Genomic DNA, 72,089 nt, shown 5'->3' on the forward strand with positions numbered 1-72,089 from the left:
GTATTACTCATATAACAGGAATCCCATACAATCCACAGGGACAAGGCATAGTTGAAAGAGCTCATCAAACTATTAAAACATACTTATTAAAACAAAAAGAGGGAATTGGAAGGGGGTATATATCCCCCAAAGATAAACTTAAAATAACGCTTTTTACTCTAAACTTTTAAAATTTGGATTCATCAGGACTTAGTGCTGCGGAAAGGCATATGTATCCAAAAAATGTACATAAGCCTAAAGTACTTTGGAAAGATATTCTAACAGGACAATGGAAAGGTCCTGACCCAGTGATTGTCTGGAGTCGGGGCTCTGTTTGTGTTTTTCCACAGGGAGAACAGCAGACGATTTGGATTCCAGAGAGATTAACTAAAACAATTTCTACAGATCGAAAAGAAGATGATTTGACTCAAATCCATAACAGCTGATATCCTGAACTCCAGCTTGGCCATTCTTACATCTGCGACAGTGATTAACCAGGATGCTTTTTTCAATAGCTATTTTATTATTGCATTTCTCCACATCATAAGGTTCTATTTTTATTTTTTGAGCTCATACAAACCTAGGTTAATGTTTTTCTGATCAGTTTTATTTTTTGACTGTGGAGTTTTTAAACATTGCAATGGAGATTTCACCCAGGTAAAGCTACAAGGCCTTTACTATTTTCTTATGTGTTGTATGTTTGTGTACACTCTTGTGTTTTGTGTTGTATGTCTGTATGTGCGTATGTCCATATTTCTTATATGAGGAGCGCTCATGAAAAAATGGATCCGAATTATTATTTTTTTTTATTCACGTGATTTAAATGGTTTAATTTAAATTAGGTAAACAGCTGTTAAGGATTGTCTTTAAAGTAGGTTAACAGATCTGTTTGTTTACTTTCACCTTTCCTTTTCATTATATTTAATAATTCTTTTCAGGATAATGTCTTTTTAGCATCATTGCCAGAATTCCTATCTTCATCCCAGTGCCGGTGAAGACAAAGATAAAACCAAACTACAGCTTCTATGATAGCTATCACAGTAAACTGTATAAACTGATGCATCAATGAATATAACTCAACAAGTAATGCTCAATCAAGGAGTCAACTTACTTTGGGAGGAAACGAATTTTGGGAGGAAATGGACATATTGATAGATTCCTCCGCTTTGAACTGCTTGCAGAACTTGCCTGGACTATGTAACTATCGTTTGGTGCAGCGAATTGTGGTAATGCTGGCATATCTTTGCTGATGGTGTCACCAGTGATGCAATTTTTATTTCCTTGCCAGCGCACCCCATGTTAATTGTGGTAGTGCTGACATATCTTTGCTGATGGTGTCACCAGTGATGCAATTTTTTCCCAAGGAGCCGTCAATTGGCTTGGTGTCGTGGCATTTCTGTATCCTCCTCCCTTCTGCTAGTGATGGTCTAAAATTTGGGGGCCAATGGCTATATGCTGGACCGGTAGTCAGTGACGGGTATGATTCAGTTGCAGTGGTATCAACCTAAGACAGGAGGCTGACGCCTAAATGTCAGTTTTCCGATGACGGGTAAGAACCATATGTTGAATTGGACAACCTACCAGGCACGGTGCTTAAGCCACATTGCTTGTTGTTTAATTAATCAGAAGGGGGGAGATGCTGGGAGCCATTAGCCAAGTAGGTATGACAATTTCCTTGCCAGCGTACCCCATGTTGCAGTGACATTGAATGTAGGTGACCTTGCTCAAGGACCAGGGCGGATTAGGGTGTTCCCGGTTTAGGATAATCGGGTTTAGGGCGTTCCCAGTTTAGGTTCCAGGTTTAAGGTTTAAGATTATTCCTGCTGGGAATAGGGCGTATCCTGCTGCCTGAGTTCCCCTTGAGTTCTCACGGGATTCAGACAATATATTTTGGGAGATAGAAGCCCAGTGGAGTGGATTTGGGCAGAGAACGTGGATTTCCCCAGAACATGATTGTAGACGGCTGGTGTGAGTTCGGGAATAAAGAGTTGCTGTTTGAATCTACAAGCTGTGTGGTGGCTTGTGATCGTGTGCCCAGCCAGACTGCGGCATTTGTGCCCAGCCAGACTGCGGCTATTGGGATGCTGAATGACAGAGCATAAAACCCATCAGGCTTTTTGGTCAGACCACTGGCTATTTCCATGACTCCATCATCCTCTTGCCTGTGATGTAAGGGACATTACTTCTCCAGCTCGTTCCTGGGACATATATTGGATATAATAAGACTAACCACACAGGAATATGGGTAATTTTGAAGATAATGTAAGTGAAGCAACTGACATAGTAGGTGATTTTTAAAAAGAGACATATTATTACCAGCATATTTCTCTAATTTATTTATCTTTTTTTATTCCTCAAATCACTGCATGTGTAAGGCACGTCTATAGCACTTAACTGCAAGTGTGTGCTAATTAAAAAAAATGATTATGAACTATTTCAAACATACAGGAAATCATGGCAAATAATGTTTATCATCACCAATGTATATATTCATTTAAAATAGTATCATATTTTAAAACTTTGAAAATGGTATCAGGTTGTCTATATCATTTTATAATATACTCCCCCCTACACTAGTTATGTTTTCAAGATTTACCCAGGTTCATACATGTAGTTTTGCTGATTATTTAGAATATTCTATAGTGTTCCATTATATGAACCTACCATCATGTATTTCTGCATTCTCCTACTGAAGGTCACCTAGATTGTTTCCAGTTTTTCACTATTACAAAGAATATTACCATAAGCATTCTCCTTATATGTGCTTCTTTGGGTTTCTGTGAGAGTTTCTCTAAGGTAGAATTCTAGGTTCTTAGGATATGCCTCTCTTTAACATTGTTAGCCATTGCCAAATTGTGTTTCCAAATCACTCTAGTGTTTGTTGTTGTTGTTGCTTCTGTATATATATTTTTAGTTTCATTGCTGAGATACAGTTTACATACCATAAAATTTGCCCTGTAAATGGACAACTCAGTGGTTTCAGTGTATTTGCAGAGTTGTACAACCCTCCCACAATCTAATTTTAGAACATTTTTATGTGCTAGTGTTATTTATAAGTATAAATAAACATACAGAAATCTGTAAATCTGGTCATGTGTCCTGTACAATATACCCAATAAAAATCCCCCAGGAACAGCTAGTTTACTGAGATTTATTTGTTTTAAACCCGTAGTTTTGAACAAAATAGCTGGAAGGAACATTCCTAATTAGATTATGAAACTGCTTAAGTGCAGGTTCCTGTTATTTGCTAATTTTAAAAGCATTCCTATTTATTCACCTCAGCGTAAAATGACTCACAACCCATTTTGTTTGAAGAGAACGAGGAGAGTGCTATACTTAATAAAGAATAAATTTCCCCAGAACCATTCTTGCTCATGCCAGAAGGGAAGGGAGCTGTGAAAGAGGACAGATGTGGGAGTAAACAGTTGTGAGAGCCAACACACTGGCAAAGGAGGGAGACCCACAGTCTTTATTTTTATTTTTCACAAGTTAACCTGTTGGAAGTTTTAATCAAGTACTTTTCATGCTCTGAGTTATTACTAATGGTATTTTCAAATACTATTTACCCCCACTAAAACTTAATGTGTTAATTGTCAATGAGATTTGCCAAATATGATTTGGAATAACACACACACACACACAAATGTTGAAAAAAATATATATGTTATATAGATATGTAATACACATATGAATGTTGTTCTTACCCAGACTCTAAATGTTCAAAATTTTGAATATATATTTTTCCATTTGGATCTTATAAGGAACATCAGGTTTGTGGACGATGACATTGGTCCTCTTCTCTTCATTTTAATCATTAGCTGAAGGGCACCCATTTCCAGATGCTCTCATTAGTGCTTGGCAGATTTCTGAAATTTCCTTTTTGCTCTTCAGACCAGTAGGGAGGGTAAAGTCACATTCTGTGACAGTGCGGCCAGTCACCTGAATGAAGAGGAGGAAAGCTACAGAGGCAGCACTGATTACTACAGTGAACTGCCTCCCACCTCACAGCAGTGCGGTCCTGTGGTTAGCTTCTCATAGGACCAGCCCCACCCCATAACAGACCAACAGTCTTCACCCAAAGTTGGAGACAGCCTAATTCAACAGTGTGTCATGTGGTTTCTTTGTCTGCACTGAGATTTTTTCTATCTGCAAATTGCACAGGCAAAGAACCTGAACGGTGCACCCTCTGTCCTCCAGCACTTGGGCTTCAGATTTCCCCCACAAGGAGTATGGGAAAGCACCTTGATTTCTTTTTGCAGGATCTTCTGCTGGGCAGAGATGGCTTGGCAAAATCTCACCTGTGTGTAATTTTGTAATTGCTACCTGCAGATGAAAAGATTGGCTTTTTCTGACTTTGGAACAAAGCCCACACTGAGCAACTGGGCTTGGGGTTTAGGATTGAGCTGCAGAGGATGAGATAGTACAAAAAAGTTGCTTCCATAACCAGTGGTGTTGCACCCTGTGCAGTAAGAAGATTTCAGGTCCATTCCAGGACCAACTAATAGCCTTGCAATTGCAAAGGCGAAGGGCAAAGGACCTAGATAGAAAACAGCCCTGAATTGCCTTGGAAAGGATTGACCCAGGCAAGCAACCTGCTGAATCCTGGGTAGAAATGAAGTTAGATGGGAAAACAAGGAGCAAAGCAGATCTGTGCTTCTCTCACTCCTCCCAACTGTCCAACCCAAGGGAAAGATTGTAAACTTCAGCCCATTTCCAAATGAGGCAAAATTATCTTGGAGTTGTTGAGCCCACAAAGGGGCTACATTAAATGGTATACTCCTTCTGCCCAAACTCCAGTGTATACAGAACATTCACAATGTTGTGCAAATACCATATTTCGGCAAACTTTTTATCATTCCAAACTGAAACTATGTACCCACTAAAAAACAACTCCCTATTTCTACCCCTCCAGCCCCTGGTAACTTAATATATATCTGTCTTATGAATTTTCCTCATGTAAGTGGAATCATACAATATTATCCTCTTGTGTTTGGCTTATTTGACTTAGCATGATGTTTTCAAGGTTCATCCATGTTGTAGCATGCATAATAATTTTATTCCTTTTTAAGTCTGTGTATATTCCATTGCATGTTAAGAACTTGGATTTGAATGTCATTTTTAAGCTGCCATACCTGGAAAAAATCTTGTTAAGTTTGGTAACTGTATCTATGGTTTAGGCCATGTGGCATTGGGTTTTCCAAACTAATACATAAACACAACTTACAATTACCATTAGATGCCCCATGATGGGCAATAGGTGTGTGAGCTTTAATGTGGGTGTGGTGTGGAGGAATCTGGTGGCACGGAGGAGAAGGGAGCATGGCCCCATACCTCTAACAACTTAGGAAAGTTGGGCCATAAACTAGAGAAGCAGGAAAACAGAGCCTATCAGTGTCAGCTTTGAAGCCAGTCCAGGGGAAGGATGGTCAGATGCAGATGCCTTCAGCTGTGTTTCATGGATTAATTTACCATTTTAATCATTTTTTAAGTGTACAATTAAGCAGCATTAAGAATATTCTGGTGAAGTTCCAGGATGGGCCACAGTCACAGAGTGCTCAAAATGAAAGCTCCCTAGAATTTCTGCATGTGTGTTTATTTATATCTATGCATGTGCACATGGATACACAAACATGAAGAAGCACACACCTTTACCTCTTTTCAACCTTGGTTTAGCTATTTTGATATTCTCTTTTTATTTTTTAATTTTTCTATGTCAAAAGATGGCAAATTCAGCTATGAATTAAGGATATGATCCATCTAGAGGGAATTAAACATGCATGTAGGCAAAGGAAGGCAAAAGAAATCAAGTATCCTCTGTTTCCCAAAGACCTTAGGCATGCCAGGTCTTCTTCCAAGTTGCTACTTGATATTCTCTTTTTATAATTGTTATTTTTTCTCTCTTTTTCCCCTTCTTTCATAGGGTATTGAATCTAGCAGTGTTCTTCCACTTATATCCCCAGCCTTTTTTATTTTGAGAAAGTCTAGATAAATTGCTAAAGCTGGCCTCAAACTCATGATATTCTTGCTTCAGTCTTCTGAGTAGCTACATTTTTTTTTTTTCTTAAGTGCTGGGGATTGAACCTAGAGGTGCTCTACCACTGAGCTGCATCCTCAACCCTTTTTATTTATTTTGAGACAGGAACTCACTAAGTTGCTGAAGCTGGCCTCAAACTTGTGTTCCTCCTGCCTCCTGAGCACTGAGATTACAGGTGCATATCACTATGTCCAGCTCAATTTAATTTCAGCAATACAGTTATTTAGCATTAACATTTTGCTTCACTCTAACAAAATACCGAACTCCAAATTGGCTGAGACATTGTGCCTGGTGCTCTCTGGAGGAGTACAGATTGATGCTTCTCTTCAAAACACTTTTCCACAGTCTTTATTGGAGCTAGAAATAATCAAGTTCAGTCAAGGATAAAGGATAAAAAACATTTATTTAAAAAATACTATCCAGAATCAATTCCAGTTCAGCAGGCATAAAGGGTGGGTGGTTAATGTTTTATTATGATGTGAAATTTGAGATACAGGAAGCATTATTGCAAAAAAAAAGTTAATACTTATTAAAAAACTGAAAAAGAAAAGCGAGTAGTAAGCTACTGTAACAAAAAGAGACATTAAGGCTGAGAACATGTCACGACGCAATGAAAATAATCTCGTCCTTTAATATGCACTAATAGAACAGGAGGTCTGATTTACTCACATTTGGACTGTGGCTGGGAAGAGGTGAACTGCAAGAAGATGTGAGTAAGCCCAGTACCAGCAGGGGATACAGAAAACTGGGGATAAGGTGAAAGAAAAATTAGACAAAGAATGCCTTTGCTCAAGGGGCCCTATAAAAATGTATTTCCAGGGCTGGGGTTGTGTCTCAGAGATAGAGTGCTCACCCAGTATGCATAAGGCACTGGGTTCAATCCTCAGCACCACACAAAAATAAAACATATTGTGTCCACCTCTAATTAAAATATAAATATTCTAAAAGAAGTATTTAAAAAAATACTTGAGAAATATATGACTATGAAAGTTTAATGGACAGCACTAAAATGCTAAAAATATAAAAATACCCTTTATTGTAGGCATACACAATGCCTTCTGCAACTATGATAAAATACCTTGTGAAATTCTCTGTGCTTTGTTTCCTTTTTTTTCTTTTAAATATCTTTGCTTTATTTATTTATTTATTTATGTGGTGCTGAGGATCGAACCCAGTGCCTCACACATGTGAGGCAAGCACTCAACTACTGAGCTACAACACCAGCCCTGCTTATTCCCTTTTTTGCGGCCTAGTTTTTCACAACGAGGAGGGGACAAAAGCCTTTAGAGGCCATCAATCCAACTTTGATTTCACGGCTAAAGGAGAGTAAGTAACTTGTTCCCTGTCACATCCATCCTTAGTGGCAGAGATTGGGCCAGAATCATGTCTCCTGCCCGCCATGAATGCTTTTCTCATTTCATCCCCCATCTGCACTTGGTGGCACTCCCACAATCTCGGATGGGCAGAAGGGCTGTGAGGGAAAGGGATAGGTCTGTTTGGGGTCTCTTTGGCTTGTATGAGCATGAGGCATTACAAGCAGAAGTGATAAAACACATTTCTACTTCTCCCTTAAGCCTTTAAAAATAATCAGAAACACACACACACACACACACACACAGAGTCAGGTCACAGAGTAGAACACTGTAGGTGAAGAAAACTTCTAAAAGACTATTATAAGAGCGGTTATTGATTTTAAATGAGAATATCTCGCTAATCACACACAATCATGCTTTTCAGAAGCTCTTAAAATAAAACCCTGGTTACAGATGGTGACTAACATGGAGAGTCTGGGGCCAGGCACATCTCCAGAGTCCCTAACTGCCACACTATGGAGTCCTACCACCATTCCATGGAGTCTCTAAAGACTACACTGTCAAAAGGACTGTTAATCAGTGGTGGGAACTGCCTCCAAATATGCAAATTCCAGCAGAAAGAAAAAACACATTTGACTGTATTCTTTTTAAAAACCCTCCCATTCTCACATCTATTTCTGATTTCACATTCATCAGCACTCAACATTCTAAATGTTCTATTCTGGCAACCAGTATTTCTGGGTCTCAGTTCCTGGAATGCTTTCTTGAAACATTCACAAGTGCCTCAAAAGGAGGGTGGTCAGACTTCTTGGGGTCATTTTCTTTTATGTGTCTTTTGAGAACAAAATTCAGAGACTGAAGTGGTGTCACATTTTGAAAATATCTGTCATATGTGCTTTTGTTCAAGGCTCGATTCAAGGAATATGAAATGAGAATATCTTTTGTCATATCTGTGAACAAGGAAAACCATGAGAGGAAGGTTCTTGAGTTCACTGAAACATCAAAGAGTACCACAATTCTACAGATGATCCAGCAGAAATGTATGTTTCTTGTGCTCCACAGGTTTCTGTAAGGGCAGGCTTTTTTATTAAAACATTTCTCAGAAATTGCTTTCTCAAGAGAAGATTAATCATTTGGCTTACAACTAAACAGGAGCCCGCCATGTGTTCTGTGTTTCACCTCAGGCAATAAATTGTCTTTGTGCCAAATTCCTTGTCTCTCTCCATATAGTTTGTTGTGTCTTATATACAGACTCCTGAAAAATTCTTTCTACTTGTGTAGAAAAGCCACGACTTTCTTCCTCTAAGGCGTTGATGGTTTGCAGAGCAAAGGGAGTCCTTTCCCTGGGAAGGGGACTGTTCAGGGGCCGCATAGGTATGACAGAGTTGTATTTGTGCTGCCTGTTCACCGAATTCATTAGGGATGTATAGAACTGAAAATTACACCAGGTATCTCTTAAAAAGTTCTCAGTCAATAATAGGATTGTCCACGCAGACCCATTGACAGCATCATCTAAATTCTGTAAATGTGGTCGGCCACATGGCATCTCAGCAAAGATGATTCCAGGCTTGATACCAAAGTCATTTTGTAGCAGATTCTGGACCCGGAGGGCTTCATCTGTGTCATCTTCTGCATGCAGTATCACAAATTTAAGGAACACCTCTTCTTCTGCTTCCACTTCAGGAATTTCTTCCCTCGCCTCAGCTCCTTCCTGCCCACCTATTTGCTCCTCTGTGGTATTGTTCTGCTCCACAACATCACCCAAGGAGATGTCTTCCAATTTCTTGGGCTCTGACTCACGATGGTCTTGACTTGTATAAACACTGTGGCTTTTACCCCAAGAGAGAGAAAAAGGGCAGATCCCTACTTTAGATTTCCCTATACCCATGATAAATGTCCAAGGTGGAAGAGGAAAGTTTTATTTACTTCTCAGCATTTCTTTGCAATCTAAAAGAAGAAACAACAAAGCAGAAGATTATTGTGAATTTAATTACAACATTAAAAATGAAAACTTTAGTTCAACCCCAAAATCTCAAAAAGGCTACAATAGTCAGAAAGAAATGGCAAACAGGTAATTGGGAAATTAAACTACTAGTCTTCTGAGAACTTTACAAGGCCTCCCAGAGGGAGTCCTTGGTGAGCTAAACAGAGGGTTCAGTTTAATATAGCAAGAGATATTTGGGAAATTTAAATGACATTATATTAGCATTATATTAACTTCCAGGTTAAAATAAAATTCTTTGGCATTTTAATGAAAAGCTAACATACTAGTCTACCAATATGGGGTCTAAATTCAATTTCTCCAACAAATTATTATATAGACTAGAAGCAGGAAAATATTTTAAAAACCAGAATATTCAAATATTAAATAAGAATTTATTTTTGTATAAAAATAAGCACAAATACCAAATAAGATGCAAATATCTTAAAGATGGATATCAGCAACTTTAATGATTCAGCCCAAAGAGAAAATATGAAACAGTGTCCACTTTTCACTTTTTTTTAATTTAATGTCTGGAGTCAGGCCTTATTGTTGTAGCAAAGCTGGTAGAGAAATTATAATTAGGAGGTGTGAGAAGTAAGGAACATATTTTTCCATCTAATCTTAGAAATACTGAAGAAAATTTATTTATTCACCTACAGTTAACATCTCAATAGGGAAACAAAATCTAGAAACCAAGACTTGTAATTTTCTTTAGTGAAATCAACAAAGACCAATGTAGTCTAAATTCATTACTTTATAATCAAAAATTCTAAATTTTGAGTGAAAAAATTAGATTAGTTGTGAAAGAAAAATACCCCAATGTGAAGTGTTGTTTAAATAACTCTACAGAAAATTGGCAAGGTTACTAGTGATTCCTGCCCCCCATAAGCAGTTCTTCTATCAAAAGATAGAAAGTTTAGAATGAATACAGGTTTCATTATTTTATAATATGAGCCACAGGCTATATTCCAAAACATTTTTATTAGTTATCTATGGGCAAAGTCCAGAGTTCAAAAAGGAAGTATAATTATATTCAGAATGACTTAAGTAACACAACTACATATACCTAAAATCATTCAGATTGAGAAGAAACTATTCAACAGAAGTAGTGAAACTGTTATGTTAAGAAAACATTAAAGAAAAAAAAACACAGCATTTCATTTTAATGTATATAAAGAGTAAAAGTGTTTGCTGCTGCCTCTGTCTAATAAAGGGATGAAAATTGCTGGCCACTGCCTGTCAACACTACATCTGTACTTCAGGATGTGGTTCTTTGGTATACAGTTCTAGTTACAAAGAGGTATTCTAAGACATAATAACTCTAAAATATGACAGCCATACATCTCAAATAATAAAACCAAATTAATTTGGGCTCTCTCCATTGGTTAGGATTTACTGGTGACTTCTGTTACTGCATTATGAAAAAGGTTCTACCATGCAAAACTGCAAAAGAAGCTTCCTCCGCATAAGAACACAATTGTTAAACCAATTGAGGCATCTATTTACCAGTGTAGTGCCAATTAAAATGATCTTTGCCTATCACTAGCCAGTGCAAAGTGATGCTCTTCATCAAGAAATATGTAACACTTCTAATATAAACTTGTATGCAAGCCAGATCACAAAATGATTTGAAATAAATTAAACAACAAGAATCATGAATTTGTCTTATTTTTCTTAAATTCTAGTCAGCATAAAAAGAAAAAAAAAGGACTTCAGAAATGTATAATGTGTTGTGCCAACTTGAAAGCACTCTCAGCTGCCTAGTCAGACCAGAGAAGAAAGTGACAACTTCTGAAAAATGCTGTAACCTTCTAATTTGGAGAGAGGGAATAAGGAGCCAGCCAACAGGAAGAGAAGTGTAAAGCTCTTTGCTAGAGATCCATGTTTGCCACCAGCACCATGACTCCTGTGACTGATGTGGGGAGATGGTAGGACTCATCACTGTGGTTCCTAGGGCTGGGAGAAAGGAGAGGACCGGACTGTCCCAGCTCTGAGCCAGCAACTTCATTAATAAAAAGGGCAGCAGAATAGAATAGACATTATGATTGCTGTATGTATATAGGTGACTCTATGACCAGTGTGATTCTGCAATCTGTACAATTAGAAAAATGAGAAATTATACCCCAATGAATTAAATGTATGAATTACCAAGATCATTGTAATGTCATGTGTAGCGAATAAAAAAAAATAATAAAATAAAACAAATAAAAAAAAAAAAGAGGGCTTGCCCGGCGCAGTGGTGTGTGCCTGTAATTCCAGTGACCTGGGAAACTGAGGCAGGAGGATTGCAAGTTCAAGGCCAGCCTCAGCCACTTAGTGAGACCCTGAGCAACTTAGCCAGACCCTGTCTCAAAATAAAAGATAAAAGAGGCTGGGGATATGCTCAGTGATTAAGCACCCCTGGGTTCAATCCCTGGTACCAAAACAAAAACAAAATAGGGATAACAGGAGTGAAAGAACAAGACAGCAAATGTGCTATGGCAAGCATGCAAAAAGATTGCAGGCAATTAAATAACAGGTAAAGGCATATCATAACATATAGAAGACAAATTCAAAACTCCTTTTCTATTAAAGCAATGCAGCCCAGAATCTGACAGCCTGCATGTAAATCCCAGCCCTGCTATGAAACAACTATGTATCTTATTGTACAAGCTACTCTATATCTTTGTGCTTTGATCTCATCATCTGTAAAATTATGATAATTACACTACCTATATGTAGGGTTTTTATGAAGAGCAAAACGGCTTAAAATGGCACATGGAACATAGTAAATGATCTCTAAATGTTAGCAGCTTTGTTATGAAATACATAACAAAGAAGCTGAAGAAAAAGTAACCAAATAAATATTTTTGTTCTATGACAGTGTTACTCAAAATGTTGTCCATGGACAAGCTACCAGACTTTGGACTGTTATCAGTCTATAACAAGATAAGGAGACTATGCCTAGATTTAAATCAACTATATCAGTAAGCAAGCCACTTAGTTCAGCCTGTGCTTTTTTCATAGCAAGATACTCTCAGTGAAGGAAGAAACATGGTTTTCATTCTAGTGCATACTTCTTATGTTGTCAAGGACAAATATTTTGAGTGACATTGCTCTAGGAGACACTAAAGAGAACATGTAATCAATGAAACAAAGGTATCAGAGATGAGGTGAAAGAATGAGATGAAAAGAAAGACTAGACACATCAAGGACCCCAATACTATTAGGAAAAAATAGAAATAGAAAAGAATGAAATAAACACAACTCAAAGCCAAATCAGTTAAACATGGCAAAAAGGACTGAGAAAAACAACAAAGTATGAAAAGGAAAAAGACCATGAAAATAAAGAAGTCTGAACACAGATATAGCTATGGTGATAAAAATAACCAATATAAAGAAAACCAGTGCACCTGAAACAAAGAATTTAATGAATGTAACAAAAAGATCAAAAGACACAAGGATCCCCACCCTCACTTAAATGATCAGTCTTAGTGTTGCTGATACACTATGTGCCTCCTGATGAAATCTGATATGCCAAAAAAGTTGAACCTGACTCTAATCATTTCTTTAGCTACAATTGCTAGTTTACAGAAAGTAAAGAAGACAAGAAAAATGTTCTTAAAGAAGTGAATGAAGAAAAAAATGTGGTATATCCTTATCATGGAATACTACTTAGCAATAAAAAGGAATGAACTATTGAAATATACAATGACATAGATGAATTTCAGATCCGTATTTTATAACTCCATTTGAATCAAAATCCAGAGAATGCAAACTGATCTGTAAGACAGCATTTCTTTAGATCTGTTTAGGAGGCAGATTTATCACTCCACTTACTTCCCTCTTCTTTTTTTTTGGTGCTGGGGATTGAATTAGAAGCCTCACATGCTAAGTTCTACCTCCAGTCCCAGGTATCTAATCTTTGTATGATCTTCTTGAGAAACATTTTGTCCTTTATTTTTAAGAGTCTACTTTAATTATAGAGTTATGTTCTACTGTGGTTCTCCTGAATTCAAAAATTCTGACCGGCTCTCTCACGGAGCCTTAGTTCCATTGTATCAGCTCTGTTGAATGGAGTTTTATAATTTGAAATATGCTGAGGTTGGAAAATGCAAGCAAAGTTCTAAAGAGGTATACCATTTTTCTTAGGACTGAGAGAACAGCATGTAGCTTGATAGGTAACACTGAGAAGACACTGTCTGAACACTCAACAAATATTCACTCATCATCTACAAAGTTCTAGAAATTGAAGTTCAGGGAACATAAAAAACATCTTGCTCTTATAGTGTCAAAGTTTGGTGGGAAAGACAAATACTAAACTAAGAAATATGTTTGTTATACAACATATAAGTACATAAAGTATACATATACATGTGCATTTATTTATATACTACATGAAAAGGTGTGGAAAAATAAAGAAGAAAAGGTAGAACTGTTAGATGGATTTTGTTGTTGTTTAAAATAAACCTGTTGGGCAAGAAGGATGACATTTGAATAAAGACACCAATGAGGTAAAGAATTAATCTGTGCAGATATGTGGAGCAAGAACAGTCTAGGCAGAGAATCACATGCACAGAAGCCCTTAGGCTGGGAGTGTCTGGTGCTGAGGAGCAGTGGGGATCAAGTGAGCCAAGGACCCAGCAAAAGGAGATAAGTGAGAGGAGAAGCCAGGGGAGCATTTGAGCAGAGGGTGACATGATCTGACTAGTTTCCCTAGAGTCCCTCTGGTGGTTCACTGAGAATATAACAAAGAGAAGCAAGGACAGAAGCAGGGACACTAGTTGGGAGTCTGTTGCAGATACCCAATAGACAGTAGTGGTGGCTTAGGACAGGGTGGTACCAGAGGAACTGTGACAGGGGCTAAATTTGGAGTCTTTTTTACAAGTAGAATTGACATAATTTGCTGATGATGTTGGGCAGGCATTGAATATAGAGTCTGGAGTTTTGGAGAGAGGCGTAGCCAGGAGAAATATATCTGGCATTTATCTTTATATAGATTATATTTGAAACCTGAAGACTATGTTAGACCATTAAGGGAAGGAAGATGGATAGTAAAAGGAAGTGGTCCAAGGGCTGAGCCCTAGGGCACTCCAATATGATGGAAATCAAGAATGGAAAGAACCAGCAAGGAGGCAAAAGAGCATTAGTCAGGAAGGTCAGAGGAAAACCAAGAAAATGTAGAGCCCCAGATGCTGCAGGAAGAAAACAGTTCAAGAAAAGAGTACTTAATTGTCTGCAAATGCTAGTAAATGTTCAGGTAGGATAAGCACTAAAAAATTGCCAATGAATGTTGTCATGTGGCGACTACTATTGACTAAGGTTAAATAGACCTGGCAAAGTGGTAGGCAAGGGAAGGTGAAAGACTGCTTAAACAGGTTTAAAGGAAGAAGAGAAATTGGAAAAGGAATATACGACAGCTGGACATGGAGGAATACACCTATTATCCCAGCTACTTAGTAGGCTGAGGTAGAAGTATAGTAAGTTTGAGGCCAGCCTTGGCAACTTAGTGTGAGTCTATCTCAAAAATAAGAAATAAAAAAGAACTTGGGATATAGCTTAGTAGTAGAGTACCCCTGTGTTTAATCCCTGGTACTGTGGGGGAAAAAAAGTTAAAAAAAAAAAGATAAATGAAAGAGAGAGAGAGAGAGAGAGAGAGAGAGAGAGAGAGAGAGAGAGAGAAGGAATATAGAAAATCCTTTTGAGAAGTTTCAACAAAAAAGAGGAGAAAAATGCGGTAAAATGCTGGGAGGTGATTTGGTATAAAGACGTTAATGATAAGAGAACTTAAGTGATATCCTGTGATTGTCTAGTGTACAATGAGAGTCACCTGCCTTTGCAAGGAAAATGGACAGAGAGTTCCATGGCGACAATCAGAGAAGGCAGAGTTAACCTGTATGGAGACAGGTGAACTGGGGCTGTGGCAGTGGATGTCTGAGGAAGTTCTCTTCTAACTGCTTCTCTTTTGTCCATAAAAGAAGAGTCAAGACCCTTCTAAGAACTGTCTCAAGTCTCAATCTCATTCTGAAACAAATAATACAGGGGAAAGCCTGTTGGGGTGAAATGATCATGTCTGCTGGTTATTACTCCTTCTCATTCCCAACAGTGTTCGGTTCCCAAGTGCACACTTGCCCTGGGAGAAGACCTTTGTTCTGGGAGGCAGGTAAGGGCAGCACAGATTCTTCTTCCTGTAGAAATTTCCCAGGGGACTCCTCTGGGGCAGTTCCACCTGCCAACTCTCTTATCCTACCCACAACTAAAAATGGATACACCAATTGAATTTCTCTTTCATACCAAGTTCAGTTTCTCTTGCCATTTGTGATGGTTAAATTTATGTGTCAGCTTAGCTAGGCCATCATGCCCAGTTGTTTGGCCAAATACCAGCCTAGATGTTGCTAAGAAGGAATTTTTTAGATGCGGTTGATATTTACATCAGCAGACTTTGAATAAAGCAGATTAGCTTCCATAATGTGGGTGAGCCACATCAAATCTCCTGAAGGTCTTATGAGGAATATTGAGGTTCTCCAAAGAAGGATTCTGCCTGCAGAAGCAAACATGGATAGAAATTCTGCCCATTTTTAGCTTTTTTTTTTTTTTTTACTGGGGATTTAACTCAGGAGCACTCAACCACTGAGCCACATCCCCCAGCCCTATTTTGTATTTTATTTAGAGACAGGGTCTAACTGAGTTGTTTCTTGCTTTGAACTTTGATCCTCCTGTCTCAGCCTCCCAAGCTGCTGGGATTACAGGCGTGCACTTCCATGCCCAGCCCATTTCTAGCCTTTAAGATTCAAGAATACATCAACTCTTGCCTTAATTTCTAGCCTGTCCTTTATATTTCAGATTTGCCAGCTGATTATTGTGAAGTTTGTTGCTCTAAAATTAAGAGTTAATGTTTGGGCACAGTGGCTCAAGCCTGTTATTCCAGCTACTCAGGAAACTGAGACAGGAGGATCCCACGTTTGAGGCCAGCTTAAACAGGTAAGCAACACACGTTTTAAAAATAAAAACTAGATGGGGCTGGGGATGTATCTAAGTGGTAGAACTTCCCTGGGTTCAATTCCCAGCATTGCAAAAAAAGAAAGTGAATAGTTAATGTTTACATTTTTAAAATATTTTGACCACTTAGGAAGAGGCTCTGAAATGATAGTAGTAAAATAATTATCAGTAATATTTGATAAATAAATAAGTATATAAATATATATATATATATATACACACACACACACACTCATATAGCTTTCAGTGTACTCACGTGTTTATCACAGGAAAAACTTAGGCAGTTAAATCACTGCCTTTGAAATTTAATACATTTGAAATTACAGCATTTAGTACTTGACTCCTTTACTCAAAAGCCTTTTTTCTTTCGTATCTGAACAGCACCATCTAGTGGCGAATATATGTAAAAGCAGTGATTTCTTCACTTGTTCAATTAATATTTTGTTATCCATGTTTCACTGTTTTTAATAAATAAACTCTGTTGGAAACACTCAGTGCTGAGACCTGCTGAATTTTAGGAATGTAAAGCCAAGGTGACTGGACAGACAACTTGAACTCACAGCATAGATACTTTATTTGGAATATCAGGTGCCACCTACAATACTGGACATTTCACAATCACAAGACAAAGAGAGGTAGACATTTTTTAGGTAGCAGGAACAGAATTTTAAAAATGCCCGGGTGCCATAGGGCAAATTATGATAGGATAATTTTGCACTAGACATTTATATGGTTCAAGTGCACACGTGGGGATAGAGAGGGAGGGGGGCAGTAGTAAGAGACAAGGAGAAGGAGAATTAAGAGAGCAGAAGGGACTTAAAATACACTCAGGACTTCAGATTTAGTCACACTGGCAGATAAAGAGCCCTGGTGGCTGTTAAGAAAGGGAGTGACATGCTCTTGTTGTAGATTAAAAGAATTGTGGTAAAAAAGACCAGACTGTAACACCTAGAGTAGGAGAAGAGCCAGTTGAGGCTATTCTAATAATCTAGGTAAGAAAGTAGGGCCTAGAAGTAATGAAGTGAGAGTGGAGTAAAGAATATCTAGGAGGCGAAAGAGGGAAGGTCAGGGATGGCTCCCAAGTCTGTGCCTTGTGTAACTTGGTGGGTGGTGGTTCAGTATAAGCAAGGTGAGGTGTGGATGGAAGTGAACAGTTAATCCAGTGGGATCCATGGAGTCTGAAGTATCTGTGAGCTAGAAGAGGGGTGGACCTGTAGATCCAGGGCTTGGAAGAGCACTTTGGATCAGGATAGAAAGTTGGTATTTGATCAAATTGTGTAACTGAGAGCAGGGAAAGAGCAAAGACAGGGGGAGCTGAAGACAGTGACATGGGTGACATGAGGACATGGGGGCATAATGGAGAAGAGGATACGCTAGGAAGAGCAGGACAATCAGGCACAGGGTGGGATATGGAAGCCAAGGGAGGACAGAGTGTTCAAGTGGTAGTCAGCATCTGGGGCTGCCAAAAAGTCAGTGCCCACTGCATTTAACACCTTGGAATTCATTGAAGCAGTTACAGAGGAATGATGGGTCATCAAAACCAGACTGCAGTGTCTGAAGTCTACAGGAAGAGAGGACATGGAGAGAGAAAAGTTTGGCTAAGAAAGAAAGGAGAGGGTAGAGATCACAAAGGAATGGAGGGGAAGAAGAAGATTTCATTAAGATAAGACATGCTTAGAATGCCTAGAAATGGAAGCAAATTTGATAGTAGAGGAAAAGACAGTGAAAAATGTGAGTGGGAATTTCTTAGTTAAGCTCTTACTCTCTTGTTCACTGGGAAAACTCTGTCTCCCAATGGAGACAGGAGAGGAAGGAGCCACTGAATTCCTTAGCGTGCTAGGTTGCAGGGTAATGCTGTGATGAACATTACAGATGATATGGTGACTATGGAACTCTGGGGTTATTTTTGGAAAGAAGCTAACCACACTTTTGTTTGTACATAGATAGCTGCATTATATTGGGAGAGAGCATACCATCAATAACTATTGTAGTTATCTGGGAGTTTAGCTATGCAAAGAAGAGCATATGTGGATGATAAGTAGCCAAAGGTGTGTTTTATAGCAAATACTGCAGATATACTTATTCCAGACTTATTCCAATCTCCTTTTAATACCTTCCTGTACCATAAATACTGAAAACTCTATTTCCAAGACTCCTTTGGAGTTAAGGTCCCAGAAGTAATTTATGTTCCACTAATCAGAGGAACTGACATGTTTGAGTTAAACATGAGGTACCTATTTTCCTGATTAAGATTCTGGTAGAGTTGATATGATTCAGGAACTGGTGGCTTCCCCATCTTCCAGGAGGCTTCCTGGTTGTGCCAAAAGCCCAGGTCCAGCAGACCAATTCTACACAGCTTTGAGAAGTCCTGAAACCTTATAATACCTTGTAATATCTTTCTGCTTCGAGTTGTCCATAACTAAACAGTAATGCACATAACATCCAAATACAAGGCAAGGAACTACAGCATGGATTAGCCACAAAACAGCTTACCACCTGTTTTTGTAAATAACATTTTTATTGGAAGACAGTCATGCTTGTTCATTTATGTATTGTTTGTAGATAATTCTATGCTACAGAGGCAGGATTGAGCAGGTGGAACAGAAAGTATGGCCCATAAAGCCTAATATTTATTATCTAACTCTTTACCAAAAAAAAAAAAAGGGTGCCAAACCTTCAACTATAGCATGACAGTGACAAGCTCTGCTAAGCCACCAGGACAAATCTGGGTAGTGAGATGAGGAACACTGGACTATTCTTGAACTCCTGTACACTAGAAGTATTTTTAAATCCCAATTAGCCTGATAAATACAGGATGGGTAGGATTTGGATCCATTTAAGAGTATGATAATAACCTTGAGTATCACCTGCTATTTATCTTTTCCTTTTGGGGTTTGCAAAGAATCCATAAGCAGGCAAAGAACCAGCCTAAATAAAAGAATTAATTATCAAATATTACATATTGATATTTATTTACCACCAAAGTAAACCAGTACTTGCACTTTTCATTCTTAGATATTAGAACTTGCATTAGAAAATTTGATAGATGGAATCTATCAAAGTCTAGCATTTTCTATCTTTCCCTCATGGCACAAATTATAACTATAACTAATTATGTGTATGATTATATGCTTAGTGTCTCATCTTTCCCACTAGACTATCAGAAAAAGGACCAAATTTATCTTCTTCACTGCTGTATTGCCAGAGCCAAACATATAGTTAGCATTCAATAAATGTTTTTTGAATAGATAAATGATTAGATAATTCCAACTATAAGTCTAACAGAATTCTTTAGATTTAGAGAGATAGCCAAGCAGCTCTTTATCATCTCTACCATATAAATTGTTGATTCAACCAGAATAGGGATTATCAATTCAAATTATTATTTTTTTTGGTACCAGGGATTGAAACCAGGGGTACTTAACTACTCAGCCACATCCATAGCTTTTTTTTTTTTTTTTAATTTTGAGACACGGTTTTGCCAAGTTGCAGAGGCTGACTTTGAACTTGTGATCCTCCTGCCTCAGCCTCCTGAGTAGCTGGAATTACAGGTACACTGTGCCCAATTTAATCCAAATATATTTTGTTGGACTTTTTAAAATTGGCACATATTAATTATCCAGAACAGTAATTTCACTGTGGCATATTTCTACTTGTAGGATTTTAAAATGGGCAATTCTGTTTCATTTTTAAAGATCATGTGAACAGAAATATGGCACATTCATTAAAGGTTAAGTTAAAAAATAGAAAGGATTACAAAGTGGAGAAAAGAACCATAGGACCATCATTCCATCATCAAGAAATGAAACACAAAACCTTTCTACAGGTTAGAAATAATGGTGAAATGTGATGGTCATTATTATCCAAAGTACATGTATGAAGACATGAATTGGTATGAATATACTTCGTATACAACCAGAGATATAAAAAATTATGCTCTATATGTGTAATAAGAATTGTAATGCATTCTGCTGTCATATATAAATTTTAAAAAAAACCTTTCTACAGCACTTCTCACTCTGGATTCACATTTTCTATACAGGCTGGTGCCTTTTGGATAAAAAGCAATATTACTACATATTCTTCTACATTGCCTGTTTTTTTTAATACGGGAAATCCTTTTAGGGAATACATTGTGTTAAAAACTCAAGTTCACTTTCTTTTTTACCCACATCCTATCTATCAGCATGTAGATGTCTAAACTGTTTTCAGTCAGCTCTCTTTGATATCTATCAGGTTCTTTTATTCATCTGGTTTTACTTGCCATGTTGTGCTCATTTAATTATCCTGTAGATCCATAAGCCTACCCCCAATCCTCCGCTGGGTTTTCTGAACTAAAAATCTCTCTCTTGGTCTGTTCCTCAAATGTCAGAATGTGTTTATATGCAGTTTCCATTTCTAGTAATGATGGACCAGGTAACTGGACCAACACTGCTGTTGAGGGCAACTGGAAAGCTGGAAAAATATAAACAACATAGGCTCAAGGAATCAGAGAATAACATAGTGGAGAATTATGGAGCCCAAATCTGGAAGGAAGAAATCCAGAGAACACTCCCACCCCCCAGGCTACTTTTCAACTTGGGGTGGGCGTGAGGGGGAAGGCTGTGCGGTGCTTTAGATGTCTACTTACAGTCAAGGAGACAAAAGTGTGATCCTGGGGTCCACCCAAGTGACACAAGGCTGCATACTTTGGGTTGGGACCCTGAGGGCTAACGGTTGGTGTGAGAGTAACCTAGATATAGATGGATCCTTCCAGGAACAGAGGCACCATTTTTAATAATCCCCAAACTAATGTCAGATTAAAGTGACCACAGATTGTTATTGCTTCCAGGAAATCTGGCAGGAATAAAGATAAATTTTCGCTGGAAGAAGAAAAGAAAATCAGCAAAAGCAAGCGACAGTAGGAAAAAAACCTACAGGTTTTCTAGGCATTTATTAACAACTCTGGTTGCTGTGTTGAAGGGGATGAAAATAAGTTTGAGAATTTTTTCATAAAAATGGAAACTTTTAAAAAGATTAAGGCAGGTAAAAATATTGTAAGTTGAAAATACAAGAATTGAAATTAAGAAGTTAGTGAATATTTTTTTAATATCTTTATTTATTTATTTTTCTGTGGTGCTGAGGATTGAACCCAGTGCTTCACTCATGCGAGGCAAGCGCTCTACCACTGAGTTACAACTCCAGCCCTATTTTTAATATCAGATTAAGACAGCAGTAGAAAGAACTCAAAAAGAGTTTCAGAAACTGGAAAACAGGCTAGACAAAGCCATTCATAATAAAGCACAGGAGAGAGAGAATGGAACAAAAACAATACTTTAATAGAGAATATGAAGGCTTTGCAACAATGCAGACATCAAATCACAAATTGTAAAAGTCCTATAAACCTCAAGAAAAATAAAAAGAAATCCACACCTTGCTTCTTCACAGAAAATTGCTAACAGTTACCAATAAGTAGCAGTCATTAAAAAAGCAAGGGACAATAGATTATCCTCAAGGGACCACAATTAGAAGGTTTCTGAAGAGATACAATGATAGCTTTATAGTGCTGAAAAAAAAAATAGCTGACAATCTAGTCATACAGGAGGTAAAAGAAAAGCACAAAAAGCCATTGTTGGAAATGAAAATGGAATCTCACTAATGACTTTGCAGAAATGAAAACATAATAAAAAACTATCACAAGCCAGACACAATGGCGCACGTCTGTAATCCTAGCTCCTCAGGAGGCTGAGGCAGGAGGATTGCAAGTTCAAGGAAGCCTTGGCAACTAGGTGAGATCCTCTGTCTCAAAAAATAAAAAGGGGTGGGGATCTAGCTTAGTGGTACAGTAGCCCTGGGCTCACTACCCAGTACCAAAAAGAGAGAAAAGACTATCAGAAGCAACTGTATACCAATAGAAGAGAAAACCAGCATGAAATAGACACATTCCTACAGAGAGACAACTTCCTAAAAGAGCCACAAAAAGAAATAAGAATCTGAATAATTCTATTATTATTAAAGAAATGAATTCATAATTCAAAATTCCCCCACAAATAAAATTCTAGGTTCAAGTGGTAACCAGGAAAGTCCACCAAATATTTAAAGAAGAAGTAATAAAACCAGAAGATTTTGAAAAAAGGAAACTTTCCAGCTCATGTTCTTGAGGTCAGCATAATTATGACACCAAACCTGATGTCTTACAAAAGGGGAAAATGCATGTCAAGCCAACCCATGACTATTCAAAAATCACACACACACACACACACACACATACCACACACACACACACACACACCACACACATGCACACACACACACACACACACAAACCAGTAGAAAAATAAATCTTTTTAAAAAAGGGACAATGTATCACAACCAAACTAAGTTTTTCTTAGGAATGCAGGATCTAACAGGTAAAAATCAATGAACACAAGTAATCACATTGACAGAATAAAGGATAAAAATATTTTGATATGATTCAACATCTATTCATTAAAAAACTCTTAGCAAACTAGGGATAAAAGGACTTTCTCCTTTATCTGAAGAAAAAGTTATCAAAAATGACTATAAGTTAAGAAATTTAGCAAGATCATTATACAAGAACCACATAAACAATTCAATTGTATTTCTGTATACCAATAACAAAGAAAAAAATTACCAAAAAAAAGGGCCATTTTAACAGGTTCAAATACACCAGATATTTGGGCATAATAAAAAGTGTGGTGGGTGGGAGGGGCTGGGGTTATGGCTCAGTGGTAGAGTGCTTGACTAGCACTCATGAGGCACTGGGTTTGATCCTCAGCAACACATTAAAAAAATTAAATAAAGGTATTGTATCCATCTACAATCAAAAAAAAAGTGGACAAGACTTTATAAAAAATGTCTTTTTAAAAGACAATCTTTAAGGTATACAATACTTGGCAAAATGATCAGAAAACAGTTATATGGTTGCCTCCTTTTTGAGTTACTCAACTATATACTTTGTACTGTGCATTTTTTGTTATATATTATCACTATATTAAAAAACTTTTAAAAAATGTGAATAACATGCTGAGCCCTCTTCTCTTCTGAATGACTCTAGCCTCACTGTTCTCTAATTTCACACATGAACTGAAATGTGTTCCATTTGATTGAAAGGACCTTTGAAACAATGTCTTTATTAATCTTTTAAAGATAAATTAAAATATACAATATTTACAGCATGATCCCAATTCTGTTAAAATCATACTGAATATAAGTCTTTGCTTATGTTAGTGAGTATATATGTATGCATGTAGATTCGTATACTTACAAACAGTTGTGCTTTTAAATACAATACCAACTCATGAGGGCACTATCTTTCATAATTTGAAGTATATATACATATGTACATATCTATTTTTCAAACATATATACGTGTGCTTTCTGTGTACATGTATGTATGTATGTGTGTATGTATGTATGTATATGTATGTGTGTGTGTTTAAATCTATAATAATACCAAAAGTAGACAGGTTTTTCTGTAATAGATCAGACAGTTCAGGAAACTTAAGACTAAATTCTGTCACTGGCTCTTGGCCAATAAATACAAAATTGCTCCTTATTGAGCTTTCCTCAATCTGAATGGCAGCTTGACAAGGTGTTTTTATTTTGTGCCAGAATTTTGTTTTCTAGCAAACAGTTCTCATGAATAATGACTAAGGACAAGAATTAGTTTCTGGGCCTGACATACAAAAAATATGATAGATGTTTTTAGCTAAATGTACCTTCAGGAAATGATCAAAGAAACAAAGCATATGCGTACCATCAGGCAATCAAGAATTGGTAGAAAACCTCTGGCATTAAAAAGGCATCATGACTACCCCTGCAGCCTTGACTTGCAGGATTGACTTCAATTGTGGAAGAATTGGCCGAAGATAATATGGTGACTTCAGGAGACCTTTCAAAGATGGACGAGCTTGTATCCATCTGAGATGAAGACTGCAGATCTGATTAAACTAGTGATCCTGTTTCTAAAAGTCATCCCCTGCAATAGGTTTGTAGGACTCCCAGCTCTGCACACTGCTCTGGTATGATTCAGTGGAGGCTGAGCCATGAATACAAATGAAAGATATTAAAATGTGTCTTGGAACAGTTTACCTCTTACAAGCTCAAGTCAATAGTATATGATCAATAATGTTCTCAATAAGATAGATGGAAAGAAGGACTAACAGATGGATAAATTAATCAATCTTTCCTCTTCAATCTGTTCTACCTTGGATTTCTAGATCTTTGTCAAGGATAGTAATAACTATCTACCTATGAAAAGAGAAACCTAGAATCATTCTAACATTCTTTTCCCCTTTCAAACCAACCTTCCCCACAACTCCACCCAGTTAATCCTTAATTCCTTCTAATAATTCTGTCTTCTAAAGGCTAGCCTTAGCAAAAGCAAGTTACTAAGCAACTCAGCGAGACCCTGTCTCTTAATAAAATACAAAAGAGGGCTGGGGATGTGGCTCAGTGGTCAAGTGCCCCTGAGTTCAATTCCTAGTACCCACCTCAAAAAGATTTTTGCAATGAAAGACTATTTTTTCTCTTGCTTAAAGGTCCTCTTAATAATATCTTACATCTTCAAGAAAAAAATTGCTTCATATTAGAATAATATGCCAGCTCCTCTATGATCTCATCTCTGCTTTTATCTATAACATCTGCTCCTACTACACTAGTCTGTGGAGCCAGAATATCCAACTATCTTCAGTTCCCTAAAATGTCATTTCTTGTTTCTGTGCCCACCTGCTCAGAATATGCAATACCCTACTATCTGCAAGAATAGTTCCGTTTTTAAGGATACCATTCAAGGATTCTATTTGTCAGAAAGCATTTCCTTTCACCTTCCAAGTTGAATTAAGCACTCCTCCTCTATATTCTCAAAATATCCTATTCACATCTTACAAAATATAGACAGCACTGTATTCTCAAACTATCCTGTTTACAGCACTCACCTTGTTTTCCTTGCTGACCTGGGAGGTGGTTTCACCTCATTTTCTCTGACTCCTTCATCATGATAAATGGCACCATTGTTTGCTTGGTTGTGAAAAAAACCCCTGAGCTGTCCTTGACACCTCTCACTTCTCCTACACCTTCACATCCAAGAAATCACCAAGTTCAATCTCAAAAAATTTTCCACTTTCCATCTCTACCACATCTTCATTCTAGATCAACATCTCTCCCCTGGTCAACTGTACTGCCTCCTAATAGGTCTCCAACTTTTGGTCAGTCTAATCCATTCTTAAATCAAACTGGTCTTTCTAAACATACATCTGATCAAGTTACTGCCAATTCAACCCTGCTTCCTATTGTCCTTTGAATCAAAATGTACTAAGAAGACAAACAGTGATCTGCATGACCTGGCTCATATCCTGCTACACTTCCCTTTACTCCTCCAGCCCTCTGCAACAGGGGTCTTTACGGGCCTTCCCATCCCCCGGCAATTTCTCATACCGACTCAGTATTTTGTCACAGGATCTATGGAGACTTTTTATTGCATGTTTGAAATATGAGTTATATGACTATATTTTTTATCATAAAAGATCTTACATATGGTATCACAGACTAGCCAAAATTCTATTGGAGGTAATCAATTAAAATACTCCCAAACTTGGGAATGACAACATAAACTATTTCATATTCATATGATCAAATCTTGTTAAATCATTAGAAATTTTTAAGAATGTTGTAAATAATTTTAATGACATGAGAAAATGTTTCCATGAGTAATATGTGAAAAAGCAGACTACAAAATAGTATATACAGTATTATTTCACTTTTGTAAAACAAAATAGGGTAATAAAATAGATAGAAAAATAAATTAGATAGGAAAAAAGTATTCCAAAAAGTTAGCATTAGCTGGGTGCAGGGGTGAATGCCTATAATCCCAGCAACTTAGGAGGCTGAGGCAGGAGGATCACAAGCTTGAGACCAGCCTTAGTAACTTGGAGATTTAGTGAGATCCTATCTCAAAATAAAATTAAAAGGGCTGGGAATGTGGCTCGGTGATAAAGCAACTCTGGGTTCAATCCTCAGTTAGCATTAATTTTCTGTGGAATATATATATATGTATATATATGATTATAAATATATATAAATTTATATTTTTCCTTTGTTCACATGTGTATGAATAAAAATATGTATATATACTCTTCTCACACATATACATATATAAATACACCTTTTTCTACAATGATTTTGCAGCCTGAAAAAATGAGCTTTTAGTAAATAAAAAAATATTTTTCAGCTTGGAACTTTTAAATACAGGGCATGTTAACTTGACACTCAGATAGTATCTTCTTTATATGCCATATGTATAAATTTCAAATAGGTTCAGCCAATCTTCAGATTTAACTCTATTTCATCTGTTTTTTATATATATGCAAACTTTCTAAGAACATCAGTTTGTGAACTCTAAGCCAATTAGAGCTCCTCCAATATTTTAAATAATTATAATAACTATGGGACAGTACATTCATCTCCATAATATCTAACATAAGCAAGTAAATGCTTAATTAAAAAACTGCTCCTGTTGGATTGAAAAACAAAAAATATAAAACTAATATTACCTGGGCACCTGCTTTTCCATCTTGAGGACCTAGTCTCTCTTTGCTCAGTAGCTATGAAGCTCCATTTTACCCAATAGCCTTCAAAAAATGACTGCATATTCTTTCTGGTAAACTGAATAATATTTTCCTTTCATTTTCTGTATTTAAAAAGGAGAAATGAGAACTGGTATAAAGGACAAATCTTCTCAAAACCAGGAAGGGATTTTATAAGAATACAAAATTTTAAGGCAAATTGTCCAAAATAACATTGAAGAAATAGATGGCTGTGCATTTTTAATATCAGAGAGCGTTAGCAACCAACAATGCCTTAAAGATGTCATAAATTTAACATGTTCCCCCTTTTCTATAATTTTTCTTTCCCTGGTTTCAATTACATGGGGTCAAATGCAGACCTAAAATATTAAATAAAGAATTACAGAAATAAATAATCCATGAGCTTTAAATTGCTTGCTGTTTTGAGAAGTATAATTAAATCATGTTCTGTTCAACTCAATCCCACTTAATACACAAATTATCCTTTTGTCCAATGTATCTAAGCTACAAATACTACCTTCCTGTTGATCACTTAGTATCTATCTAGGGTATCAGATCAACTGTCACGGTATTGCAGGATTTTTGTTCAGGTAACCCTTATTTTACTTATTATTGAGCCCAAAGCACAAGAGTAGTTAGTAATGCTGGTGATCACTACTCCATATTATAATATATTGTTATTGTTCTATTTTATTATTATTTATTATTGTGATTTCTTACTATGCCTAATCTATAGACTTTATCATAGATATGTATGTATAGGAAAAATCTCATGATATATAGGGTTTGGTTTTTTATCCAGTTTCATGCATCCATTGGAGGTCCTGGACCATATTCTTCAGATAAAGGAGGACTACTGTATTATAGAGTAGCACAATATCTAATATCAGCCCATTCCACAGGGACAGTAGCAAAAAGGATCTTGTTCTAACAGGACAATGAGTACTGAGGCAGCATGTAAAGGAGAGAAATGAGAGAGTTCAGTCTCTTGCAGAGACCCCCTGAAGGCAAAGGGAACAACAGCAAGACCAGTGTCTCTACAGTGGAGTGGGCAACAGGGAAGTTAGGAGATGAGATCAGAGTAGTCAGGGGCTAGATCACACAGGGCTTCAAAGCCATTGTAAGTATTTGGTTTTTATAATTCTGAAGAGAAGCCAGAAGGTTTTGAAGGGAAGTGAAAGTTCTGATGTATCTGAAAAAAAAAAAAATTACTGTTGCTTGGAGAAAGACTATAGAGCAAGAAGGGCAGAAGTAAAGACTTTACTACTGTGGGACAGTGGTATAATCAGATTTGAGGTATCTTTTTCAAGGTACAGCCCATAGAATTTTTTGGATGCTTAAATGTAGAGTCTGAGTAAAAAGAAGAGTCAAGAATGATTCCTAAAAAGAAAAATCAGGAATGATTGATTCCAATTGTTTCAGCCCACTTGAATGGCAGTAATTTTAACTGAAATAAGGAAGATTACTGAGAAGAAAGCACAAAAGAGGACTAAGTGGGTGTGGTATCAATAATTGTGTATGTACATATTAAATTTAAACGACCATAAGACTTCCAAGTGGAGATGTTGAAAAAAGAGCTGGATACATGCATATTGGAACACTGAGAACTAAATCTAGAGGTAAAAATTTGGAAGTCATCAGCTTATCAATGTTATTTATGGCCACAGAATATGACCTAGGACAGAAACCACCTTGGGGAAAAAATATGTATAGAAAGAGAATAGGGCCAAGAACTGAACCTCATGGCACTCTAACATTTTGTGGTTAAAAAGCCTGGAGACAGGGATGATCAAAATGAGGAAGAGGGAAATGCATAAGAATTTGGTGACCTGGAAGCCAGATGAAGAAGAAAGACTGTTAGTGAAGAAGAATATTAAAGAGGAGGAATGGTCAACTCTGTCAAATGAGAGTGAGGTGTCATGAAAAATGAAAACTATCCAGACACAGGTTTCACATGATGGTCACTCATGAGAAGTAGGGGACAAGGAAGACAGCCTGAGATGGGAGGGAGGAGAAGTAAGTAGAGAAGAGGAAATAATAAAAGGAAGCAAAAAAAGTGGAGTGGGATGAAGAAGGGGATGTGAAAGATATAATAGCATATAGTTGTTAATTGAATCAAAACAGGAGCATGACAAGCAAATGACTCAATAGATGAGGTATTAATGATTTAACAATATGAATATGATTTCTACTTCAAGACTCATGAAATTGAGTAACATTTAACATTTAATATTAAATGTTAAATGGTAATAACTAGTAATATTTACCTTATTTGCGTCAAATGTAGGTAAATCATTATTCTAGATTTGCTCATCTATTTTCTGACTTAAATAAGATTTTATGTTGAACATATTAAAGTGTTAAAATGGAAGGGTCACATGTTTAAACTCTAACTTTGGGAAGGTTGGTGGTAAAGCCCCAGTATCTTGGGATGCTCTGCCTAAGTGCCCCCCCAAACACTTTTTTTTTTTTTTTTTTTTGAGATGGTGTTTTGCTAAGTTGCCCAGGCTGTCTCAGTCTTTCTAGTGTCTGGGTTTATGCACCACCATGCCGGGTAACTCTGATGTCAAGAGATCATAACTAATACTGAAAATCAGTTCAATACTGCCAGATCAAATTATTTTTATTCAAATTAAGGACACAAAGCCAAATAAAACCCAAATCAAAATCTTTCGCACTGGCTCTGTGCCTGGCTGAGGCTCACACCAAATCTCTAAGCTATTTATGACCCTGGACTATTTGCCTATGGTTCTGCGGTTTCTTTCGAAAAATAAGTTTTCTAGTCAAAATGAAACAAGGGCGCAGTTGGATGGGTTTTCCCATCAAGGTAAAGCAACCCACAGAAAGGAGGCGCTCGGCCAGCCCACGCCCTGGAGCCTGCGCAGCACAGCACGTTCCCACATTATGGCCCAGAACCTTACCCTATCCCAGCACGGCAGCGGCTCCCGCCCAAGCGCCTGAACTTGCATAGCAAGACGGAGCTGTGCTGCCAGCCCTGGGCTCTTTTGTCTTCCTCCCTTACCTGTGAATCCAGCAGTTGTGCGACTTGCCCTAAGGGTCCTGAGAGAGGGGTTGTCCAGGTCACGAGGGTCGCAAATCTGGTCTCAAAAAGTCACTGCCACCTGTTATCTACCGCGCCCAAGGCGGTCGCATGGAAGTCTGGGACTGCGGAATCCCCAAGCTCTTGGAGAAGCACTGATAAGTAACCTTTGGAAGTCTCTGCTGCTCGCCAGATCGGGTTGGGGTACTCGGGGCTCCGTGTAGCCACAGCACATTTAGCCACGATCTGCCTTGCGGCCGCTGCCAGCCAGTATTAAAGTGGCCAGATCACTCTCGGCCAAAGGAAGTCGCTAACCAAAATGGGCGGAGAGGAGGAAATTCTATGGCGGAACTGTCACCCAGGCAAATAAGAAGTTTGCCCGTGCTTCCTTATTTTTTCTTGTGTTAAGCTCCCTAAATTCCAGCTTAGAGGCTTGAGGAAATTTGGAAATGAATTCCACTGTGTGTGTTCCTTGCAGACCCAATAAACCGTAGATTCTCTTGGTTCCCCAAGACAGTCAGTCCCTTGATGGTTTCCTGTCGCTTTTGGGCCCTGCTGCTGCCTTACTACATCCCTGATGGGGTACACAGCCCCTAACCCACAACCTCCCCCCACCCCAAGAAAGGCCTTTTTTTTCGGGGGGGGGGGTCATTTCGGGTTTTCCACAATCAAACTCCAGTGACTATTAACTGAGAATAAAAAAATTAATATACATAAGTATTACACTGTCAAAATCTTTTTACTATTGCTACTTCAGAGTCCCAATCTTAGTCATACCCTAGAAGCTCAGTTCACAAATCTCTCCTCCTCTTTTAATTTTCAGGCAATTCCTACTCTCTGCCTAAGGAGAGAAACATTTACCAAACCTCAGAGGAGGGCCACCCCCTCTTCTGGCCAGTAGTAAATTGAACTGGACAGTTCATACTTGGGTCTGGGGTATACTACAGAGAGAGCTCAGAGTTTCTCCCAGCCAACATGGTGGATCACTGAAGGCAGGCACTGGTAGAAAGTAATTACTTGGCTAAATGCAGCTGTGTGAGATATAATATTAAGTACCATGTCAACCCATTTGTTATCCTCTGACAGTTGTTTCTTCTTATTATACCTCCCAACAATTCCCCCAAGACTGTTCTGATAAACAATGGTCTCTTGTTACTAAATCCAATTGATACTTTTGTTGCCCTTATTTCCTCTGGCAATTGACCATTGCCTCTTCTAATTATTTCCCTGAAGTTGCCAACCCCACTTCACCTTATTGCTCTTGTTAAAATTCTTCTATTTCAGGTTCCTCAGAGTATTCCCTTTTCTCTGGAAAACCTTAAAAATCAGTGTTTCTCAAACTTTTTCATTAAAATACCACTGATGACAGATTAAATCAACATGAACTTCCCCATTCACCACATATGTTAAGGGCATAAATGAACCAGAACTAATGTCAAAGTATATTGACTTTAGCTGTTCCATTTTCTTTTCTAACTTGCTCTAAATTTTGCATTGTTCCTCATAACATACGCATGTGTTGTACCAAGAAAATATTAAATTGGTTTCAAATTTAATTGCATTTTCTCTCCAGTTTTCAAAAAAATCCACCACTTATGCCACAAACATTTAGACTGCCTTATCTAAACACTAGGGATATGGTGTGAACAAGAGAAATGTTGGACCGGTACTAATGGGGATTTTATAGTCTGATCTGGGAATCAGAAAGACATATAAACGAGTAAGACAATTTCAGATGCATCTACTTCATAAATGGATGAAAGCAGAATCAGTGGGGAGAGCTAATTGAACCAGGGAAAAGACAGCTCTCTGATATGTTAAGTATTTTTCCAATGGCTTCACACCCTTGCAACCTTTTTGCATTAAATGCTCTTGTTTTCAAGGTCTCAATCCTCTGTCCTCTTCAGTTTATAATTTCCCTGGATATTTCAGAGTCTCATCACGCACACACGCAAATCAGTAAGGACTGACATACATAGATTATGGCACCCAATACAATTTCAGAATACATATTCAAGGACACATTAACAAAGCTGGGTCATGTGTTGGGCCATAGTGCAAGTTTGCCAAAATGTGAAAGGTTGAACATGGCATGATGGTATACGTCTATAATCCCAACTGCTTGGGAAACAGAGGCAGGAGAATTACAAGTTTGAGGCAAGTAGGGGCAAATTAGTGAGAATCTGTCTCAAAATAAGTAAATTTAAAAGAGGAGGGAGAAGTGCCTGAGGATGTAGCTCATTGGTGGAGTTCCCTTGGGTTCAACACTGAGTACTAAAAGTGTGTGTGTGAGGGGGAGGAGTTTAAAGGTTGAAATAATAAAATTCTCTGACCATCTTCGTATTAGTCTGAAAATCAAAACTAAAAGATAACTAGAAATAATCACCTACGTTTTGGGAAAAAATACATTTCTAAATAATGCATAGATCAAAATATAAACCATAATAGAAGTAAAAATATTTTGATGTGAATATTATTAAAAATTCTATGTATCGGGGCTGGAGTTGTGGCTCAGTGGTAGAGTGCTCACCTGGTATGTGTGAGGTACTGGGTTCAATCCTTAGCACCACATAGATTTAAATAAATGAAATAAAGATGTTGTGTCCATCTAGAATTTAAATTAAAAAAAATTCTATGTATCAAAAAACTTGTGGGACATGGCTAAAATCATAATAGAAGGAAATTTATAGTCTTAAATGCATGTATTAGGGGAACAAAACCTGATAATCAAGTTAACTAAATGTTCATATTAGGAAATTAGGGGACGAAAAACAGAGAATGAATCTAAATAAATAATGAAAATATGACTAATAAAATAAAACCAGATATTAAAGGAAAAAAAATAAAGTAGGCTCAATAAGAACAAAAGATGGTTCCTTGAAAAGAACAATTAAATAAACCATCAGTGAAATCACTCAAAAAAAAGGGAGAAAGGGAGGAAGGAGAGAACAGACAAATATCGATACCAGAAATAAAAAGGAGACATCACTGCAGATCATATCCAAAAGATTTAGGATACTGTTAACAATTTCATCCAATAAATTATTCAGATGAATGTGCTATCCTTTGAGGGTTTCTAGTGCTCCTGCATGTCTTGCTGGGCATGCCAACTCTGACTAATACTCTCCACTATCCATTTCTTGGGGTAGTGTCTATAGTGAGCAACCTTGAGACTGGCTAACTACTTGATATAAAAGTGGTAGATTCCTTAGCTCATTATTCCTCAACGGTGACACAAAATCACTGCATCTATAGCATCACTTAGGCCCCTTCATGTCACCCCTATAGTACTTGTGGGCAAGAGGAACCAAAGAAAATATTCTGATAATAGTTACTATTCATTGTGCTATAAGTATTAATAAAGTTCTTTATCACTGTTCCAACAGTCTCACATCCTCAGCCAGTATTCACAAAATAGGCTAACTTGGCAGAGTGAAAGTAGTATAAAATAAAATTCCAAACCTGATAAAAATGGACAAGTGAGACTTTTAGTGATGGTGTGAAGTGATGACATTATCAAATGCCCCCCCCCCAAAAAAAAAAACCACATACAAAAATCGTCAAAATTGTACATAGCTATAAATATAAAATATCTCAGTTGGTATAATAAATAGTACTACCAGAGTGGGAGGAAAATGAAAACCAGGAACTATACTGTTGGAAGGCAAGCTAACTTGATTTGGACTACATGGCAAAAAGTCAGACCTAGTGATGCTGTCAGAAAAAAAAAAATTACAAACTTAGGAGGAAATAAATGGGGAAAGCTCATAGCTGTGTTGGCCTGAGATCATGGTTTTACAGAAGTGAGCATCAAACCAATGGACTAGCCAGAAATTTAATAGGGAGATCTTAGAAATAAGAAAGCCATCAAGGATCAAGATGAAGCTTTTCACATATCTCCACATCATTGGAAGCCTACACAGGGAAAACACAAGAGAATTCAAGATCTCTATACATTCCTTGTTAACTAGAAATCTGTGTTTATATGCAGAAAAGATCTGAGAGAACTCAATGAAAAGACTCTACACATCATTAGCTAAATGGAAGGCTGAATACACATGTAGAAGAAACTTAAGAGGACCTGGCAAAAAAGTAAAGACAGAGTTTAAAATACCTTGAACTTTGAATGTATGTCTCAGGTCATAAAGATTCATCAGAGAATATATGCCTTCCAAGTTTGAAGTGTATGAATGCAGTCTCTGATCACTGGCTGACCACTAAACTATGCTGACACAAGGGTACCCCTAGGAAGCCAGGCATATGTATATGCTACATTTACTCACACATGTAATGCTCACAGTAAAACCAAAGCCAAAACTAATAATAAATATAAATAAATAAAAACTGAGCAGAGATACCAGCAATCACATCCCAGGGTTAGGTAGAATCTATAGATTAAATCCAGGAGAGTTAATATAACAAAACATTCTACCAGGTTTCCAGCAAATCCCACTGGAAATAATGCCATCATAGGGGAATGTAGATTGATATAGCCATTTTGGAAAACAATATGGATTTCTCCTAAAAAAAAAAAAGTTAAAACTACCGTACAATCCAGCAACCCCTTCTGGGCTTGAAAGGGAATGAAATCAATATCTCAAAGAGTTATCTGTATCCTTTTGTTCACTGCAGCATTACTCAAAATAGCCAAGATATGGAAACAACCTAAGTGTGCATCAACAGATGAAGGGATAAAGAAACCATGGTACTTAATACAGAATGGAATATTATTCAGCCAAAAAAGGAAAAGAAGTTCTGCCATTTGTGACAACACAGAGAAACTTGGAAGACATTATACTAAGTAAATAAACATACACAGAAGAACCAATACTACATGATCTCACATGTATATGTCATCTAATAAGTTAAATTCACAGAAACAGAGTAGAGGGGTGATTGCCAAAGACCACTGTGGGAGAGACAAGGAAATATTGGTCAAAGGGTACAGACTTGAAACTGGATTCAATAGTGCACAACTGTAATCCCAATTACTCAGGAGGTTGAGGCAGGAGGATTGAAGTGTGAGGCCAGCCTGAGCAACTTAGTGAGACTCTCTCAAAATTTTAACAAAGGGCCTCGCACGGTGGTGCACACCTGTAATCCCAGCAGCTCAGGAGGGTGAGGCAATTTAGCGAGACCCTGTCTCTAAATAAAATATAAAAATTTTATATATTTTTATATATATTTATTTATATTTGATACTGATATATCAACTGACAACTCTAAGATGCTAAATAAAGTACAAGTAGGAAAATACAATGGGGCTTAATCCTCAATATACTTCTTGTATTTAACTATTAAGTTAAATACAAGAAGAAAATTGAAAGCAGTCAGAAGAAAGACAAATCTCAATGGAGCTGCAAACTAAAAGCTAACTTCACAGCAACAAAAAACATCAGGATACTATGGGAAGACATCTTCAAAATAACAATCCACCTGGAATTCTATGCCCAGCAAAACTGCACTTCAAGAAAGAAGGAAAAAAAAAAAGATATTTTCAAAAACCAAGAACAAAGTGAATTTGCCACCAGAGTAACCACATCAAATTCTAAATGTTATACTTCAGGCCGAAGGAAAATTATTTTAAACAAAGGCACATTAAGGAATGGGGTACAAAGGATGTGACAAATTTGTGGGTAAATCTAAATGAATATTAACTATATAAACAATAGTAGCGACTTGCATTTAAAGTGATACAAAATGTGTGACAATAGCACATAAATTAGGAGGGAGACAGAATTAAAGTGTTCTATGGCCATAAGTCACACACACATATTGAAATTTCTAGCCAGGAATAACCATTAACAGAAAAATATACAGCTTCTAACAAACAGAAAAGAGTAATTTTTAAAAAATCTATTCAAAAAGAAAACAAGAAAATAGACAAAGAGTAGCATGGGCTAGGAACATGCTATCACACAAGAAAAATTTAAATTCATATGGAGACCACATTCTCTGATCACAATGTACTTAGGGTAGAAATCAATCATAAGAGAGAATTTAAGTACCCATCTTTAGAAATTAAAAATTATAGTTCCAAATATCTACGGATCAAAGAGCAAGGAGAACTGAGATCAGAAAATCCCTTGGAGTTATTAACAAAAATGCTAGATATTGAGACTTATAGAATGTGGCTGGTGTTAGGAAGAATTTTAAGATAGGTGTAGAAATCCCTTCTCAGCCCTGTGTCCTTTCTTTGGAGTGGGTACTACATGTAACTTGATTCTTAGTGAGGAAGGATAGAATAAGAAATAGGTAGAAAGGAGACATGAAGGAAGGACAAGAAAATAAGATTTTAACTTAGAAGTTCTACATGCTTTTCTAGACCTGTAACGCCCTAATCCTATCTGCCTTCCACACCTATTACTCCCAAATTCCTGACAATTCTATAAATCTACCTGTGTACTGTTAATTAAATCCCCAATAAAATTATTATGTAAAAGAAAAATCTATAATTTAGGGGACTTTCCAGCATTATCTATTGATCAGATAATGAAGACCATGTCAGCCCCAGAGTCCTGAGAATGACCAGACCACCATAAATCATCCTGAGACCACCAGACTGATATTATTCTTACATACCTTTCCATACCCAACACACATTAAGTTTCCTTTAAAGAAGAGCCAGGAACACCCAAGGTGTGTCTCTCTCTTGAGATCACCTTCATTTTCCCATGAATGTGTTATGTTTTCCTAAACAAACCTCTTTCCATATTTCTGAGTGGTGTGTGATGAAATTCTTTTCCATCAAGTAAGCTAAGAACCATGCTGGGTACTAAGTTGAGCTCCTCCTTTCCTCAGGGACTTCCTCAGACCCTTCTTTGGAGACACCACTTCTCCTATGACATTACCAGGATATTATGACAAAAGTGAAAGGATTTTGTAGATGCAATTAAACTCTCTATGCAGTTGTCTCTAAGTTAACTGAAAGGGAGATTATCTGGTAAGGGATACCAGGTGGATCTGACCTTATCAGGGTTTCCCCTAAAGAAGAGACTCAAAATAGATGTCGTCCTGCTGTCCTTAAAACAAACAGTCATGCTGTAAACTGTCTTTATAGAAGGGAGACCTGAAATAGTTGGTAGCTTCAGTTCTACAGCTGTAAGGAACTGAATTTTGTCAAGAAGAAGATTCTGGGCTCCAGATGAAAACAAACTCAGGTGAATTAACTGAAGCCAGGTAGGACCCAAAAGAGAGGACCCAGCTGAGCCATGCCTAGATCCTTGACCCCTAGAGATTATGATAATAAATTATGCTCTAATTTGTCATTTATTATATAGCATAAGAAACAATGTGGAGATAAAGTAGCAATTGGCGGGAACTCTACACTTTAAATATGTGAATTGGAATATAAAATTAAGGATTTGAACTAAACATCCACTACAATAACATAATGACAAATTAAATTCAACCTAGAAAATTTTAAAAAATTGAAATCAGTGAAACAGAAAACACATATATAACAAAGAAGAAAAAACAAAAGTATTGGCTATAAAAATAATAAAATGATAAACCACTGGTAAGACTGATCAAGTAAAAAATAAAGAAAATACAAATAATTGCAGGATACAAAATCAATATAAAAAACCAATAGCTCTCCTATACACAAATAATGCATCTGCTGAGAAAGAAACCAGGAAAACAACCTCATTCACAATAGTCTCAAAAACAAAAATGAGAAAGAAATCAGAAAAACAACCCCATTTACAAGAGTCTCAAAAACAAAACAACAAAAACACACACCTAGGAATAAATCTAAACAGGGAGGTAAAAGATCTTTACAATGAAAAACAGAACACTGAAGAAAGAAATTGAAGAAGATACTAGAAGATGGAAAGACATCCCACGTTCATGGTTGGCAAAATTAGTACTGTTAACATGCTTTCCCTACCCCTACTGGTCTTAATAAGACCAACCATAAACACCAGGTATAGAATGATACCAGCTGATACCATAAATTCTCGAGCCTTAATTCATAATGTTAATTTGTTAAAATCTTTCATGCTGTAACCTCAACTAAAAGTATTTTCCTACTCTTCCACTTTTACAACATATGCCTTGTCCCATTCCTTTATTCTTAATCAGATCAATCATAAACTCCAGGTGTAAGGTAATATCAGAGGGGTACAAGTCTCCCACAAGAAACTCTTGAATTATCGTAAAAATGTCAGACCCTTCTTCACCCTTCCCAGCTACTTTAAAAGAGACTGACTCGTTCTTTTGCTCAGGGGCAGTTTTGACTCCTCTTCCATTCAGGGATGTCTGCCCCCACCTCATCGAATTAAAGCTTAGTCTGTATATTTGTGCTCACTAGATTTGATTCTGTTTTACCAGCACTGAGTTAAAGTTTCCGTTCCTGTCTCTGGCATCACTAATAAATTTTAAAATACAGATTATTGAAATGGAAAGACTTTTTAAGAACATTCAATTTATCAATATTATAGAAGAAACAAAAAAAATGTGAACTCTAATGATAAAAGAAAATGAAATCAGCACCTCAAAGAAAACATGAGGCCCAAACAACACTTCACTTTAAGCATTTAAGTAAGAGGTAATACAAATCATATAGAAGTTCTTCTGTTAAATAGAAAGAAAGCCAGTTTCTGACTCATTTTGCAAGATAAATACAACCTTGATATTAAGCAAAAAATCTTAAATTAAATCCAAATAGTAAAAACAAACGAACCATATCATATTAGGTTGGTTTTACTCCAGGAAGAGGTTGGCTGCTTTGTTAGTGCAGAAAATGAAATTAGATTATGACAACCATAACCTAATCAGTCCACCCTAATTTGAATGGGCTAACCAGTGGTAATTAGGCAGTCAGGTCATGGTTGGAGGAAGTTAGGTCACTGGGTACATGGCCCTTGGAAATTATGTGTTGTTCCCTGGCTCCTCCTTCTCTTTGCTTCCCTGTTACTGGGAGGTGAGCAGCTTTCCTCTGCTGTGCCCTTTTATCATAATACTTCACCTCACCTTAGGCTCAGAATAATGAATGGAGCCAGCAGACTATGGACTGAACATCTGAAACCATAAGTCAAAATAAATGTTTTTTTTGCTCTAAGTTGTTTTTAATGGGATATTTTGGTCAGCAACAAAAAGCTGACTTAACACAGTTGGTTTAATAGTAGGAAGCCAATTTATATAACTGACCCCATTAAAAGAATAAAGGCAGAAAAAACATGATTTTTCTCAAAATATATAGTAAGAAGTTTTGATGAAACTCAACCTGACTTAAGATGATTAAAAAACTTCTCAAACTTAGAAGAGACATTTCTAAATTTAATAAAAAGACTTTAAAATGCTTGCTTACAGGATGACTTAAAAGCATTCCCAGAGAATAGAAGGAAAACAGGCCGTGCTTATTAAAATCAGTTCTATTCAATATTGTGCTGGAGGTCCCCACGAATGCAATTTCACAAGAAAAAAAGATGCGAGAACAGAAAGACAAATAAATTCATTATTACTTGTAGATGAAACACACTTTTATATATAAAGTCAAAAGAATCTACAGATAAATTACTAGAATCTGTAAGAGAATTTGGCAAGGTTGCTGAATAGTAAAGTCAATTAAAAAACTGTATTTAAATATATCAGCAACAAACAAAAATAAAAAACTTAAAAGATACCATTTTTAAGCCAAATATAGTGCCATAACCTGTAATCTCAGCTACTCAGGAAGATAGATGAGGAAGATAACATGTTTGAGGTCAGCTTGGTCAACTTAGTGAGACCTTGTCTCAAAATTTAAAAGAAATTTTTTAAAAAGGCTGTGGGGTATAGCTCAGTGGTAGAGTGCTTGCTTAGCATGTACAAGGCCATAAATTCCATCCCTAGTAGGACAGAGGGGTAAAAAAAAAGGCAAGATACCATTTATAACAGCATCAAAAAATATGAAGAATTAAGAAAACAAGATTGATTTAATGAAATACATGAACTTCTTCTGTGAAGAAAATCATAAAACTTTATCAGAATTTAAGAAAGACTTTTACTCTGGAAAGATTACACATTAGTTCACCAGAAAATGCACTATTATAAACAGAAAATTGTTCACAGACTAAATATATTCCAATCATAATCTTAACAGATTTATATTCTTTAGTTGAAATTTGATGTACTAATGGTAGAATTTGTACAAAACTGCAAAGGACTGCTGGTAGTCAAAATCTTGAAGAACAAGGTCTAGAAAGACTTGTTTTTACCAATAACATTCCAAATAAAATTCAAGCTATCTAATTTTTAAAAATGGCCAAATGGTTTGGACAGGATTTGTCTAGAGAGAAAATCCAAAGGATGTGGAGATACTTAATTCAAAGAAATGAAAATTAAATAAGGAGTTACATGTTAAATATTCATCATTTGAAATGCTTGGGACCAGAAGTATTTTAGACTGGTTATTTCTTGAATTTTGAAATATTTGGTTTTACTGTTTACAAATCTTTAATCAGAAATCTGAAATGCCTCAAAATTAATAAGTGTTTGAGTGATAGTGCATTTCAGATGTTCAGATCAGGAATTTACCCATTACATATCCAGAGGATTTTTTTTTAAGTTTTGTAGTCTGACAATACCAAATGTGGAATTTTCTTTTTTTAAAAATTTTCTTTTAGAGAGAGAGAGAGAGAGAATTTTTTTAATATTTATTTTTTAGTCCTCGGCGGACACAACATCTTTGTTTGTATGTGGTGCTGAGGATCAAACCCGTGCCTCACGCATGCCAGGCGAGCGCGCTACCGCTTGAGCCACATCCCCAGCCCCCAAATGTGGAATTTTCTAACACTAGTTGTGCAAATATTGACATATAACTATTTTGGAAAAGTTAGGTATTACTTAGTGAAGTTGAAGAAACACATATCCATCCATTCCATTCCTAGATGTATTCTCAAGGTCCTATGCATGTACAATAGAACTTATATACAAGGATGTTCACAGTGGCTTTGTTCATAATAGTAAAAAACTTGGAACAATACAAATACCATTACAGTAGAAGAGACATATAAGCTTGGTATATTACTAAGATGGACTACTACCAGTGAAGAAAACAAATCACAGCCACAGCACAAACATGAATGCCACAGTTTGGATGTGCTTGGTCTATCATGGGGCAGAATCTTTTAAGAGGTGGGTTACTGAGTAATTGGGCCATTGGGTGCACTGAACTGGAGATAAGATAGTTTTGTAGTTTTTGTGGAGATAAGATAGTTTTCCTAAAGAATGGGCTGTTATAAAAATAATAAAAAGCAAGATTGTCTTCTCTTTGATGTCTGGCTTCCTGTCTTTCAGTATGATTTATCCCTCTGACAAATACTCCAGCCACAGTTTCTCAAATATGATTATTTAATCTGGATCTTTAAACCTTCAAAACTGTGAGCTAAATAAACTTCTTTTAAAACACCTAGTTTCAGGTACACAAGTAAGACAAAGTTAGCTAATACAACGGATGACTCTCAATGTTGAGTCACAAAATGTGTAACATTCTACTTATTAATTAGAATGTAACATTTTAAAGGAATGCAGATATCGATCAGCATACTCAAAAGTGCAGTCTAGACACTGATTAGTGAACTATTATAGGCTGATGAAAAGTTAAGTATGTACAGAAGTAAGCATTAAGAAACACTGAACAATCTGACATTGCTAATACCTAACTTGTCTCTGCAAGAGTTTGTCATGGTTTGGAAATTTTTTAACAAAAGGTGTGAGAACTAGTACACATAACAGCTAAAAAATACATAGAAAAATAAGGAAATTATTTTCATTACAAGAACAATGATTATCTCTAGATTCAGGGGTGTGACGAGGAAAGCATAGGGAGGTTTCTAAGGTACTCATAAAATTTTATTTTTTAACCTGAGAATTGCATATGAATGTAATTCATAATTTTCTCTTTAAATTGTATATGTATTGACAGATTTCAAAGTTCTAAAAGTTTAAAAATTTGTTATATAGAATATCAATTTATTTAAAAATGTTTGTAAAAAACTATATAAAGAGCTGAACTATGCCAAAATGAACGGTGAAATTTTATTCTCTAAACCATTATCAAATTCTTACGTTGGTGCCTTTTCTTTTTTAAATAGTAGTGATCATCAGTAATTATCAGCACTGAAAACAGATTATACCAGACAAGTGCTACTTCTAAAAAATTTGGATCTCAGCAGGAAATTTGATTCCTGGCTGGGGATATAGCTCAGTTGGTAAAATGCTTGCCTTGCATGCACAAGGCCCCAGCACTACAAAAAAAAAAAAAAAAAAAAAAAAAGGAAAAGAAAAAAAAATGATTCCTAATGATAGTATCTTGTGGGTAGAAAAATGTGGACTGAAACACAGAATAACATCCCTGTATTTTCCTCCAGAATATGGATTCCAAGATGAAGTTACTTAAGAGATCAAACATCACCTCCATTGTTGTTAATAAGCTTTCTCTTTTTAAAAATTTTTTTTGAGAGAGAAAGAGAGAATTTTTTAATATTTATTTTTTAGTTTTCGGCGGACACAACATCTTTGTATGTGGTGCTGAGGATCGAACCCGGGCCACACGCATGCCAGGCGAGCGCGCTACCGCTTGAGCCACATCCCCAACCCCAATAAGCTTTCCAATCTGTAGTAACAGGAACTGGATAATACTCCATGAATAAATAGGAAATTAAACAGCTCATTGACTGGCATAGCCACACAACCATTGGTGTCCTTTGTGGAATATGAAGTTAAACTCATTAAAGAATAAGTCTTTTGATCTATCTATTCTCTTCTTCCTCTAGAAGCTTTGAAATACCTCGGACCCCTAAAGTCCATTCTGCTCTAATACTTCAGTTATATTTGTTGTTCACATAGCTAACCTAACATAACCAAGTTATGTTCCTAAAGGTCAGACTATCTTCATTTTTTAAACTTCTAGCAGACTATTATGTTGGTGATAAACATCTAAACACTTTCATATTAGTGTCACAGGTTAAGAACCATATAAATAGATGCCACATTAAGAACATAACTGAAGATTTAGAATTGGACTGATGAGAAAGATAGTTACTCAGATAGTTACACAGTGCTTGTGTATGTGAGACATCCATCCTATATGTTTAATAAATATATTTCATTCTTATTATACTGAAGCAGATGAAGACATGGAAACATGGAAAACTTGTGCAAGTTCATACAATCATGATTCAACTTGGTATGACTCCTAAGCACTGAACCTCTATGACAGATTTATCCAAATTGGTATTTAGGCAATCCTGTATAGGGGCTGAGAAAGAAGGGCTCTGGAGACTGACTAATGAACTAAGGTTCATTTCAGACTCTGCTAATATCTGTTATATGAGATTTTGTAACCTCTATGTCTCAGATTCCTGATATACTAATTCATAAGATTAGTGCAAAAAGGAAATGTATAAGTAAGTAAAATACTTAGTGTAGCACCTAGCCCAGGGTAAGCATTCAACAAATGTTAACTTATATTTACTATCATTTCCTTGCTATTTTTGCAGAGCTGTGCCTAGGAACCAGATGTTTTCACCTGGTTGCATTATGAAGGAAAAGGGGGAAAAACATAATCAATGCTCCTGGATGTTATACAACTTAAAAGTTAATTTACTTAAAAATTTAAGAGTCTTTCAGAGCAATTGATGGCCTGTGTCTTTCACCCATATAGACTTTCAATAAGAAATGCAAAGAGTAGATACAAAATGAGGCAATGTGCTTCTTTAACTGTCTTTCTTGGTTAGTCCCTCAGAGAGCTTAATGAAATACCAAATAAATGATTACTCTTGTTACAGAACTATTCCAAAGTATGTGTTTATAAGGAGCTTTAGAAAGATTTAAATCCTGACAGAAACAAGTGAAGTCAGTTTGCTGAAAGATTCTTTTATTCTATGAGAAAATGATGGGTGCAATTCCGTGGAACCAACATCTGTTAACTTAGAGAAATTATTTTTTCTTTTTAAAAGTAAATGAAAAACCCCTTTGAATTATTTATATATTAATTTAATTTTTGAAAACAAAATTCATAGGGTCCGCTTTGTCCTATTCAACTATAAATGCTATATACGTTTACAAACCAAAAGGAAACAGATAGTACAGACATTTCAATGAAATCTTTCAAAGAATAAAACTGCTTTTCAATCCATTGTATTTTCGAAGCTGATTATCATCAAGCCCAGATGAAAGCTGTAAACCAAAAACCATGTTTCTTTAATAGAAAAAGAATGTACAGAATAAAGTAACATTTTAAAATGTATCTTCACTCAGTTGAAATTTTAGTATAAACCTGTGTATCAAGTTGCTTCCCATTATTTATTCTACTTTAAAAATATATACAACTATCATATTCAAATATGTATTCTGAGTCATATGCCCAAACATAAATACTTGGGAAATTGAAACTGCTGCAACAAATTATGAAAGAATTAAAAAAAAAAAAATGAGCTGCAGACTATGTAGTAGGAGGAAGAAAATAAAATGTTATTTAGCATTTATGTCTTGGATATGTATTTTTAAATTTATATTTACATACCCAGTTAATTAGATAGCTGTCAAAATTTAGTCAGCTATGGAGAGATTAGACTAACACTCAACTATTTTCAACAAGATAACAGGGGCGATTTCAAAAACTTTAATATATCTCAATAGTTCCATCAAAAATGGTGATAATAGTCTGATATCATGAAGTTCGGAGAGGCACAGGTTAAATGAGTGCACTATCTATGCCAAACTTGGCAAGATCTATACCTGACTCTGTTTAATTATTGTGTAAGTATCAAAGCCATTAGAGTGCATGGGCAACCAGAAAATGTCATTTTATATATATCCATACTTATCAATCACATTAACATTAGTGCTCAAAACTTCCATATCTAAACATGAAGGGATGCTTACAAAGCTGAAGGACAACTTTGACACAAGAACCCGAATAAAAATAAATCTGCAAAACTTCTCTTCTTAATCCATTGATAAATTTTGTTTAAGGAATAGCTACTTGGTCTTTAAGAATATTAAAGGGTTGAAAACATGTTCACCCCTTGCTACACTGTGACATCTGATATTAGCAAGCATGATAACTTGAATTCATTTTGTTCTTACATGCAGAAGTGTATATATATATATATACTTATATATATATACTTATATACATATATAAGTATTTATATGTGTGTGTATATATATATATGCATTTTAAGTCATCTTAGAATTAAGAGTCAGCATCTAGTCAGTAATGGTTAAGTGACTAGAACTGTTATTCAATCAATGTTCTATGGTATCACATATCAAAGTCTACAATATGACAGTCTTGTTTAGTAGTTATCACTTTGGGTGAAGAAGGGAGGCACAGAAGAAAAACAATTGCAATTTTTGTTTTTTAAACACCAGAAAATCCTTAAATAGCTACACAATTTTGCACTGTCTTGTATTCTATTCTGAAATATTTGGAAAAAAGTCTTTATTTCAATTAGCTTAATCCATACATGTTATAAGATACAAACAGTCTAAAACCTATATTGTAAAGAATGAGCTATTTCTCATTAAATGAAGATCAATAAAAATTATTAAATAGAACACACACATAGCATTCTCAATTTTAAATCATTTTAGGGTTGCTAACCAGAGATTATAGAAACAAAATGTGTAAAACAAAAAGGAAAGCAAAGATAGGGGGAAAAAAAAAAAACCAAACTTCTCAGTGCATCACACCTATGAGGATAAAATATATGGCACTTACGTGATACTAAATTACAATTGTCAATTTAAGCTGGAAATGACTTGAAGACATTAAAGCCACAAAAGGATAGGTACTAGTCAATTAAACTTTTTTCTTAGTAAAAGCACTGGAAATGTAATGAGTGCAGATAACGCACTACAAATTTTCCTGTTTCATTTGCCCCCACTGTAGTGTCTCAAATTATTCTACCATTACAACATTCTCATCTTTAAAGTCTGTATAAACTCTATTTTGCTACAGAAACCACTGTTTGAAGTGTAAGAATGCCTTTATATAAAAAAAGAAAACCATATATAGAGCTAGTTATAAATCACAGAATAAACCCCAAAACAAAAATCTGATATTTTTACAAGCTAGTGAGAAATAAATTATACCATGATATATCAATTAAAAATTGTATCAATGTTAACTAACATTTCTATGGTAGATTTTTCCCCCCATAAAATTAAGCAGTGCAGAATAGGGCTTGGGCTACAGTTAATCACATTTGGTTTTCTTAAAAACAACTTTATTCACTATAAACAATTTAAAGGCAGTTTTCTCCCTCCATAACACATGTAGAGATTAAATTTAAGGTTTTTAAAATATCAACTACCTATAAGAAAAGTACTTTTAAATGGCTAAAAGGAATCAAAATACCAAAGTTTAGTGTGTGAAGAGTAGATACAAACAACCAAGAAAAAAAAGTAGGTCATTGGTGTTGAGTATTTAACATGAATAGCCCAAAGTAAGTTCCAAAGTTTTTCCATCTTTACAAATTAAAAAAGGTGTCCTTTCCACAGTTTGGGGATATGCATTGTACATCTCTCCCAACAATTGCATGAGTAAAATTTTAAAATGTTGCCAATATTAAGTTCTTCAGTACCTAAAATTAGAGGACAGCAATATTACAGTGGCAATGGTGCATCAATTCTTAAAAAGTAGTTATGATCCAACACGAGTTGTGGTGGTTCTTTTATCTGAGAAAAAGCTTTTCAGAAGAAATACCTGCCCTATGCTAACCACCAGAAGAATGAGGGCTTCCCCTACTGACCAATAGGCCACTCTTGTATTTAGATCTTCTGCTCGACTTCGGCCTTGAGCTTCTCTCAATCGGAAATGAGTCTGATAGTCAATGACAGACTTGAGAGCTTCATGAATGGAAACACAGGCAGACTCCATCTAAAGAGAAATATTTTCAGTTAGTATATTTAGTACTTTCTATATACTCCATATCTAGCATATTCATCTTAACTTTCAATTTGATCTCAATTTCTCATTATATTAACAATCTCATAAACTGGCACTCAATCTTTCACTCACTTTTACCTCAGCTGTCCTGGCAATGTAACTCTTCTACTCATTCCCCCAACGACCAACTGTAAGCCTAGAGATACTATGAAGCAGTTGTCTATCCCTAACACAGGTGTGGTGTTAGTAAGGTGGTAGACTGAATACTAAGTTAACAACCAGAAATACTTACCAGCTAAGGTTGGTAGCTATAGACTTCCAAGCTCAAATTCTTCAAAGAATTAGGAAGAATAGCATAAAAACAGATTGAGTTCATCAAAGTTATTTAAAATATTTGTGTCTAATTTTTTTTATACCAGGGTTTAATATTTTTTTATTGCTTAAAACTTTAATCCAGTGATGAAACACATACTTTATTACTATTTTATTTCACAAACCATGTATTAAGAATTTAAAAAAAAATCTGAATTTGCCTTAATTCTAATTAAGGTATGCAGAGATGAGAAAGTAATTTAAACATTTAATAAAGTTCTACCAATGAAAGTATGAAAGGAATAATTATAAAAAATTCAATTAAAGGTGCTTTAAAAATGTGAGAAAGTATAATGTTGACAAATTGGATTTATCTATTAGAATACTCATATGTTTTTGTTGTTCTTGTTCTGTTGAGGTCCCTAGGAATAAAAAATTACCAAAACTGTTCTAAAACAAGTAACCTCTAAGGACAGAGAAAGAGGTGCTTCTAGCATTTCTTTGCTTTCTATGAATTCTCAAAATGAAATGTAGTTCAAGGGTTCTGCACTTGGCAAGTACAAATAAAAGCAAGGATTTGACACAAATTCAGAATGTGTAAAATCCTTCTGAATCCTCTCCAGGAATTTGGATTAAGAACTGCCAGAGTAGAGAAAAATCACAGACATTAAGGAACTAAGTTACATGAATTCATATAATTTTTGAGATGTGCAGGATTTTTTTTTTACACTTTTAAAGTGGAAATTTTCATACATATTCAAAAGTACAAAGAATAGTACAATGAACTCCATATCAGTAATTATTAACACAGAGCTAATCTTGTTTCATCTATATTCTCCCCACCTATTTTCCTCAATCATTTTAAGCAAATCCCAGATATTTTATCATTGCAGCTACAAATATTTTTACACTTCAGTTCTAAAAGATAACACTTAAAAAACCTCTCAAAAGTAACTCCAATGGCATTACACATAATTAAAAATAGTTCTAGCAAGTCAATAAATGCAAATTTGCTTTCAAATTTCCTCTAATATCTCAAAGTTATTTTCAAATTGGAGTTCAAATAAGGTCAACACCGACAGACATTTGGCTGATAAGTTTTTAAAGTTTCTTTAACCTTTAGTTTCTTTTCCTTTGTTATCTATTTGTTTCCTTGGTTATCTATTTGTTGAAGAAACTGGGTAGAGGACCTATGGTATTTCCCACTTCCTGGATTCTGCTGATTGCATTCCCATGATGTTCTCTTATCTTCTGTAATTACTGAAAATTGACAGGTGGAGTTGGAGACTTGATGGAATTTAGGTGTAATGTTCTGAGCAGGGAACTCCTCATAATGTTGTATACTTCTTATAGCACATGATCACAATGTACATAATGTTGATTTTTTCTCCACTGGAGAATGACCATTAGATTTAAGTGATATCAGTTCAATTCATCCATTACAAAGTTTCTTATCAGCCTTTCATCTTATGATTTTATCAGTGCCTGCCTATTCTAGATCTATTGCATTATTAATGGATAACAAATGGTGAGAGTGAAATTCATTCATTTATTCTCCACTTACTAGCTGAGATTTTTCTCAATTTTAAAGTATAAATAATTGCTATATGAGTAACCCTACTATATGAAATTTACTAGCTTTTTGAAAGTAGAAAAATGAGACAAAGATTAAAAATGTGATACGAATAAAGGAGGCTAAACTGCTTTACAGTAAAACACTCATTTCCTATTTACCCGCTTAAGTTTATAGAATAGCTACTTTCTTATGTAAGTTAAAATTCACTAAAAACTAGATATAGGTTAAGCTATAAACAATAATCCCAAGGAAAAAATCAGTTTACTAAGCAAAGTGCCTTTCACACAGAATCCTAAAGAGAACTTTATAAAAATAAGAGCATTTGAATGTATCTTGTTAATGCTTACACTAGGTTTATGAATTAAAGCACATATAAAAATTTATACATTTTTCTAACTGCCTCTATCACCTGGACGTTAGCAAGAGACTCAATAGAATTTCTAAACGCGGAGTTTAACAAATACGTGGCAAATAATTTCTTCTGATAACTTATTAAGTTACCTTTTAGATATAATCTAAGCTTATACTGTATTTGAACTGGAAATAAAACTTCTCATCACCTAAGCAATATCTACTCACTGGCTTTAAATTTCTTTCACTATCTTTCTCTTATTAACCTTTTTAAAAAATAAAATCAAATTTACCTTCAATAACTATTGTTAGATGATTTATAATTAATCTTCAACATTTTATCTTAAGTTATAGCAAATTTATTTTGAGTAAGTATGATATAGACTACTGTGTGGTATATTTACATATTAATTTAGGCATCATTTAGACATTAGACAAGTGCTCCTAGTTATGATACTCTGTCTCTCCACATGCCCCACACCCCCCCCCAAAAAATAGTACAGTCAGCAACCATGGAGAGAAATCTCTGAAACAGGGAGCTAATATAAACCTTTTCTCCTTTTATCTCAAGATATTTTGTTTCAACAATGGAAAACTAACAATAATCTCTTATTTTAATGCTTCTTCCTTTCTTTACACTTAAATGTTCATAAAAATCTTAACATTGATTTTCTACATAAAATATGAAGCTGTCTGTGAAATGACTAATCTACCTTAAGAATTAAGTTTCAAAGATTGTGTTAAAATGTCAAAATTCTATATTCACCAATGAATTCATGCATGATATTAAGTTACAATTTACTTCTTTTTTTTAAACATATCAACATTATTTTGCTAACTTTTAATTTACCTGGGTAAGAGCACTGACTCGGTTCTCACTAGGAAACAAAGGTGGGTCTTCTCCAACTTGAAAATCAAAATATACGGTTTTATGTGTGAAAGTAGAAAATTCATTGCTGAAGCAAAACTTATATGTTCCATTTTTGGAAGCTGTAAAGGTGAAACTATCATACTGTTTCTTCATCTCTTTGTATAACACTTTACCATCAGGATCTTCTAATCGACAATCTACATCATAATGACCGCCAGTAATCACCTATGAGAGAGAGAAAAAAAATCACTGCAACTCATGAGCTTGAGAAATTAGCCAGGTTTCCTGTTAAGATGGTAATAAGGTTATGTATGGGCAAAGGACTTTCTCTGTCAAAGACAATTTTACAGTTTTTAATTTTCATCAGTGGATGAAACTTGAAAGGAGATTTCAATTAAATTAAAGCTTTATAGAAACTGCCCTTTAAACTACTCAGACAACTGTGCTAGTAAATATGAGTCGAACATATCACTTAATTTAGAAAGAAGTGATGAGGAAGAGGCATTAGGTTTGAGAGTTCCTAACTACCATGAGCCTAGGTGAACAAGCTTGTTATTTTTAAGCTTCAACTCTCCTGGTTAACATAATATTTACATTCTACATCCTTATAACAAAGAGGTCAAATTTGGACTTCAAAGAAAGGTCTGCTATTTATGTGACCTTTCATCACTAAAGAGAGGTGACAACTAATTGAACTATGTTACAGGATCATTTTGATAATAAAATTATGTACTTAGGGAATTGTAAAAATATGTAAATATTTACATATGAAATGTTTTGAGATTAAAAAAGTGTCTCATCAAGTGGGCATTTATCCCACCCCAAAAAAGTCAATAATCTTTTCTCCAGGCAAAAATAATGACTTCATTTTGATATAATCAATTATTCATCCTCAATCATTATATTTTGAGTAATCAAATACATACATAAAAACTGTATAGTATCAAAACTGATCATTACTTCACCTTTCTTTCATCATACTTTAAACAAACAAATAATCCTATTCCAGTTAATAGTACCCTATTAAACCTCTCTGGTCACCTATGATTGGAACTGCAGATCATCCCAAACTTAAGTGTTCCTACCTGTCCAAACAATGACAGAAATTTCTTGATCTTACTGCCTCTTTCAAATTTGTCCCATTCCTAATCCACAATATGCTGTTGCTATAATTTCCTAAAAGGTCTTCCCACAATCTAATCTCTTCTCCCCCTAACTCTGGGTTTTTTGCTTTGGCCTTACTCCCATTTTGGGCTGTAATGTAGCAGGGGCTATGCTGTCCTTGCACTTAGTACTCATTTAAAAACCTTTTGACAATTCACATGGCCTACCAAAAATCCCAACCTGTTTAATGGTGTACCATTCTCCTGTTCCTCCTGTAGCCTTGGCATCTCTTTTGTTCATAACCTTGCTCGTTCTGTGTTCCTAAAATACCAGACTACCAGAAGTTCTCTGAACTTTTGCTTCACATCTGCACTGACAGTGGCATTTCAACAACATTTGTTTACTCAAGAATGCTTGCAAATAGATAGTTTACTACAGGTAAAGAGTACAATACAAAACATCATTGACAAAGGCTGTCTGGAGAGGTCAGGTGTGGGCTCCTTTTCTTCCCCGTGAGGTCTGTAGTCAAGATCTCTCTCAGATCAGGAACTATTCTAAAGTGCAAACAATACCTCAGAGCCAGGGAACCCAAAATAGAATGTAGGCTGGGTTTTTAAATACTCTGTTACATAGGCAGGCATATTCTTACTAAGCAAACAGTCTCAATAATAGCCTTTGGCGGGGAAGGGGGCAGTCCTCAAAGAAACCCAGTGCAAATCATCTATCTTGTTGATATGAAAAAATAAAAAATGTTGACAAACTGATACAAATCACCCACAAAGCCCTGAGACCCACATTTACAAAGCAAAACTATTACTATTCATTATATTGCAGTACCGCATACAAATTTTAGTGTAAGAGTTCAGGCTAATTTCAGGCCTGCTAGAACTCTCAGAAATACATCTGCCTAGAGTGCCCCTTTCTCCTTCCTCTGTCATATCATAGAGCATTTAAATTCTATTTATCCTTCTAGACTTAGCCAAACATCAGCTCCTCAATTAAATTTCCCTTAATGTTCCTTCTGCTCTCTGCCATTGTTCTACCTTGTACACACTTTTATTTTGGCATTTATATAACTCTAATTGTCTATGAAAGCTCTTTGAGGTCAAAGTAACTCTTATCAGGGCTGAGCATGTGGCTCAAGCGGTAGTGACTCGCCTGGCATGCGTGCGGCCCAGGTTCAATCCTCAGCATCACATACAAACAAAAGATGTTGTGTCCGCCAAAAACTAAAAAATAAATAAAATATTTTTAAAAAAGTAACTCTTATCTTTGTGAGGTAATATAATAAAATAGTTAAAAGTTTAACCTGGGATTGTACAATTGCTTCTGTTGCTTTTAAGTTTGGTGACTTTGGATCTTATCCAATCTATGCCTGAGTCTCACCAATAAAACAAGAATAAAAACTCTATTTCACATCAAGATTTCCTGCTGGATGTGGTGGCACACACCTGTAATCCCAGCTGCTCAGGAGGCTGAGACAGAAGGATCATGAGTTCAAAGCCAGCTTTAGGGGAGGCTGGGAATATAGCTCAGTTGGTAGAGTGCTTGCCTTGCATGCACAAGGCCCTGGGTTCAATCCCCAGCACCACCAAACAAACAAAAAACCCCCAGAACAAAGCCAGCCTCAGCAATTTAGTGAGGCACTAAGCAACTCAGTGAGACCTTATCTCTAAATAAAATACAAACTAGGCCTGGGATGTGGCTCAGTGGTTGAGTGCCTCGGAGTTCAATTCCTGGTAACCCCTCAAAAAAAAAAAAAAAAAATTTCTTGAGAATTAACAAATACACCTAAACACTTGGCATACTATATACACATAACAGATGCTAATTTGTTAGCTCTTATAGCATCCTCAACATATAGACAACATCTATATATATATGCATTCAAGAAATGTTTATTAAATTCAAAATAAAGGAAATTTTAGCTTACACTTATAGTACAATTCCTGCTATCTTCTTTTTTGTCTCCTGGTCTTAATCCATAAAGTGAAGCAAGCCTAAGAGTTATCCTTAGCCTCTTCTCCCTCAAGCACTATAGCCAAATCATTACCAAGTCCTACTGATTTTACCTATTATTACATTATCTCCAATCCTTTCATTTTACTCCTTCCCCACTGCTACCACTCTAATCTAAGCCTCTATCAGTTCTTGCCTGGACATCACAGTCTCTTCATTAGCCTTACAGGTCTTCTCTGAAACACCTTACCCACCCTTTCTACCTTACTTAAGTTATAATCCATGCATCCTATGTTGATCATATTTTCACTCCTCTATCCTACCTCAACATCACTGAACTACTTAAAACCCTCTGATGGCATCTCATATTGCTAAGTAAAACTAAAAAACCCAACATGACCAGCAAGACTCTACATGTTCAGGCCCCTGCTGAACTCCCTTCCTCTGGCTCTTTATTCCTGACCATAATGACCTCTCTGTGGTTCTCAAATTCTCTAGGTTCACTCCTATCATAAGTTATTTCCATCTCTCTTATCAAAGTATTTACAACTCATTCTTTAAAGTTCACCATTAAAATTATTTTCTAAAGGAGCCTTCCATGATTCCAAAGACTAGATCACATATTCCTTATTTCCTGCTCTTAAAATACACTAAATGGGGCACAGGGGCACAAGCCTGTAATTCCAACTTGGAAGGCTGAAGCAGGAAAATTGCCAAGTTCCACGCCACAGCTTGGGAAACTTAGCAAGACCCTGTCTCAAAATAAAAAAGGAGGGGGATGTAGCTCAGGAATAGAGTGCCACTGGGTTCAATCCCCAGTACCACCACAGCAACATCACCACCAACACCAAAAACCAGGTTTGTGAATAGGCAGGTACTAATTAAAAAGGGTAGGATGAGAGGGGAATAAAAAAATGATGGCAGCAATCCTAAGTCATTTCTGTATCACCAGGACTTAACCCTCAATAGCTGCTAAAATGCTAAATGAGCCTATGAGTGAAAATTGAAACATTAGTTTTACTCAACTAAAGACATCACATTCTGTTGACTAAAGTTCCTTTTTTTTTTTAACACAATCCCGAAGATGAGAAGGGGCCTCTAATTTATTACAATTTTTTTCTACACCTTTTGCGGATGCTTCTAATGGAGTTCTTAGAATGAGAGAAATGCATTAACCAAGAGTCCTAATATCACCGGAAAAACTGAAAAACAATGAAATAAATACTGGCAGCACCTCAAATCCGATTAAAGTGGAGGTGTAAATTAGAGTGGGTGATTGACATCGGGCATTTTAGAGCAGGTATTACTTTTTTTTTTTTTTAAAGGAAATCTTTTAAGAAAGTAAGTTCAATAGGCTTTAAAATGAAGGACACAGAAGAATGGGCAAAAAAAGTCACAGCTAGCGGAAGCATTTCTGGAATTCACATATCTTAATATCCGGTCTTAAATGTCTCCTGTCCAAGGTTTAGAAAAGGAAAGCCAAATGCCCTGCATCAGCTACCTAGAGGTGATTCTTGAACTAGCCAAAGAACGGAGAAACGCGGACAGGAGGGAGGCACCCCTGCAGGTTACAGTCGCGACCCAGGAGCCGCGGCGAGCTGGGGCGCGGGGCCTCTCAGGCCCGTGGTACCTGGAACTCGAGGGTGCACTTGGTGCCCTGTGCTATGTCCTCGTAGAAGCACTGCTTGGCGTTGTCCGGCAGCTCGAAGGTAATTTCGGAGGCGCCGCCGGGCCCCGTAACCAGCAGCAGTAGCAGCGCGAGAAGCCAGCAGCCCCAACGGCCCGCGGCAGCCGCCCAGCGTTGCGCAGACCCCGGCCGTGGCATCCTGAGACGGCGGCGGCCTCGACGGAGCTGCGCTGAGACGCGGGGTCAGGTCTGCGCGGAATCACCGCGCGCGGCAGGCCTCAGTCCGAGGCGCCCTCAGAGGACGCACGCAAGAGCCGTCTCGAGTATCAGGGAGGTGTGGGGTGACAGCAAGCCGCCGGATTCGGAAGAGGGGCGCGAAGGGGCTGGGCCACGGTCAAAGAACCACCCGGAGAGTAAGGAGAAGGCCTTCAGAGAAACAGCGGAAAAGGCCTGAGATGGCCGGAAGTGGGAGTAAGGGCTTGAAGGGAAGGGGCGGGGCCTGAGGCACCTGCTCCAGAGACCCGGATGTGTTCTCAAAGGAGGAAAGGCACTGGAGTGTGTACGTGGAAGCCCGGGAGGCGTCCTCGGTGCCTTCGCTGCAACTCGGGACGAGGGGCGGGGCCATCGTAGTAAATGGATGGGGCGGGGCCAAGACAGGGGGTAGGGCCGACCATTGCATTGGAGGTGCCCGTCGGGGTACCACTCAACTTTCAGGAAGCAAGTAATTATGTGCTACTGGGTTTTGAGTGTCAGGGAAGCTCTGAGTGAAGCTCTGAGGCTGGTAGTAGAGCGCTTTGCAATTTGCAGAGTTTTCCTATAAGTAATAATTAATGTTTTAAGTACGTAGCCTGGCAAAGACTGCAGACTGCGAGGGTTCTAATTCTTGCTCTCTACCTCCTGGCCATCTAACCTTGGGCCGGTTGCTTAAACATTCTGCCTCAGTCTTTGCATCTGTTAAATGAGAATAATGATAGTATCTACTCTGGAGGATTATTATAAGATTTCATTATTTGAAAAAAGCACCTGAAAGAGTGGTTGGCACATGGCAAGCATTAGATAAGCTTTTTAAAAATAAAAATAATCATTTATTGAGCATACCTATCATCAAGCACATTCCACTTTTCAAATAACCCAAACTAGTTAGTTATTAAGGATATATTTCTGATAAGGACCTTAAGGATCAAAAAAGTTAAGTGACATACGATTATACCACTGGTTTGTGTTGGAGTGCTTATAAATTAATAGAAGGTAGTGTTAATAATTGTAGATAACGTGTGCTGTTTCTTAACAGTGCATTATACATTTTCTCATGCATTTTACACGAATTAGGTATAAATATTATTTAAATAAATGACCACTGTGGGCTCCAGTCATGAGAGGTTTGAGTAGAAGATTTTATGAGAAGGAAATAGCAGTAGATAGATTGGAGTCAGGCAGGGAAGTGAGGGTTGGGAGGTTGAAAAGTCAATGAAGTTGGGCTGCTTCTTGGTCTGGGGCACCCATATTGTCTACGGTGGGGGAAAGAAGTAGAATATACCTGAAGTCAAAGTCCTTAGCTGCTGGGAGGCAATTTGGGCAAACAAACCTTCTTGAGAACCTGGCCAGTAACAGAACGTGTTGGGGAGTGGAAATAAGACTGAATTTGAAAACAGCAAATGTGGGTTCTGTTTACTAACTGTGACCTTGAGCAAGTAACCTTGCTCTTTTAAAAGATCTCAGTTTTTTTCCTACATAAAATGGTGATACAAAGGAACTAGCAAAACAGAATGAATAAGATTAAAACAGTAATATGATATAGATCATATATCCCTAAAAAGGCAAAAATTTTCAAGTATAGCACTACCAGATATCATTAAGCATATAGAGCAAAAACATCTCTCTGTGCTGCTAGTGGAACAGTAAATTGGTACAATCATTTTGAAATGCAGTATGGCATTATCTAATAAGTATAAAATATATATGTGTGTGTACACACATACACATATACACATATTTGAGAGAGTGAGAGAGAAAACGCACATGGAAATTCTACTTTACATATATTTTAGAGTGTATACTTTAGAGCAGTGTTTCTCGAAGTATCTTCTGAATACCCTTGGAGCCTCTCAAACCCTTTCAGAGGGTCTATAATTATCTGTGTGAGGCTGGATTTTTTATTACATGTGTCAGCTGAAACAACGTGTTATAACAGAGTGAATGTAAAAGGAGATAAGCACCTATCTTCTATGAATCTGGATGCAAGAGATTTATAAATATATAAAGTAATGTCTGTCTTCTCATTAAACTTTTATTTGGCAAATATAGCTATACTTCATTTTTAAATATGTTATTGGTGTAAATATCTGTAATGGTTTGAACTGTGTCCTGCAAAAAACATACATCCTAACCATTATTTCTGTGAATGTGACCTTATTTAGAAGTAGGATTTTTGTATGGCAATATGTAAATCAATGGATGTGTAACTGATGTGATTCTGCAATCTGTATATGGGGTAAAAATGGGAGCTCATAACCCACTTGAATCAAAGTGTGAAATATGATATATCAAGAACTATGTAATATTTTGAACAGCCAACAATAAAAAATTAAAAAAAATAGAAGTAGGATTTTTGCAGATATAGTTAAATTAAAAATTTCTATTTTGAGATTTTTGTGGATTTAGGGTGATCCTTGAGTTTAATAACTGGTGTTCTTACACAAGAAAAGAGGGAGACTTAAGACACACAGAAACGCTTGGGAAGAATGCCACATGAAGACAAAGTTATGATGTGTGTGTAAGTCAGGAATACCAAAGATTGTCCACAGCCATCAGGAGTTAGGAAAGAGGTTTGAAACAGCTTGTCCTTCAGAACTTCCAGAAGGAACCAACACTGGTTATACTGTAATTTTGGAGTTTTGGCCTCCACAACTGTGAATGAATAAGTTTCTGTTGTTTTAAGCCATCAAGTGTGTGATTATTTGTTATGAGATTTTCAGAAAATAAATGTAATATGCAATGAATTGGATGTTATTTTACATGAATTATTCAATAAATACTTAATTTAAATGTCTCAGAACTCAATAAGTTTTTCATTTTAAATGTATTAATTTTAAAACTTTTTTTTTTATTATTTTTAAGGTACTGAGACTGAAAAATGTGAGAATCACTGCCTTAGAGAAACTCATGCATAGGTATACCAGGACACCTATACAAGAACAGAGCCAAGGCCTTGTAATAGTCCTGCTATTTTGGATTGGAAGTGTCCCCCCAAAATGCATATTGTAAAATATGCCAGTGTGGCACTTTTGGGAGATGGTGGAAACTAAGAGATAGGGCATACTGGGTCGTCTTTAGGTCATCAAGGGAATACTCTCAAATCAGATTGTGTGAGCCCAGACCCTTCCTCTTCCTCTTTCTTCTTTTTCCCCTGGCCATCACATGAGCAGTTTTGTTCTTCTATGTACTACTACTGTGCTGTACTATCTTGTTGAAGACCTAAATGAAACAGAACTAACCAATCATGGACTGGAGCCTCCAAAACTGAGTCAAAATAAATTTTTCTTTTTATAAGTTGATTATTTCAGATATTTCTTACAGTGACCGTGTTAGCCAGGTTTCCTTCACTGTGACAGAATACCTGAGAAAATCAGCTTGGAAAAGGTAAGATTTATTTTGACTGACAGTTCAGGAGTTTCAGTTCAGATTTGGCTGGCTCCGTTGTTTCTGGGCCTAGGTGGGCAGTTCATCATGGCGAAGAGTGTGGCTGAGCAAAGCTTTTCATCTCATGGCCGTAGGGGAACAGAAAAAGCATCCAGGAGCAAAACATACCCTTCAAAGGCATTACTTCCAGTGACCTTCCTCCAACTAAACCCTACCTCCTAGCAGCCTACTCAGTTATGAATTTATCAGTGTATTTATCCATTGATGAAGTCAGCATCTTCATGATCCAGTCACTTCTGAACATTGCTGAACTGGAGACCAAACCTTCAACACATGAACCTTTTCAGGGACATTCTGGATCCAAACCACAATAGTGATGGAAAACTGACTAACCTAAGTCCCAACTGGAAATACATCAAACATCCATAAATTTGGATATATTTATAAAATAAGACATAATAGCAATGAAAATGAACACATTATAGCTACATAAGACAGCATGTGGGAATCTTACAAATATGAAAACTAGACAAGAAAGAAATTATGCAGAGAAAGGCTGACAATAAAGCTAAATAGGCCTGTTTTCCCTAATATGTTGAGAAAGTATACAAAAAAGCAAGAGAATGATTATCTCAATGGTCAGGAGAATGGGATGGATGGGATTAGTAAGTAAGAAATGACAAAGAGTAGGGATAGTGGGCAGCCTCTTTCATGCTAGTGGTGCCATTTATCTTGACCTATATGGCAGATACAGAGATGTATACTTTCTAATTATTTATTAAGCTTGAATATGATCTATGTGCTTTTACTATGAATATAGGTCAGCAGAAAGGAAAGAAAATTTAATATATTGGATGCATCAGTTAATCATTATTATGGGAAAAAAACACCTCAAAACTTGTGACTTGGGACAACTGTATTTATCATCTACTAGTAGGCCAGCTGGGTGGGTCTGGTTTCAGCTGAGCACATTCATCCTCTGTGGTCAATTGAGTGTTGAGCAGGTGCATTGCTGAACTTGGCTGTACTCATTCATATCTGGGCAGAAGAGCTAGCTATAGGCTGCTTTAAGATGATCTTTCTTGGGTACAGTTGGACTCAGTTCTTGTAGGAGTCGTTCCTTCTCCAATAGGCTAGTCCATGATTATTCTATGATGGTTCCAGGGGTTTCAGGAAAGACAATGTACAAGACCTCTTAAGGCTAGTGCTCAGAAATGGGCCCTGTCACTTTTTCCTCATTCTATCATCCAAAAGTCACAAGGCCAACTCAGATTCAAGGGTTGCAGAGAAGCTGCAAAGACACATTGTCAGTCAGGGTTTTATTAGAGAAGCAGAATCACTAAAGACCTAAACAGATAATCATGCACATATATAGAATATATTTGTATACACATAATAGCTGATTAAACAGTCTAAAGGTGGCTGTTCCTTCTGTATCTGATTCTGTATTCTGAAGTCTACAAATAACAGACACAATCATGAAAGGAAGAAGAATGTGAAGTGGGAAAAGGAGAAACTAAAACCTGGGAGGATAGGCCATACCCACAGCACTTTCTCACTGTATCCAAGCTCCAACTTTGATGATAGGTGAACTGCAAGAAAACCTGACTTTCTTTCTGTGTGTGTGTGCACACACACATGCACACACCTTGAGAGCCAGAGACTCTTCAGGCATAAAAAAGAATATTGCAATTGTAATGCTGTACTACCTTTTGAAGACCTAAATGAAATAGAACCAACCAATCATGGAAGAGAGCCTCCAAAACTGTGAGCTAAAATAAATTTTTCTTTTTCATAAGTTGACTATCTCAGATATTTCTTATAGCGACTGTATTAGCCAGATTCCCTTGCTTTTTTGTATACTTTCTCAACATATTAGGGAAAACAGGCCTATTTAGCTTTGCTGTCAGCCTTTCTCTGCATGATTTCATCTTGTTTAGTTTTTATAATGTTTGTGAGACTCCCCCATGTAGCTATAAAGTGTTCGTTTTCATTGCTGTTGTGTCTTATTTTATAAATATACCAGCTGTCATATATAACAAATTAAAATTTTTTAAAAATGTGAAAAAAGGAATATTGCTGCTGCTTCATTAGTTTTGCCTTGCAAAATGTCTCCTGCAGCCCACTAACCTCCAACTATGCAGGGAACATAATCCTAGGAAACAGTAGTTCCAGCTTAACTAATTAAAAATGATACACATGCACCACAGATACTTTACAAAGGTGGGGAGGGGGTGGGGGAAGAATTTTTTTCCATTCAATCCATTTTCCTGGATAAAGACAGAAAATATATTAAACAAATTTGTAACAGGGAAAAAAATTGTGTCCTTGGAGAGAGTTTATTGCCTAGAAAATATGAATTTAATTTTGTTGAATATTTTAGTTTCTTTTTTTCCTAATTACCCAGGATTATCATAAGGATAATCAAGAGAGTGTGTGTGTGTTTGTGTGTGTGTGTGTATCCTTCATAAAATAAACAAACTGATATAATCTTTATGTCAGGTACACACTTTTACTAGAGAATACAAAATATTACAAGAAAAAAAAACCATGATTTTTTTCAGCTTACAGTGAAAATTCAACAGTAGAAATTTTGACCCAAATGGTCTTTGAGCCTAGGTGGCCTCATAGCCCCTTCTGACGTAGGCAAATTACCTAACCCTTCTGATACTCTTGTTTCTTCATCACATCCATAGGATGGGAGTAATGATAAGTGACTGAGAGGATTGAGTGATATAATGAGAAAATATCTGTATGGTACACAGCACAGTGCTTGAAAAGCAATAGGGACTCTAATTTTCTTTCAAAGACCTGTATTTAAGGAAATACTATTACTCCTGTAGATTGGGTTCTCCTCTTATTTCTGCATGTTAGAGTATTAGATCATTTTAAATTATTAAATTAGAACTAATATAAGATCTGAGAAGTCTCAAAGGACAATGTTTAGGAAGAGGGGAGGTACATAAGCATGACTTCCATGGCATCAACATCAGATACACAAAAGGGAAACTCTGAGATAAATCATTTAATGTAACACTGGATAATAATTTTGGGTATAGTTAACCTATATTCTATTTCTTATTCTTTAAATAGGGAAATAATCATCTATTCAATTTCCATATAGAAAAATCTAACCACTTGTCCTGAATATCACTCTTCAACTTATGTAACAATTCATCAAGTATATCTGCATAATATAAGCATTTAGCCATTAATTATCCACTTACTTAACACTTAAGGAACTTATCCATGGAGTGTTTACATGCAGTACTCAAGAATGTTCTACAGTATCAGACATAAATTATATTTTCCTTCTACACAGCAAAGCACTTGAACTGTTATATAATAAACCAGAACACTCTATGTTAAAGGTCCATCACTATTCTTAGCAAAATCAAACAAGGCAATTAGAAATACTCACTTTTGCGCTAGGGATATGGCTCAGCAGTAGTGCACTTGCCTGGCATGTGTGAGGAACTTGGTTCGATTCTCAGGATCACATAGAAATGAATAAAATAAAGGTCAATGAACAACTAAAAAATATTTAAAAAAATAGTTATTTTCTAATTGCCTAAGTGAAATTTGATGGTGGGAGGAGGGAAGGAAGGATGTAGGCTTGGTAGTTGTTTGATGATGGATGAATTTTGAGAGAAAATGAGTGAGTAAAGAAGTTAAATGACACTGTACATGCTGAAAGTCTTTTCAGGTCTAAATACAAGGAATAGACAGTCTTGTCATCTTGGCACTCAAGGTTCAGTCAATGACTGCCAAACATCATCTGAAGCTATAGGACAAAACCACAAACTACAAATAAAACACTCCCCACAAATAGACAACAATCCCTTTGCTTGCAAATATACAATGTGATAAGATTGTGTTTGTAAATGCATTTTTGAATGTGGTACTCTGCTCATGTCATGATCATAGCCATTTATGAGGTTAGGCATTTCCTGTACTATAAAATATCTTTGAAATATCAAGATTGCTCATCTTTTGCTTCCTCCTCTAACAGTGAGTATTAAGTTGAACAAGATTCATTTTCCCTATTTAGCAACATCTATGATTTTTCTCCTTTGAGGTTATCACTACCCAAAACATTGGAAGTCAGCAACTATACAATTGCAGGATTAACTTCCTAGTCGTCATTTTTATTTAATAATGTGGAAAAGATTATATCTATAATGTACAACCTATTTACACAATGAGAGCTAAGATTCATCTTGTCTGAAAAAGATTGGAGATAGTTTTACAGTGCACTGTGCATCCTTACCTCTAGATGATTAAGCTAATGCACACATTTTAGCTGGCAATGCATGTGGGTTCATTTAACAGGCTTTGAATCAGAATAAATTTGCAGAAAGATTGTTTGCAATCCTCTGATGATGATAATTCATAAAGTAGAGAATAGCTGTGTTTCTGCCTAGCCTCCACATGATTGTTCCTTAGAAAAAAGCTTTTCTGGTATCTCTGATATTTAAATGAAAGACAAACGGACACACTAATTTATTAATCTTCCTTAATCTATTTAAAGAGTAAGATAGACATAAAAATATACACCAAGGACACCTATTGGGAGTTTTTATGAATTCCTAAATCTATGCGTACTTCTATAGCATAAAATTTTTCAACAATAGGCAATAAATTTGAAATTTAAAAACTGCAGTGAACTCTTCATAACACTTGCTGGGTGTGACAGCCCACTTGATATTGAAAAGAGAACAAAATCACAAGGGAACTAACTTTGATATTGGTCAGTCATGTGAATCACGTGTATCTCAAGAACACAGAGGGATCTCGAGATGGTGGACTAGAGGGAGGCTGCATTCCTTGTCTCTCTGTAACTTGGGATTCAAGCAGAGGAAATATTGTTTCTCTGTGAGGTGGTCAAGCAGAGGAAATACTGTTTCTTGCTGCCCACTGATCCCCCGATGTTTGCCCCCTATTTGCCCACTGTTATTACTCGCTATTTGCCTACCGATTGCTGGCCAATTGCCAGTTTGCCTGTTTGCCCGCCTTTGGCCTGCCCATCACTGGCCTTTTGCCTGCTCATCACCTGTCATCCACTGTTCACTGATGCTTGGAGGTCCATTGTCAGGGTACCTGCAGGTTTGGTTACATGCAGCCGCTGCCATCTTGGGACACCAGCCTGGGCCTGGCAGCCTGGGCCTGGGAGTCCAGGGCCAAAGGGCCTGCAGGTTTGCTGCTGTTATCACCACCAAGATATCAGGGCACAGTTGCCTCAGTCTGGGGACACTGGCCAGGGCCTGGAGATATATTGTCAATGTACTTGCAGGTTGGGTATCACCTGAGGTCTTCCTGTTGGGTGTACTAGTGACTGCCATCTGGCTGCCTCTTTGCAGGATTACTCCTTTGTGTAAGCAAAGTGGCCTCTGGGCAAGTTGGACCAGCATTGATATCTTGAGACTGCAGCATGTCAGAGCCCAGGGAAGTGAAGCCCAGATCCGTCAGATTGCAACTAGGTGAACATGGGCCAGTCTGGGCCTGGAAAGCCTGTGGAAAGCCAGAGACTGGGAACAGTTCCCTGGGGAGAGCACAGGTTGGAGAAACTGGAGAGAACTAGGCTCTCTCCAGCTCAGTGAGGCCTGAAGTGCACAGGGATGTAAGGGTCCGGCTACAACAAGTGGGAAGACTGAAGGAGGATGTGAGGGCATCTGGCTATTGGCTCACCCAGCCAACCAGTCTGGCATCCACTGTACTAGAGCTACCATCAAACTTCATCAGACAACCCCACCTATCAGCACAGAAGAGAAGCTGAGAAACTTTTGAAAGGCAACTGAAACAATTGTTCAATTTTCTATTAAGACTCCCCCCCACATCTCTACATCTTTGAAACCAATGCATCAATTTATTAATATTTATTTATATTTATTGAGGAATGCAATATCTGAATAGTATATTACAGTTTTGTTGTGTATTCTCATATTTTTACTTTTTAAATCTGTTGATATTTTTTCCTCTCATCTATCTGTCTCCCTGGCAGCCATTTTCTACTAATGCCTCCCTCGCTCTTACTATAAATGTTTACCTCTATCTTCTCTCCATCTCTCTCATAAACATCACATCCTACACTGCTTCTGTTCCCTCTTTGCCCATCATTCAAAATGATAAACCCTTTAGCAAACTTAATGTTTCTATTGTAGACAATAATCGAATGCGTCATTTCTGTTCGTTGCAACAAAACTGTAGACACCAAAACAGGATCTTTTTGGTTTAAGGTTCTATATTGTTTGCATTGGATGCTGTTACTATTGGTCTCCCCCTTAAAGGTAAGGTACTGAAAGCCTTCAGGGACACAATAAGACTACAGAGTAGAAACTGTACTGCCTCAGATCCATACCACTAGATGGCAAGGCACACAAACAACATGAAAACACAAGGGAACAAAGCACCTTAAACAAACCACGATGTTCCAACAATAAAAGCCATAGATTTTAATAATTCCATTAGAAGAAATGTCAAAGAAGAAGTTTAGAAGGTACATAGTTAAAACTTATCTTTAAAATAAAGGATGGTATCAGAGAGAAAATACAGGAAGTGAAAGATCACTTCAATAAAGAGGCAGAGATTATAAAAAGGAATCAAATCAGAAACTCTCAAAACGAAGGAAATGATAAACCAAATTAAAAATTCAATGGAAAGTATCATCAACAGACTAGACCACTTTGAAGAGAGAACCTCAGGCAATGAAGACAAAATATATACTCTTGAAAATAAAGTTGACTGCACAGAGAAGATGGTAAGAAACCATGAACAGAACTTCAAAGAAATATGGGATATCATTAAAAGACCAATTTTAAGATTTATTGATAGATGAAGTTATGGAGATATAAACCAAAGGAATGCAAAATCTTTTCAATGAAATAATATCATTAAATTTCCCAAATCTAAAGAATGAAATGGAAAATCAACTATAAGAGGCTTACAGGACTCCAAACATACAAAATTACAGTAGACTCACACCAAGGCACATTATAATGAGAATGACTAAAATACAGAATAAAAATAGAATTTTAGAAGCTATGAGAGAAAAATATCAAATTATGTACAAGGGAAACCAATTCAGAGTTCAGCTGATTTCTCAACCCAGAATCTCAATGCCAGGAGGTTCTAGAATAATATATATCAAGCTCTGAAAGAAAATGGATGCCAACCAAGAATTTTATATCCAGCAAAACAAAACTTCAGATTTGAAGATGAAATAAAAATCTTCCATGATAAACAAAAGAAGAATTCACAACTAGAAAGCCTGTACTACAGAATACTCTCAACAAAATAATCCCTGAGGAGTAAATGAAAAAAATCAACAAAAACCAGCAAAGGGAGATCCACATTAAAGAAAAAGTCTATCAAAGGAGAGACAGTCAAGTTAAGAACCAAAAATAAACCAAATTGACTGGGAATACAAATCATATCTCAATAATAACTATGAATGTTAATGGCCTGAATTCATCAATCAAATAAAAAGACCCAACAATATGCTGTCTTCAAGAGACTCAACTCCTAGGAAAAGACATCTACAGACTGAAGTTAAAAAGTTGGGGAAAAAAAAATACCACTCACATGGACTGCATAAACAAGCAGGGATTTCCATCCTCATGTCAGATAAAGTGAACTTCAAGCCAGAGTTAGTCAGAAGGGATAAAGAAGGACATTTCATACTGCTTAAGGGAATTATACAACAACAAGACATAACAATCAAAATATTTATGCCCCAAACAATGGAGCATCTACATCACTAAACACACCCTTCACAATTTCAAGAATCAAATAGACCACAACACAATAATACTGGGTGACTTTAACACACCTTTATCACCACTGGATAGATCTTCCAAACAAAAACTAAACAAAGAAACTATAGAACTAAATAATACAATCAAAAATTTATACTTAATGGACATATCTCATCTATCTTCAAGCAAATACACTTTCTTCTCAGCAGCACATTGATCCTTCTCTAAAATAAACCATTTCTTATGCCACAAAGTGACTCAGTAAATACAAAAACAAACAAACAAACAAAAAATAGAGACAATACCCTGCATTCTATCAGATCATAATGAAAGGAAACTAGAAATCAATGATAAAATTAAAAATAGAAGCTACTCCAACACCTGGAGACTAAATAACATGTTATTGAATGATGAATGGTAGCAGAAGAAATCAGGGAAAAAAATAAAGAAATACTTAGAGCTAAATGAGAACACTGATACAACATATCAAAATCTATGAGACACTATGAAGGCAGTGCTAAGAGGAAAGTTCACTGCATTGAGCTCATTCATTAAACAAATAGAAAGTCAATGAATAAAAGACCTGACATTACATCTCAAAGTTCTAGAAAAAGAAGAATAAATCAACACCCAAAGCAGTAGAAGACAGGAAATAATTAAAATCAGAACTGAAATCAATGAAATTGAAACAAAAGAAACAATTCAAAAAATTGACAAAACAAAAAGTTGGTTCTTTAAAAAAAATAAAATAAAATTGAGAAACTCTTAGCTACCCTAATGAAGAAATAGAGAAAATTCAAAATACTAAATTCACAATGAAAAAGGAAATATAACAAAGGACGCTACTGAAATACAGAAGATAATTAGAAACTATTTTGCAAATTTATAGTCCAATAAAATAAAAAAATCTCAAAGACATCGACAAATTTCTAGCGACCTTATCTACCCAAACTGAATCAGGAGGACATACACAATTTAAACAGATCAGTTTTGAGCAAAGAAATAGAAGATGCCATCCAAAGCCTACCACCAAGAAAAGCCCCCTGTACCAGAGGGATTCTCAGCCAAGTTCTACAAGACTTTCAAAGAAAAATTAACACCAAAACTCCTCAAATTATTCCATGATATAGAAAAGGAGGGAACCCTTTCAAATTCATTATACAAGGGCAGTATTACCATGATACCAAAACCAGACAAAGACACATCAAGGAAAGAAAATTTCAGACCAATACCCTGACAAACATAGATACAAAAATTCTCAGTAAAATTCTGGCAAATTGCATACAAAAACATATTGAAAAGATAATGCACCATGATCAAGTGGGGTTCATCCCAGGGATGCAAGGTTGGTTCAACATATGGAAATAAATAAATGTAATTTATCACATCAATAGACTTAAATACAAGAATCATATTATCATCTCAATAGATGCAGAAAAAGCATTTGACAAAAGCACAGTATCTCTTTATGTTCAAAACACTTAGAAAAACTAGGGATACTAGGAATACACCTCAACATTGTAAAAGTTATCTATGCTAATCTTAAGCCCAACGTCATTTTAAATGGAGAAAAATTGAAAGAAACTGGAAATGAGACAGGGATGCTCTCTTTCACCATTTCTTTTTAACATTGTCCTTGAAACTTTAGCCAGAGCAATCAGACAGATGAAAGAAATTGAAGGGATATGAATAGGAAAAGAAGAACTCAAACTATCACTATTTGTCAAGGACATGATTCTATATTTAGAAGATCTAAAAAAAATTCCACCACAAAACTTCTAAAACTAATAAATGAATTCAGCAAAGTGACAGGATATAAAATAAATACCCATAAATCAAATGCACTTCTACATACCAGTGATGAGTCCATTGCAAAAGAAATTAGGGAAAATACCCCATTCACAATAGCCTCAAAATAAAAATACTTAGAAATCAATTTAACAAAAGAGAGGTGAAAGACCTCTACAATGAAATTTTTCACTACAGAATGCTAAACAAAGAAGTTGAAGAAGACCTTAGAAGATGGAAAGATCTCTTTTGTTCTTGGATAGGCAAAATTAATATTGTCAAAATGGCCATACTACCAAAAGCACTATACAGATCCAGTGAGATACCAGTTAAAATCCCAACGTCATTCCTCATAGAACTAGAAGAAGCAATCATGAAGTTCATTTGGAAAAATAAGAGACCCAGAATAGCCAAAGCAATCCTTAGCAAGAAAAGTGAAGCAGGAAGCATCACAACACCAGACCTTAAACTATACTACAGAGTAATAGTAAAATGGCATGGTATTGGCACCGAAACAGACATGTATACCAAAGGAACAAAATAGAAGACACAGAAACAAACCCACATAAATACCATTATCTCATACTAGGCAAAGGCACCAAAACCATACATTGGCAAAAAGATAGCCTCTTTAACAAATGATGCTGGGAAAACTGGAAATCCATATATAGCAAAAGTAAATTAAACCCCTATCTCTCACCCTGAACAAAAATCAACTCAAAATGGATCAAAGACTTAGGCACTGGAATAGACCCTGTACCTAATAGAAGAAAAAGTAGGCCCAAACCTTCATCATGTCAGCTTAGGATCTGACTTCCTTAAGAAGATTCCTAAAATATAAGAAGTAAAATCAAGAATCAATAAATGGGATGGATTCAAACTAAAAACCTTCTTCACAGCAAAGGAAACAATTAGTCATGTGAATAAAGAGTCTATAGAATGGGAGAAAATTTTCACCACATGCACCACAGTTGGAGCACTAATCTCTACCAAGATATATAAAGAACTCAAAAAACTTAACATCAAAGAAACAAATAACCCAATCAATAAATGGGCTAAGGAACCGAACAGACAGTTCACAGAAGAAGGAATACAATTGATCAATAAGTTTATAAAAAATGTTCAACATCTCTAGCAGAGAAATGCAAATCAAAGCTACTCTAAGATTTCATCTCACTCCAGTCAGAATGGTAATTATCAAGAATAAAAGCAATAATTAGTGTTGGTGAGGATGTGGGGGAGAAGGTACACTCATACATTGCTGGTGGCACTGAAAATTGGTGCAACCACTCTGGAAAGTAGTATGGAGATTCCTCAGAAAACTTGGAATGGAACCATTTGACCCAGCTATCCCACTCCTTGATTCACACACACAAGACTTAAAGTCAGCATAGTACAGCGACACAACCACATCAATGTTTATAGCAGCTCAATTCACACTAGCTAAATTATAGAACCAACTTAGATGCCTTTCAACAGATGAATGGATAAAGAAAATGTGGTACATATACCCAATGGAATATAACACAGACTTAAAGAAGAATGAAACTATGTATTTTCAGGTAAATAGATGGAGCTGGAGAATATCATGGTAAGCAAAATAAGCCAAACCCAAAAAATCAAAGGCTGAATGTTCTCTCTGATAAGTGGATGCTGATCCATAATGGGGGTGGGGGTAGGGAAGAATGGAGGAACTTTGGATTTGGCTGAAGAGGGGGGGAGGAAAGGGAGGGGACTTGGGGGTGGAAAGGCTGATGGAAAGAGGCAGACATTATTACCCTATATACACGTATGGTTACACGACTAGTGTGACTGCACCATGTACAGCCAGAGGAAGGAGAAGTTATGCTTCTTTTGTGTACAATGTGTCAAAATGTATTCTACAGTCATGTATAACTAATTACAACAAATTTATATAAAAAAAAATAACAGAAGAGAGTGTCAGAAGCTGCTAGTCCTCAGCAGCTGCTTACAATTGGCCAAAACAGAAAACATGAAAGGAATCTCTGAAAGCCAGGAAGCCAGTCTTCTGGACTATCGGCTCATCAGAAAGCACAGTAGCTGTACCACATTGGCTAACTTCCCTGCAGAAGTTTCTCCTCATTGAGGAGTTGAGATTTCTGCTTATGGGTGTAATACAAGTTATGGGCAATATTCTAAATTCCCATTTGAAAAATGTTTCATTTTGTTTACAAAATGGAAGCAAAACACCATTCAGAAAACTAATTTTGCATTTTCCAAAATGCAGAGAGCAATTGTGGGAGAAGTTTAACTTTTAAATGGGTGGGTGGTCATGAAACCACATTGTAGGCTTTCCCATGCACCTTCTCTCCCTTTCCACTCTCTCGCATCACACCATTCTGGCCGCCAGCTGGCGCTGCTCACTTTTACTATTTCTGCCCAGCCACAAACTGAGAATTTCCTAAAAGGAAAACCTCTGAAATGTTTGACTAAAACTTTGTTAAACTCTCCAGAATAACAGAAGGAAGATGAGAATGAAAAGTGACTAGTGCGTGGATCATAAAATCACATTGAGAATTGTTTTTGAAAAGTCATGAACAGCACAGAACCACTGAAGAATTTCAACCATGAAAGAACCTAATTAGAATTCTATTGTGGAAAGAGGATTCTGGCTACCCAAAGAAGACTGGATTAGAGAAGTGCAAATATGGAAACAAGGAGGCCTATTGAAAGACTGTTACAGAGACCCAGATGAAAGATGTTGGCAACCAGAAATAAAATAGTGTGTCTGGTGAGTGAGTGGCACCTGTTGGGATCAGAATGGGATGAGAGAGTTCATGAGTCAGTACAGAAAGATGAAAAGATACTGGCCAGGAGCAACTCAGTGGAGTATAGAAATAGAAGATGCTGTGAAGGGCAGTGGAGGGAGGGGATGGGGGACTCACTCTGAGGTAGAGGAAAGTTTTCCCTAAATGAAGCCGGGTACTCAGGAATTCAGAGAAATCCTGTTGATACAAAAGAAACTGGAACATTCTTACAGTGGATAGCAGGAGAAATTGTTTCTTGGAAATTTGTAAGATGCCATTCTGTAAATCAGCACCTCTTTCTAGGTACTCTGCTGGGTGTTGAAAATATCAAGTGAAGCATTCTTATCTTTCTTTTAATTCTATCCATTTTCTATCACCTTATAAGACAGAACTATCTTTCTCATTTGTTTGGCACATAATAGGTGGTCTACAAATGTTAGTTGAAGGATGGATGGAAGGAAAGAGAGATGGAGAATAAGAATTATAATTGTATGAATACAGAGTACTATTCAGTGTCCTGATCTTTCCTTTTATATTGATATATGATAATCTTATTTTAACCATTTGTAAATATTAGAATTATATAGTATGCTATTTTCAAACAACTATATTTATTAGAATACCTTTAATCAGATATGATTATCTTTTTCATTTATAAGGATATTGTAGTTGGAAAAAAGCATTTCGTTGACACCTGCAAAGGAATTGTTCTAGGCATGTGATGAAGGCAGAATCTTACTTAGTTCATTTGCATTGAGCTTAATTTACAACATGCAATGTCCTTTATATCAAATTATATAATTGGAATGGAAAGAGTAATAAGACAGTGTCTTTTAGCTTAGCATAGGCACTAGGAAAATAATATCAGCCATGCTTTTTGCTGAATTAGAAGTCAGTACATTATAAATAAGAAGAGCCCTTGGGGCTGGGGATGTGGCTCAAGCGGTAGCGCGCTCGCCTGGCATGCGTGCGGCCCGTGTTCGATCCTCAGCACCACATACAAACAAAGATGTTGTGACTGCCGATAACTAAAAAATAAAAATATTAAAATTCTCTCTCTCTCTCTTTCTCTCCCTCCCTCAATTAAAAAAAAAAAAAGAGCCCTGTTAGAGTATCCTTTGAAAAGGCCTCTGCAATATCATTATAACTATAAATTATTCTAGATTAAACTGCTACATAAAACATATTAACTGAAAAAAAAGTGATAATTTGTTTCCAAGCAATAGTCCCAATATGTTGTTAACTCATTCATTCACCTAAAAAACTAGGAATCACCTTTGAGTTCCCTGTCTTCCTCTATATTGCTTTCGTTAAGCATCTTGACAGTGAGAAGGAACTCTGATGGTTCCAATCTGACACTTACCATAGTTTCCATTAGTTCATGGGTCAGGAGCCAAAATGAAATGTTTTCTGTTATTGTTGCTTTTTCAAAAGTATATTCAGAAATGAGGAAAGTAACTATAGGATGCATCTCATAAACCACTGGGTTTAAGGTAGGGCAGATGTGGACCAAAACTCCCTTTATTACTTGACTTCTGAGA

The 72,089-nt window shown here is 36.4% G+C and overlaps 2 protein-coding genes and 1 non-coding gene across 3 annotated transcripts; all 3 read right to left on the bottom strand.

Annotated features, from left to right (window-relative positions):
• Positions 1-5,750: 5,750 nt before the first annotated feature.
• On the bottom strand, positions 5,751-5,860 carry LOC114097279 (small nucleolar RNA SNORA67). The gene has a single exon (XR_003583569.2). It is a non-coding gene; the product is annotated as a small nucleolar RNA SNORA67 (small nucleolar RNA).
• Positions 5,861-6,346: 486 nt separating this feature from the next.
• On the bottom strand, positions 6,347-30,159 carry Ticam2 (TIR domain containing adaptor molecule 2). The gene is made up of 2 exons (XM_027941053.2): positions 29,897-30,159; positions 6,347-9,273 (listed from the first exon to the last, which is right to left on the bottom strand). Exon 2 carries the CDS (start codon positions 9,212-9,214, stop codon positions 8,507-8,509), a length of 708 nt encoding a protein of 235 aa, XP_027796854.1. The 5' UTR covers positions 9,215-9,273; positions 29,897-30,159; the 3' UTR covers positions 6,347-8,506.
• Positions 30,160-43,757: 13,598 nt separating this feature from the next.
• Tmed7 (transmembrane p24 trafficking protein 7) lies at positions 43,758-55,095 on the bottom strand. Its single transcript, XM_027941054.3, has 3 exons — positions 54,603-55,095; positions 49,889-50,134; positions 43,758-46,790 (listed from the first exon to the last, which is right to left on the bottom strand). Exons 1-3 carry the CDS (start codon positions 54,795-54,797, stop codon positions 46,554-46,556), a joined length of 678 nt encoding a protein of 225 aa, XP_027796855.1. The 5' UTR covers positions 54,798-55,095; the 3' UTR covers positions 43,758-46,553.
• Positions 55,096-72,089: the final 16,994 nt, after the last annotated feature.

This window comes from Marmota flaviventris, chromosome 5, assembly GCF_047511675.1.
Source record: "Marmota flaviventris isolate mMarFla1 chromosome 5, mMarFla1.hap1, whole genome shotgun sequence".
Classification (NCBI taxonomy): domain Eukaryota; kingdom Metazoa; phylum Chordata; class Mammalia; order Rodentia; family Sciuridae; genus Marmota; species Marmota flaviventris.

Coding starts and splice junctions, on each gene's coding strand:
- Ticam2 (XM_027941053.2), bottom strand. CDS start 9,214: ATGGGTATAGGGAAATCTAAAGTAGGGATCTGCCCTTTTTCTCTCTCT.
- Tmed7 (XM_027941054.3), bottom strand. CDS start 54,797: ATGCCACGGCCGGGGTCTGCGCAACGCTGGGCGGCTGCCGCGGGCCGT. Junction 50,135..54,602: donor AGTGCACCCTCGAGTTCCAG/GTACCACGGGCC, acceptor TCTCTCTCATAG/GTGATTACTGGCGGTCATTA. Junction 46,791..49,888: donor GAGTCAGTGCTCTTACCCAG/GTAAATTAAAAG, acceptor ATTTCTCTTTAG/ATGGAGTCTGCCTGTGTTTC.